Source organism: Pteronotus mesoamericanus, unplaced genomic scaffold (genome assembly GCF_021234165.1).
Source record: "Pteronotus mesoamericanus isolate MK-2021 breed Mesoamerican mustached bat unplaced genomic scaffold, CSHL_Meso_final contig_180, whole genome shotgun sequence".
NCBI classification, from domain to species: domain Eukaryota; kingdom Metazoa; phylum Chordata; class Mammalia; order Chiroptera; family Mormoopidae; genus Pteronotus; species Pteronotus mesoamericanus.
In genome coordinates, this window is record NW_026555076.1 from 1,007,668 (window position 1) to 1,079,534 (window position 71,867).

Consider the following 71,867-nt stretch of genomic DNA (forward strand, 5'->3'; position numbering starts at 1 on the left):
TTGTGTATTTAAGATTGTTGGGTAGTACTGCTAAACCTGGTTCTTTCCTGACTAATACAGAGACCTGGTCTCTTTCTGTTTTGTTGCGCTTCAAGCCCTTAGCTGTTGCTGTCATCTATATGGTCTAAGGCAGCGCATTACCATAGTCACACTCTAATTCATGAGATGTGGGAACAGAAACCAGAGAGCACTCTTACCCTTTTTAGGGACGTGAGCCAGAAGAGCAGTTTAGCTGGGATGTTGTGGCTTTGGGGCTCGATTTATCTGAAGACTGGGGTGCGGGGAGACTTGCTGGAGGATGCACTTCCAAGTTCACTCACATGGTGTTGACAGACCTTTGTCCTTACTGGCTGTTGTCAGAAGGCCTCAGTTCCTTGCCATGTGGGTCTCTCCATAGGGCAGCTAGTAGCTAATGTCCCCCAGAGCAACTAATTTCAGAGAGAGAGAGAGAGAGAGAGAGAGAGAGAGCGTGCGCAAGGGAAAAGAAAAAGCTACAGTGTCTTCGAGAACTTCATCTTGGAAGTGACACACCCCTGTTCTGCCTTTTTTTACTGGTCACACAGACCAAACCCTGTTCTGCCTTTTTTTACTGGTCACACAGACCAAACCTAGTACAATGTGAGAAGGGACCATGGAAAGGTGTGACTACCGGGGGGCAGAGATTATTGGAGGCTGGCTTTAAAAACCTACCTATATGAGAGGTGCAAAAATGTAGTCTTTAGCAAGGCAGCCACCTCCTCAGATAAAACTACAGGAAGACGGAGAGACAGGCTAAGGGACAAACAGGATTCTCTGCCTCTGCTCTCTGTTCTGGCCACGTAAACACAGGTGCACTTTCCTTCTCACATGCAAATACACGTTGGGTATCCTGAAAAGGATCAATGTTTCTGAAGTGTAGTTCCTATGCCCCTGAAGATTCTTATCCTTAAGATCACTATCTCCAGAAATTTGGCTTTTGTATTCCCAGACAGTGTCAAGTTCCCCTATTAAAAAAAAAAAGATGAAAAACTTTTAAAAGGAGTGGGGAGAGGGAGCTTCTATCTGGAGGAAAGAGAAAGAAAATCCTTCTGCATTGCTAATCTGGAACTCAGAGGGTGAGTCATATGAACTATGAGTCAGTTTGTCACTGTACTTAGTAGTTAGACTGAGATTCAAATCCAATGTTTAAGGTTTTCTAAGTGTAAGTGGTAAACTTTTATAAGAAACTACACTGAAAGCTAGGTTCGAGGAGCACATGCCCAGTGCGGCTGTGCCAGGATCGGAGTTCCACTCACAGAGACGGGTGATGGTCTCTAGAAACCGTCACTTCTTCATGCCCGTAATTGTTTACACTCTAGATCATAACATCACAGCACCAGGCTTCATAAAACCAAAAATCTTACTCTCCTGCCTTGCCAACATAAGCAGTGGCTGATGTCCCAGATCCTTGCCTGACTTATGTTCACTACACTACCTCTTAGTTCTTCCATCATGGGAAAAGAATGTGAAATTTCAAATTATTTTTCTTATTACCATTGTTATTGCTAGTTACTTTGGCATTGAGTTCGGGCAGGGATGCATTTGAAATGGTTGGCATGAGGTTTTTTTTTAATGACTTTTTAGTGGGCAATGGAATAATGTGGAACAAGATTTCTAAATGGAGATGGCAAGCATTAAGAGACGGTAGCAGAATGTCTCCAAGAAGGTGACAACCTCCTATCTACCATACATCTGCACTCAGCTCAAAAAAAGTACGCACTTGGTGTCCATAAATTATCTTCTTGTCACCTTTTCCTTTCATATGCAAAAATATTTTTTTCTCAGTCTCTGTCAACTGAGAAAAGTCTGGTTCTATGCCCAATTATTTTCAACGTTTGTTGGCCTATATATTCCTGGCTATCTTTTCCTCTGAATTACTGCTTCTCCTGCATTAATTATTCTAGTGGCTGATATTTCTCTTCTGATTAACTCTTCCCTTCCTTTCTTCACTCTGCCATTAGCCAGGACTCTTCTTGCTTCAAATAACACATGTACACCGAGAAGGGAATTCATTAGTTCACAGAGCCCGGAAGGGGGGCAGCCCAAGGGAAGAGTGGGAAGCTGGGCCCTAGGTTTTCTCTCCAACTCCCACCTCTGCCTGGCTTCATGCTCTCACACTACAGAGTTGTTTTTCTCTATGTGGCTGGGTAGGCAGCTGCCTGCAACGTCAGGCCTCCATCCCCACAGCTCTTCGTCCAAGAGAATAACAGAGAACTAACCCTAACCCCTCCAGGTCCAATTGGAAAAACTCTGGCAAAGGGCTTTGACCCATCTGAGGTCAAGAGCCCATGCCTTGCCTCAGTCCCTATGTGCAAAGGGATACGGCATTGTGATTGGCCAGCCTGGGCCATGTGCCTAATGTGGGGAATCTGGGGTGCTGTGATTAACTGCTCTTCCAGGACCCATGAAATAGAAGTTCCCCAAATGTGAAGGTCTGCTGTTACCCCTTTACAAGAACAAGACAGCAGGCAGAAACAAATGCTTCTGCAGACCACTGTGTGCTACAAACATGGCTCAATCAGCTCCTTCCCCATCCCACAAAGATCACCAATGCTAGGCCATTCTGTGTCATAGAACTTTCCTGAAGGCCAAGGATAACAAAGAAACGTGGCAGCATGACAACAGCAGACATTAATTTAAAATAGAATATTTGAGATTGTACAGTCCCTGAGCCAGCTCCACTAGCCTTCTGGGACAACAGACATATTGACCTGTGACCTTTCCAGACCATTCTCCTCCACCCCTCCCCTAAGTACCCAGGGAGCCTCCTACCTGAGTTTTCATGGAACACATCCTAATTCCTGCTACTTTTTTCTGCACAGCCTCTAAATTCTTAATTTTTTTCCTCCTACTAGACATGCTTCAGAAGCCCCATCCCAAAAAAAACCCAAAGCCAAAAACAAACAAACAACACCCCCAAACACATCAAGATGTTTTTATAAACAAAAGAGCAAATTTTGTCCTCAGGAAGAATCTTTCCATCCTGTGATATTGTGATTTAGAACAAGAATATTTGGTCTGAGCTCTGCTCCTGGCACACGGCTCCTAAAGCCCTTGTGATTTTATAAGTAATATGAGCACTGGAGTATCTATTGTTTTAATATTTGGTATGTTGCCCTCAAATAGCTGCAGTTTCTGAAGTAGCTCCAGAATGATGAAAGTAAAAGGTGTGTCTTGTTATTCATAACAAGCCCTTCCAAGCAGAGTTGAGTTTATGTTAATGTGGTGATTTTTGGAAAGCCCCTAGACAGATGGGAGCTTGTTGCCAGGGGAACCAACCACGTGGTCAGAGCAGCGACCTTCAACCTTTTTCACCTGATGGCACACATAAACTGATTACAAAATTCTTCGGCACCCCAAAAAGATTTATCTCTTGCCAATCTGACCAAACAATAGGTATACTTTTGGCTCATTCACACTGGATGACTATTGTTTGTTGGCTGTTGTCATTTTTTAATTGGACAGTCTGAGGGGAAAGAGGTTAGAGCCCCTGACTAAATAGTCAGGTACTGCGTGTTTTTAAAATTCTGGTGGTCACCAGTGTGCTGCCGCACCCCAGCTGAAAATCATTGGATTAGAGCGCTGGGACTCTCGACCCCGCCCCGATCACCCTGGACCTCCAGGGAGGGGAGCCAGGGGCTGGAAATAGAATTTAATCCTGAATGGCCCATGACTCAATCAATATGCCCACACAATGACACTTCCATAGAAGTCCCTAACATCCAGGATTCAGAGAACTTCTGGGTTTGTGAACAGGTGGAGGCGCTGAAGGGTGGGGTGGTCAGAGAGGGTGGAAAAGCTCCATCCCCCTTTCTGCGTATCTTCCATCTGGCTGGTCCTTAGTTATATCCTTTATAATAAGTAAACTGTTTTTCCTAAATTCTGTGAGCTGTTCCAGCAAATCAATCAAACCCAAGGAGGGGGTCATGGGACCCTCTGATTTAGAAAAATAATAATAAAAAACATGCCTCCCCTCAGTATGATACTATAATATTAAGATTAAGTTACTTCTGCGTGGTGGGATCATGGGTAATTTTTATGGGTTCTATTGCATGTCTCATTTTTTTGCTTGTCTTTAGTTCTATAATTAACAAATGACACTGATTTAAGGCAAGAAAGGAGAAAAGGACAGAGCCTGCTACCTCTGTACTTTTTACCAAGAAAGGCAAAAACCTTTCCCAAAATCCTCCCTACCCCCCAAGCTTCAACCTGAATAGCCTTGGCCAGATCACGTCACATGACTTCCACAGCTTCCTTGTGGGGATGGAGGAGGGAATTTTCCAGCTTTTCAGCCTCTACAGCGTTAGATAGAGAAAGGTGGCGACAGAGAAAGGGGTTGGAAGAAATATCAGTTAAAGCAACAATGTCTGCAGTGGCAAAATTGAGATGATACAAGGCAAAGAAAGACTGTGCAGAGTTTTTCTCTGTCTAGGGTGGGTATTACCACTTTGGTCTATGACTCTGAGTGTGACTCCCGATAATAAAACTAAGAGAGCCCTCTGTAGAACCGACAGAGAGGGAAGACCCCTTGCAATGGTTGGTTGTACTTATGTGGTAGTTAAGGACTATGGTAAAGACTATCAGGCTAAGGATGACATTGGGGAAAACTTCAAATACAAGAAATGAATGAATAAAAAACTTGGCTCTTGTTAAAATAAATGAATGAATGGACACGAATCCTTATTTCCCCCCAGCATGGGCCATTCAAGGACTCATGACTCTTCAGCCTGATAAGCACAGGAAGTGATCCTTTGGTCTTAAACAGTTCTCAACAAGCTGAAGGCACACTCTCTGCCCATTTGGTGAGCTCTTCTTGGCCTGGACAGATTGTTCTTGAGCTATGTCTCTGTTACACTAGAAGGACTTCTGACCTGGGTCCTGGACCTGGGTTAGCATCTCTCTTGTTGCGTGACAGGGACAAATCACAGAGCTCTGTGTCCACTTTGGCCACAGTCATATTAGCAGCACAGTTCTTCCTCCCTCCCCATTTGCCACTGTCTAGTATGTGCACACATTCCTGGCTCATACTCACCTTTCCCTTCCTTCATTCCAGAAGGTGATGTTAGCATCCAGCTCTGTGTGCTGACTAATGCCCAGACCACCAGATGAGGCTGTTCTGTTCAGACCTTGGTTCATTGTGTAGTGTTTACGGAAGAAATGTTTTAAGGTAGAGGGAGAGGAAGCTTGTCAAGGATGTTTAAGGGGATCTTGTAAACATTTGTATTATGAATAACTGTTAGTGTTTCTTATCTTGGACTTTTTTTTTTCAATGGTTGTTCAATTATAGTTGTCCCATATTTTTCCCTGTTGGACTCTTTATTTTAAAGAACTGAAAAGACTGTCAATAAGAGTTCAGAAGGGTGCACCAATGTCATTGAGGGCTGGGATGGCAGAGACTTGTGGTGGCTTTTTTGATGTCCACTCTACCCGTTTCTTTCTTACCGACAGAACTTTAATTGGGCAGCAATATTCCCAGTTTAAAATGTTTACCTTACTACACTCCATTGAGTGAGGAGCGGCCATATGACCCAATTATGCAGGTGGAAGTTGCTGGGTGGGGAGCTGCCAGGAAACCTTTTTTAAAGGGGAGAGTCTTAGCTGGCATTTGCCTTTTTCTTTTTCTCTCCGCCCCACCCCCCACCCCCTGAAAGGCAGACTCAATGCCCGAGCATTCGTTTTGCATGCATGGACACAAGAGCCACAATGCTGAAGACAGCGAAGTAGGGAGACAGAACAACCATAGGTTCTTGACAACATCAGGGAGCCACCTACCTGCTGATGCCTTATGTAAGAACAATAACCTATTACACAGATAGACTAAAAGACCATTTGGTTAATTCATTGTAACCAAGTTACTGTTCCATGCAATCAAACAACTTTAATCGATAGACTATAAAGATGGTTAATGTGCTGTGATAGAAAATGGATGCAAATGGACCTCAGTGTCCTACAGAACAGTGCTGCTCAAACTTTTTATGTGACACACCACTTGGGGACCTTGTTAAAGATGCAGGTTCTGCCTTGGTAGGTCTGGATTGGAGTCCGGGGTCCTGTACTTCTCACAAGCTTGCAGCTAATGCTGATGATGCCAGTCCTGGACCCCGCTTTGTACAGCATGAATTTGGAAAATAACAGCTCTTTTGTCAGTCTGCTTCTGTACCGAAGCTACTGTTTTCCTTCGATATGTTTATTATTCAGTAAAAAATCTTCAGAGGACTCACACAGTGTATTTTCAACAAAAAGTTAAGGTTTTATTTAGAATGTCATTTTAGAGACACAAAGCAGTTCATTCTGTTTAGCAAAATAAATTTAACAGACACATTTAAACAAAGTAAATGAAAGATTTTAGCGGATTTTTTTGTTAGTCACTTGCTTTTCTGTCTTGTTGCTTGCGGAGTTTCTGTCTTTTAGCCTAACTGGGTTCTTTCTAAGTGAATGCAGCTTTAATCCAAGGAACGACTTTATGAAATCTGAATGACTCAAATATTCCTCTGCATTGTCATTCAACCTCAATGTAGTAAATGAACCATAAGGAAAACAACTTAGGGAAGTAGATTCAGAAGGAAATGTTTCTCCCTCTTGGCTACGTTATCTTTTCAACAGAGGCCTTGCCTGCTCTGAAATGGATATTGAAAGTAAATTAATATTGGGAGGTGATGACCAAAAACAAACTTAGGTGGTTTTTGCACCATCTGTCAGCATGACCCAAGGGAGGAGCAAGCCACGCCACTCTCTCAGCCAGGCCGCTGCTTTACAGAAGCTGCACATAGCTTCCTCGAGTTTTCTTTTCTAGTTATATACATTTAAAAAAAAATACAACATTGTGTTAAATAGCAGGACAGCTAACAGTGGAACACACAACACTACACCGAAAAAACAAAACGGCTGGGCTAAGCCGAGGAGAGAAACAGCAGACGGTCTTCATGGAGGGGAGCCGCTGCGCCCGCCACCTTCTCAGTCCGTAACGGATCTGCACTCTGAGGGCAGGCCTTCGGACTGCCGCCACTGGGCCAGGCGCTGCTTAAACCATTTCTGCAGGAGGGAAATGTGCAACGTTACCTGTCACATACTGGGGAAAAAAAAATGAAGTGTCCATTTCCTTCTAAATGGTAGGCTCTGTGGTCCGGATGGAAAGGAGGAGAGCAAGGGATGGGTCCACGGGGAGGGTTCTTCTCACTGTGACACTTACCTTTCTTGCCTCAGGACATTTGCACATGCAGGTTCTTATGTTTGGAATGTTCTATCTTCATTCTTTACCTGTGGAGCTCCCTGTCATTCCCAGGTGTCGATTTAAGTAGAAACTTCTCAATGAAGCCTTCCCTGACCACTTTATTTAAAGTAGGTTCTCCACCCATCTTAGGACTTTGTTACCTTCACAGGTCTTTTAATATTTGTAATTGTTTACCTGTGTATTCACTTTTTCACCTGCATTTCCTTCTAGAATGTAAGATTTGTGGAAGCAGAGACTGTACTCATCTTATCATCATTACATTCTTAGCCCCTTGCACAAGGGCTTACCAGTTAGAGGGTAATCAGTGTTTGCTGAATGAATAAAAGGAACCGAAGCGTCTCCTCTATGCCTCAGATAGATGCCAACAGCTACTAGATCTCATCAGTGTGTGCTGACCTCACCAAAGGCCTTGCTCATCTGTAAGGTTTAGTAAGTGTTTGTTGAATAAAATGGATAACGGAGCACTGGACAACCTCAGAGAACTCCTTCTTGCGGATGCAGGGAGCAGGCTCGCTCACCCTCTCCTTCTCCAAGGCCGCTGAGCAAGGAGAGACGATAAAGTGGGCCTACCAGTTTACTTACTCCAAATCTTGATACCTCTCAAAAGTGATCATGGATTTAAGGAAGGTCCCAGATGGGATTCTTCTACACCTGGTCTCAGACGAGGGCTAAGACATTTTTATACGTTGAAAGACAGTGCCCCTGTCTGTGTGGCTCGGTTGGTTGGGTGTCATCCTGCAAACGGCAAGGTCACCAGTTTGTTTCCTGGTCAGGGCACGTGCCTAAGTTGTGGTTTTGGTCCACAGTTGGGGCACGTACGAGAGGCAACCGATGGATGTTTCTCTCTTACATCAATGTTTTTCTCCCTCTCCTCCCTTTCTTCCCTCTTCCTATAATCAAAAACAGAACTTTTAAAAAAAAGTATAAAAAAAAGAAAGGCAGTGGTTGCTTTTAGTGTGCTACTGAGAGGGGGGGGAGCCCTGCAAAGAGGGGATAAGGAGACCCATGCTGGGAAAAAGACTAGGGTATGAACCAGGTTGGCCAGGAGGAATCTGGGATTTAAAAAAAAGAAACTTGGAAGAGGGACGGCTGAGAAACAGAGCAGCAAGCATGGGTCCGCCTGGGAGAGGCTGAGTGGGAGGACTGCAGGGGAAGTCGGGACCTGCAGGCTTTATTCTCCCCTGGGTTTCCCAGCCTTTCCCACACGCTGGTGTACACTGAGAATGCTGGTATTTTCGTGCCCCACTCGTGCAAACAGTGGGCAAGCCGCTGGGGGAGGTAACCACTGGGGGCTCTGCAGTCCTCGGCCCTGCCAACAGGAAGACCTATTGCAACCAACTGACTCAGAGAACTTGAAGAAGTCCCTGAAAATAGAGCAACCAGTCAGCTCTACTGTCAATGACGAGGTAAGCTGGGGGCAGGGGGGTCTCCACTGCCCCTTCTGGGTTTTCTAAAATTATCTATTCTAGGGGTAAGCGCATGAGAGGGCAGGAAGGAGGCAGAAGAGCACAGCTACGGGCTGCCAGACCGGGAAAGTGCTGATGGAGACAGTGCAATAAGAAACATCGAGAGGGGGCTGACTTAGCACAGATGGACACCTGCCCAGCTGCACATTTAACCTCAGAACAAACAGGCTGGTTCTAGGGCCGTGCTGGGGAAGACGTCATCTCTGCAGAGACCCAGGGAGCTGAAAGGCAGTCTGGCACAAGCTCAAGATCAGAAGAAAGGGTGAGAGCCACAGGGGAAGGAGTGTTTCCCAGGACCGAGGCCTGCGGAGTTAGAAGGCAGTGAGGCCACAAGACAGGTCAGGGCTCTGCACCAGCGCTGAGCTGGCTGCCCGGCGTGGGACCATCCCTGCAACTCGCCCTAACTGTACAGCAGAGTTCACACACTGAAAAGCTGTACACAGCTGGTAAAATCAGCTGTCTTCTACACCTTTGTGCTGTGGGGCGGCCAGGGAGAAAAGCACTCTGAAGCCAGGGACAGCAGACCACCCTTCAGGAAGCCTGCTCTTGCAGGGGTTGTTCTCCGGGTGCCAGGTTTCACTCCTGGGGACAAGTTACCTTAATAAGGGAGGCTTCATGAAAACTTGGTGGCTTTAGCCAAAGTTCTGCTGCGAAAGGTGGGCACCATTTCCTTCTGTAAAGCCACGTGTGTGTTTAGTTAGCTCAGAAATCTGGTGTGACGGCGTCATGGTTCCAGTTTCGTTAATGAGGCAGCTCTGCGGGGGGGTTTTCAGGGCTACAAGGTCTGATTCAGTAGGATTTCCAGTTACCAGAGCTGAATAAAGGGCGGAGTTTTAAAGACTGACTAATTAAAACTTGGAGAAGGAAAGTCTCATTTTTTATCAGGATTCATTCAAGACAAAATGATTGAGCTGGCCTCATTCAGAAAAGCCACCCACATCTTTACACTATTAGTGAAGCAGAATATTAATGTACAGTTACTGAAAATAACTTCCGCAAGGACCACATTTGTAAATTGGCGCGTTGGCATCAAGATGCTTAGCAAATTAAACCCTAGCGTTGGGGGATGGGATGAAGTTCAAGAAAAGCTCATCCACCTGTCCAGCCAATGTGGAAATTTCTTATACTTGGTTCCATTACGGAGCTGTACAACTGCTGCTATCACACCTGGCAAATACACCAGCGCCAAGAGGGTGATAGAAACCATTGGCAAGACTTTGTTGATGACCAGGATTGGAATTTTATAAAAATACTGTTGATGGGAAGTTACAAAAGGGTGAATTACTTCCCTCAGGAAAGTGTAAAGAAAAGTCAGAGATGATACAATAGCGGCAATTTTAATCGGCAAGCGCCACTCTGGGAAGAGTTCCTGTTTGTGCTGAAACTTTTGCAAAAGCACAGGTCCTTTCTAAACATATATATTTTAAATCAAGTACATGTATATATGATACTTTAGCAAACCAGTTGCCATCCAACAAAAACATTTGACATCTTGCTTGCTCCCCCCACCCCCCGCCCCCAGAGCTGAATCTCACCACATCTCACTCACACTGATGCTGATTTTCCACCTGGCTCTACCTCTCTCTCTTCTTTGTGTCCGTTATCCCTTGGGAAAGACATTCATCCCTCACTTGCTTATAAATGAACAGCCTCATTACCCTCGCCCACTGACGGAGATTTATTTACTCCAAGTGAACAGATGACAATTAGACACTGTGATGGGGAGGGGCTGAGGCAAACTTACATTGTTCCTGTCCTTTTCTCTAGTAACTAACATTTCATCCTTTTCAGGGGGAGACCTTTAGAGGTCTTTATTCCACTGATAAACATCTAACAACTAAAACCACTGAGTTCTGGGAATAGTCCCAGGACATCAAGAGCAGATAAAGATACTGGAAGCCTCTCTAAGAACCGACGCCAGCTACCCAGCTACACTGGGCTCGAATCAGTGATAATAGAAAACGCCAGATCATCTCAGCCTCCCAAGGGGCTGATGAAAGCGCTTTCCCAGAGGCTCCTAACACTGACTTCAAAACAAAAAAGATACAGGGGTTGGTATTCTGTCAGGTTTATCTAACATAAACGTAGGAGATATCAAATTACTGTCATAAGAAAAACCTATTCTAGGATCCCAGCAAAAGCAACTTAAAAAGTTATTTCCATTAGATTACCCTTCACATCACTTGAGGTTCCTATAGGTGCCCCCCTCCATAGCAGAGAACATGGTCCTACACTGGGACAGTTAGAAAGAGGTCATCAAAGCCCCCAGTCAGAGAACATCTCACCCTTTTAGTCCCTCTCGCCCCTGCCAAAGTATCGGGGCTGTGAATCAACTCTAGTTTATTATCTCATAGGAGCATCTTGTGCTTATTTTTCTTCCACTAACGTATTACTTGTTCTAGGAAAATGAAGAATATGATTCTAATTCTGGAGGTGAGGGTGTTAGGAATGAGGGAATTGGGTATATGAAATTAAAATTATTTTGATGACCTTCCCTTGTGTAAAGGGACAACAGTAATAAAGAATAGAAACAGGGGGTGTGCTAATCCTGGGCACTGCTCATGTGCAGGCCCAGCCCATCCTGGCCTCCCTGAGTTATTTAAAGGGTCCCTGCAAAGCCTGCTGTAAATAAAAATAATTTTATCACTGGCATAATATCTCCAGAACACACTTTTTTTTTTAAAGAAGACATTTCTAACAATATAAGGGTTGTTCGAGAAGATTAAAGAAGAAACCGTTCTCATTCACCAGCACACGCTGGGGTGCGAGGGGTTGGGAAGTGGTTGAAGTGGGCAGGAGGGTGGGGGGGATGGGAAGTTGGAAGATGAGACCCAACCAGCGGGGATGACAGAGGGCTACCTTGGAATCTTCTTTTCCTGAACTTGCTCAGTGTTGCCTGTCTCTGAGCACTGGGCTTTCAGATGCTTCCCTGCGGGTCTATGCCGGAAGAGAGAGCGGCAAGACCAGCTGTGGCAACCTCGGCGGGGTGGAGGGGGGGGGGCGAGGGCGGGGGTGGGGGGTGGGGGGAGGAGGTGTTGGCCTCCATGGCAGGAAACGGAAGCCAGGGGCCCTGCTGTGAGGCTGACTCGCCCTCACACCCAGTCATTTCAGGTCTGGGTCTTGTTCGAGGCAAGTAGAAGAGGGTAAATGGAAGAAGGGCTGGCTGAGAAGGGCACAGGAACCTCTGCGCAGGGCTGTGAATTGGCTGACCTCAATCACAGAGAGAAGCAGGTGCCGTTTCTCCCCGCCCCTCACTTGATTTCATTCCAGTTCTCTAATATAAGGTCAATCTTGAGGAAAGATTAAAAATAGCCTGAGATGATTGTCATTTAATGCATAGATTTTTTTCAGAAATAAATATAAATTAAGTTTTCGGTCTTTTCCTCACAACCCACTAAGTTGTTTGCATTTCGCCTCTATAGCATCCTGGTTAGGGGTCTGGATTATGCCCAGGTCTGCAAGGGTTCAAATCCTAGCTCTGCTACTTCTTAGTTGTTGCTTTTTAAAAAGATTTTATTTATTTATTTTTAGAGAGAGAGGAAATGAGGAAGAAAGAGAGGAAGAGAAACATCAATTGGTTGCCTCTCGCACATGTGCATCTCCAACTGCGGAACTGATCCCCAACCCAGGCATGAGTTGTGACATTTTGGTTGGCAGGCCATTGCTCAATTCACTGAGCGCCACCAGCCAGGGCCTGACCTGCATTCTTGAGCAAGTTATTTAACCTTTCTGTGCCTCAGTTCCCTCACCTATACAATGGGGCTAATAGTGCATACCTTACAGCACTGCTGTGACAAGTAAGTGATTTAGTACTTAGAGACTGCCTGGAAGAATGCCTGGCAAGCATTAGCCATTACAAAGGCCAACATAGTTATTCTGCCTTACAGGCTGGGAATGATGATCATTTACCACGGGAGAATCAGAGGCTGAGAAGAGCTTAGACCCCTAGTTGGTGCTGTGCCCATGATAAATTTACACCCTCTATTTAAAAGATGAGTAATTATTGTCTCTGTGAGCCCTCTTCTTTTCTAAATATAGCGTGGGATATTAAATGATAAAACTTCATGAGGCTGCTTCCTCAGAGGGTTCCAAGAAACATGAGCTGTAAGACTTGGGTTACAGTCAATCACCTTCTACTAAGTTCTGCTGTTCCCTCTGCTAAAAACAGGCATACGTGACTTTCTGTTTCACCTAGGAAAAAGGATTTTCTAGAAGCAAGTTACCCGAAGTGTGTTTGGCTTAATTAGTAAAAGTCATTTTGGACTTGGGGTCCAGGGTCTTAGTTCTAGAATCCACCGGAGCATCCATTACAAGCTTTGAAGCCTCACCTGAGTGTGGCTCACGCGGAGGAGAGGACAAAGTGTCTGATGCTCTGGTCTGTGCAATGGGAAAAACAAGAATACCTCTGCCTTAGAGCTGAGACTAGAGGTGTGAAGTGCTTTGGGCTCCCGTGGGAAAGATGCTGGAGCAGTTCCAAGGAGTATTATCATGCATAACTAATTACCTTCCCATGACCAAAGGGAAAATAAAAGTCAGACTTTAGGCAGGCTTACTAAATCAATAAATAAATAAATTTGAAAATTCGGCTGGAGGAGCCAACACTGCACTTGGAGGTTCATAATCACGGATAGTGTTTCATTCTCTACCCTCAACAATTTTCAGGATAATACAGGTTTTAAAAACAGACAAATAAATCAATACATTTAAGGGCACATCTGCTTCCACTCCTTTCAGCTGTACTGTCTACCTTCTTGGAAAAGTCCAGAAAAAAAAAATCTAAATCTTAGAGCTGGCGAATTTTTAAATACCCGAATCAAATCTCCCAGGCTATGGGCAATTTTAGCTCTGCAGCTAAAGGGAAGCTGGAATGTGATAGGGTGGAAAAAGCGTGCTTAACGACCCGAGCCCTCCTGGCAATTCCCTCCCTCTGGGCCTCCGTTTCCCCGTTCGCCACACCCGAGGGCTGAATTTACAGCTGATCGCTAAGGTCCCCCCCAGCTCTGACATTCCCGCGGATAATAGATTTGAGAAGGCTGGGCTCCAAGTGCACGCGGCTCCTCTCGCGAAGGTTTCGCTCACAGCCCAGGGGAAAACAGCCCGGGAATGCAAGGCAAGAGCGGGGTCAGGGACGCTGCTCCCAACCCCGAGGGAGGAGAGCGTTTATCCTGGGCTTTCGTGGAAACTGGAAATGCAGGGAGAAGGAAAGATGAACGTGAGGTTTCTAAGCGACTCCCGGAGGGGCCCGCAGGCAAGGGGTGGAGAAGCAGACGGGGAGCCCCTGGGGCCGGGAGCTGGGGTGCGGCGGGGGCAGTGATGCAGGATGTGGGCTCCCGGGATGGGATCGCGGAACGACTGCGGGAGGCGACTAGGCGAGGAGCGGGGCGCCCTCACGTTGGCGAGGCAGCCCAGGCGAGGGCTGCGCGGTGGTCCGGGGGCAGGGCCGGGAAAGGCGGGGCGCGCGCGGGGCCTCACCTGGGTCTCCTCCTCAGACAGGCCGGCCTCGGCCGCGATGAGGCACAGCGTGGTGGGGTCCGGGTGCTTGTTGACCTTGTTGAAGTTGTACTCCAGGATCTCCACCTGGTCCTCGGTGGGGCCGCTCGCAGTCTCCGCCGACATGGTCCCGGCGCGGCTGCGGGAGAAGCAGAAGCCGGGCGGTGAGCGCGGCTGCGGCGGGCGGGACGCACGGGGGGCGGGGGTGGGGCGCGGCTGGGTGCCCTCTGCCCGCGGGGCTGAGCCCTCCCGCAGTCGCGCGGCGGCGCGGGACCCCGGCGACTGCCGCTGCGGCGGACCTGCCCGGGAGCCTTACAGCGATTTTCCGCGGGGCCGATGTGCGCGGCTGGGAACAAGATGAGGCCGTGCGCCCTGCCGGCCCTAAGGCTCTCCGCCTCAGGAAGGAGCGAAGGAAGCGCGCGGTGATTTTGAAAAACCTTCTTCAAAGACCCATGGGGAAGAGGGAGTCGCCGGGGGTGGGTGGGTGACTGTCTTGACAGATGGCGCGGGGCGGGGCGGGTGGGGTTCGCGGCGGGGCGCTCACCAGTTCGCGTTGTTCGCCTCTAAGGGGGCCCTCGCCAGGGAGGGCTGGCTGTACACCCCACACCTCCTCTGAAGAAATAGCCCACAGGGCAGAAGCGACTTCTTAAAGTTGGGGAAATGGGGCGGCGCTTTTAATCTCTCCCTGTTACAGAGGTGGAGACAGGTCCACAGAGACGTGATTTACCCTGGAGCGCCCAAGGTCGGGAACTGAGCATCAGGAGAAATTTTCACCTGAGGGCTTGTCTGAGTCACTGCAATCTGCACCCTCCTCCCCCATCCCTCCGCTCCAAATTTTAGGTAGAAGTCTGAGGCCTCTGGCCAACCTGGCCGTTCACGGTCCCGCGTGGCGTGGCCATTGTTCTACAGGGCACGGAGAGAGCCCACTTCACTATGTGTCCCCTCCAGGTGAGGACTTCCAAGGTACAGCTAAAACCCAATTGAGGAGCATCTACAGCACCTCAGATCTTTAAAATCTCAGATGTCCTCTGTAATTGTATTAAAATATACTGTAAAGTTAAGAGAATGGGTCCAACTCTAAGCTTCAAAGTCTCTTTTATTTCCTTGATTTAGAGCCAAACATTGCTCCAACAGATTTTGGAGCAACATGACTTCCTGCTGCATCTTCTCCACTCCTAAGTAGACTCTGAATCTCTGAATAAGGGGCTAAATAAATAAATAAATGCAGCGGTACACCCCTCCACTTCCTCTTCCCAATTTAAAATATGTCAAGGTCTAAGTTAGAATCTTCGAGATCTCGGTTGTGGATTTGGTACAAACAGGTCAGGACTTGACATTGCTGACTGGAGGAGACAAGTGCAAGTGTGGGAATCACGTTGGTTTGTTGTTGTAACAAACAATTGCAAAATCATCCAGTGCAATCCTGAGCATGTTTTGATGTGGTTTGTGCCTGGGAAGAGCCACCCTCCACTGATCTGCCTGCATAGTGTTACTGTTTCTACCGTGAGATGCTGTTACCTTTTCTATGGTGACTTGCACCCCAAGCTCCCTAAGTAAGTGGCTTTCCCTTTCTCCTCTAGGTCATTTGAAGGGGTTTTGGAGTAAGACAGGAAGCCATTCTACTGTGTGAGAGTCTTGGGCTCAAGCCACTTGTCAGGTCGCTGGGAAATCTCTCTGTGTTTTTGGTGAGGTCAGTGCTCCCCCTCCTAAAGTTCTGTAGCGGTGATTCCTGTCACCATGCTGAGATAGGACAGGGTCCAGTCAGGTCAGAGATGCCTCCTCTTCTCCTGGCCCCTGTCTCCCCCTTTTCTTTGACACAGGACTTCAGAGCTGGAAAGAATCTTGGAGATTAGTTCCAGTTTTCTCCTGTAACAGCCCAGAAGAGCAAGGCCCAGGAAGACTGACTTTCCCAAGTGGGGCCCAGGTAGTGACTAGCACCCTAGAATGGGAAGCCTTAGCTTCGGTTTCAGTCCTCTGATGTGCTAGACCCTTTTCAACAGCCCATTCTGTCTCTAGTGTGGCAGGAAAAAAAGTCAGGAGGGCAACAGTCTAAATGCAGGCAGGAGCTTGTTGCCATTCTGAATGGGCATTGACTGCCCTTTTAGGGCATCAATTCAAGCCAGAGCCGCCCACTGGAACCACCCACCACTGCTCATTTTGCCTAAAAGAACACAGGAGAGGGGACCCTGCTGCCTCTGGCTTTATCTCTTGCCCTAGAAAGGTTCCATCTAGTTCCATTGACACAGTTATACTGGCTCTTCCTTGAAAACTTTTGCTGCTACTTCGTGGAATCCTCAGTCCTTCAGAATTATTAATCAAATGTACTGATTTTTAAACTGCACTCAGATTCAAGGACTGTTCTGCATATACTTTCCATCTATTTATTATTTAATTGCTATTATATAAGTCAAGGACAGCTGATGTTTTTCCATTTAATCAGGTACATTTTCCCTCACTGTATTTTGTGGCTTCCTGTTATAGGATTTGTATGAGGTTTCACCGGTAGGCCCTGATTGACTTGAAAGTAGTACCCAGGTTAGTTGGCTGAGGACCATCGATCAGACTTGGCTGGCTGCTAAGGAGATCTGTGGGAGGACCGTTTGAAAGCACCTACTTCTCCAAGGTACACCATACAAACAAACAAACCTGATTTCTAGAAATTAAGATAAAGATCTAACCTCTGCAGTCAGATCTTCTTTACTTCACAAAACTCTGTTATTTCAGCCCTCTTTGGTTGACAAAGTGCTTGCTGCTGCTGTTTTGTTTCTTCTTAATCTTTCTTTCTTTTAAAGGAAACTTGTAAATCAAATCATTCTAGTGACCTTGGCCTTATAAAACTTCTCAGCTCTTTCCAGTAAGGAAACTGTTGAAAAGTTTCTCTGAAGGTAGTCTAAACAATTTCAGATGAAAAGAACTAAAAATATTTTAAAGCTTCTTAAACTTTAATTTTAGCATAAGCTCTATTGTTGTTGTGGTTGTTAATGTCTTATGAAATGTTCAAAGACTAATTTGTCTTGTGGTTGTGTTTTCTTTTGTGGATAGGGGAAGATAACGCATAAACATTTCCAAGGTGGTTAAATGAAAATTGCTGGCTTTTTTTCTAAATTTTTAATTCCAAGGCCTGAGAAGACAGTTTTACCTGTGACCCCTAATCCTATAGCTATTTATTTTAGGTATTTGCTTGTATGTACTAGCTCACAGAAAGTGCTACAACTGGTAACCTGCTATTGATTCACATTTATCATCTCCCTCTCCCAGCCTTTCTGAACTCTTTGTAAAGCCACTAATATCAAATCAAGAGAAAAAGATTATCAGTGGCAGACATGCTTCATAAAGAGTCCCATGGTGAACTGGCCAAAAGCAAAAAAACCCCCCAAAAACAAAAAAAAAACAAAAAACAGATGAATAATTCTTTAGGGCCGTCTCCCAATTTTCTTTAGCTTGAATTTCCTTTATATTTATTGTGAAGTTCCTGGAGGCAATAGGCTCTTGAAGCATTTTTTATTTTCTTAAGTGAAAAAAAAATGATGTGCTGCCTTTTCCTCAAGAAAAGTGGTGGGTGTTTGGAAGCGGGCAGATTTTTCCCACTCATCACTTATTGAACTACTCTGGACCAGGTGGGAGGGGGATCACTCAAGCTATGTCTCTCAGAAATTGACACATAGGAGTGGACTATTGATTGATCTGCCTCCCCAGGCTAACACAGGTCTGGTTGAAGAAGGGTTTTTTTTGGTTTTTTATTCGTTAACGTTGTTAAGCTTATAGCAGTAGTTCTCATGCCTAGCTGGGCCTCAGAATCACCTGTAGAAATGTCCAAGCACACCCAGGTCTCCTGAATCAGAACCACATTTTAGGAATCTAGAGTGAGAGAGACACAAAGTTTTCCAGCTCTTGTAAGATTTTGATGTTTAATACTTAAAATCAACGATAAATGTTTAGAACGCATACCTTATACTTACAGAGATGCATTAAAATATCTTCTAACTGTTAACTTTGTGTATCATCTAAACAGTTGATTAGAAGGTAGGTTGGGGTAGTTTTTAAGGAATAAGCTTTTAAAAAAACACATTGGATAAAGATGTAAACAGCATGCTATTAATCCTTTGTATATATGGTCAGGGATAGGGAAATTGCCTTTAAAATTATGAATGATCAAAAGACAATTTGCCATGGTTTCAAAAATTAAAAATAATGTAAAACTCTTCTTAAAATCTTTCAGAACAACAAATTTTTGTGTTGAGATCAGAGTTTAAGAAGGCAGGTCATCAAAAGAAAAATTTCTTCCAACCCATCATGTAAATTTCCATAACTGATTTAGATGCTAAAAATTACAGTGTAAAAGATTTGGCAGCCTTGAGTTTGATTGTCCTATTCCTTAGATTTTCTAGTGAAGGAAATACTAAAAGTTAAGTTATCATTTATATAGACAACTTATATAATGGAACTTAAAACTGAACATTAGACTATGAATATACCATGTACACACAGCATCACTGCTGTCTTCAGGGAAACAAGATTCCATACTTGCATGGGAAAATGCATTTTTAAATGCTATATTGATTATAATTTTACATACTAAAAAAAAACTGGAGGAAAATGTAACAAAACATCAATAATGTTTATATCTAGATTGTGGAACTACAGATGACCTAACATTTTTTCTTCTTTATATTTTTCTAGTTTTTCACATTTATTACTTTGAAATTAGAAATTTTTTTCTTAAAAAAAGACATTCTTGATCAGACCAATGGTTTTCCTTCTGTTTCATCCGATTATTGGTACCAAATTACATTTTCAGAGTAAGCATGGGAGTTGTTTTCCATCAAGTCTATCTAGATGATTAGGGAAGTAAACATTTTCATTTCCCACTGAAAGATTATTGTCTAAGCCTATGTGTAATGTACATGCAAGTTATGAAACTAAATTAAATAAACACTAGTGAACCCCACCCAATTTAAAAATTAAATCATCACCAGGCCTGTGGAAGGTACTCCTATTTCCTCCCTTGTCCCGCCCTCTGGCTTATCTGCCTCCAGCGGAAAAAGCAAGGTTCTGATTTTTGTATTAATCATCCCTTTGCTTTTCTTTTTTTTCTTTTTTTACCCTTCCTTTACTTTTAAAATTAGTTCTATCACATATGTATGGTTCCCTAAAAGAACACTTTTTTTTTTTAGCTTTGTATATTTTTGAGTTGTCTAAAAGTAGAATCAGTACATATAATTCTTCTGCAATTGCATTTTTCATCAGTGCGCTTCCAAGATTCACCCATCTTTCTGCATTTAGAGAAGTCATTCATATTCAGTGCTGTTTTCATTTTGTGACTATTTGAGGGTTTTCCACTTTTTTTCTTTTCTCTTTTTTCTGTGATGAACCCTGCCTTTCTGAACGTTTTCATGTATGCCTTCTAAAGCACATCTAGGAGGGCTAGGACATATATAGAGAGTGGAACTGGTCATAAGGTATGTGGCTATTAACTTTAAAACATAATATTAACTTGTTTTTCAAAGTTGTTGAACACAAAACTACATTTCTACCAGCAATGTATAGTATTTCCTTTGCTCCACATCCTCACCAACACTTGTATTGCCAAACTTTTATTTATTTTTTGCTATTATTTTTATGTGTCCTTTTTGTCCATGAATATCTAAACCTTCTTGAGGCTATTTATATTTTCAGCATGCTTAACTTCTTGGGGCCAAAAGGTTCCAAATGTTTACTGTTTACTTTTACAAGTATTTCCTGTTCCAGCTCAGGAGGAGATTTGAGGTATTTTTTGAGAATTTAGACTCTGTCTCCAGGCCAGCTTGTTATTTCCATTGGTGACCAAGAACAATACAAAAGATGTATGGAAAACTAATTACAGCACACCCTGACTGTACGATGTTTAAAATGGTACTACCATATTGCCGTGTATAATGTGCACTTTTTTGCCCAAATTTTTGAGGGGAAAACAAGGATGAGCATTATGCATGGGTAGTACTAATTCCATATTATATAAATTTTTTAAATAATTTTTTAATTTATGCTTATGTATTAAAAATGCAACTCTAGCCCTGGCTGGTGTGGCTTAGTGGACTGAGCACAGGCCTGTGAACTAAAGGGTCGCTGATTCGATTCCCAGTCAGGGCACATGCCTGGATTGCAGGCCAGGTCCCCAGTAGGGGGCACACAAGAGGTAACTGCCCATTGATATTTCTCTCCCTCTTTTTCTCCCTCTTTCCTCTCTATCTAAAAATAAATAAATGTTTTTCTCTTTTAAAGTGCAACTCTAGAAAGCAATAATGATATCTGTATGCAAAATAATACCCTGGAATATGATCATCGGTTTTGTTTCTAAATATACATATAAAAAAAGTTGAATTAAAAAATTAAAACAAAAGACTTTTTTCCTGAAAATTTGGACCCAAAACATTGGTGCACATTGTACATGGGAGCATATTATACATGGCAAAATACGGTATTTTCTCTTCTACAGAGCTCCTGGGAGTCAGAACTTGATTCTGCACTGTCAAATGGTGTTAACTGTGTCAGCTATTGCCCCCTCCAAAACACTGAATATCAAAGTCTCTATATTAAAACCATGAGATGAATATAAAATGACTGAATAAATTAGGGGAAAGAATGTAGGGCTAGAGAGGAAGTATAAAAGAGAGAGACTATTAGACTATGAGTTTCACATGGTTATAAGTATGTAAAATCAAATAATGCATTCAAGTGTTGGAACTGCAGTACCATGATGATCGGGTGCTGAGCTACATTCCAAAAGCAGGCTGGTATTACTGTTCTTCGTTTCTTTCACAATACTTTCTAAGGAATTAGAATGGAGTTAGTCCTGTTTTGCAATCAGGAAAGGCTAACTTGTCTACAGGGCCAGAGGAAGGCTCAGAGTTCTACCTTTTCTTATGGCAACAGCAGTAAGGCAGTTTGTGATATCATTAGCGTCAAGATTAATTTAGACTTCTAAAATACTGTATGTTCTCCTTATACTCTATTGATGTCAGAAATTCGAAGAGCTCTGACTGGGTTGCTCAGTTGGTTGGAGTGTTGTTCTGTACACCAAAAGGTTGAGGGTTTGATACCCAGTCTGGATACATACAGGAGGCAACCGATCAATGTTTCTCTCTCTCTCTCTCTCCCCCCACTCCCCTGCCATCCTTTCTTCTTTCTCTAAAATCAATAAACATATCTTGGATGAGGATTAAAAAATTCAAAGAAATTAAAAAATATCTCTGAATCACCTATTTGGATTGTTTAGCTTTAATTTTAGTCATTGTCACTTTTCATGAAGAATTGGGACTGGGGGTCCGGTCTTTCTGTGTGGGCCAGTCCATTGCTGGCCTCCTGTGGTCTCTCCAGCCTCACTCCCTTAGCTACGGCTGCAGGCTTCTTGCAGACCCCCACACATCCCCGGGGAAAGCCTTAGTGTCTATTTGACACCAAGGCAACAGAGATGATAGAATTGCCCGTTTCAATTTTTGTTCTGACTCCATTTTTTGAGGTGCAGATTTTGGGGGAGGTTTTAACTAACTCAAAAAATCTATGCACCCCAATGTTCATAGCAGCACAGTTTACAATAGCCAAGTGTTGGAAGCAACCTAAGTGTCCATCGGTAAATGAGTGGATCAAAAAATTATGGTACATTTACACAGGGGAATACTATGCAGCAGAAAGAAAGAAGGAGCTCCAACCCTTCACGACAGCATGGATGGAACTGGAGAGCATTATGCTAAGTGAAATAAGCCAGGTGGTGAAAGATAAATACCTTATGATCTTACCTAAAAGTGGAACCTAATCAACAAAACAAACAAGCAAACAAAATATAACCGGGGACATTGAAATAAAGAACAAACTGACAGTAACCAGAGGGGAGGAGGTGGGGATAATGGAGGAAAGAAGGGGAAAGGTCATCAAGAAACATGCAAAAGGACCCATGGACAAAGCCAATGTGAGGTAGGATTAAGGGTGGGAGTTGGTGTTGGGTGGGGTGGGGGAAAGTGGTGGTGGGAAAATGGAGACAACTCTACTCGAACAATAAACAAACAAACAAACAAATAAAATTACCAAAGAAAATTGGGGAGGTGTTTTCAAGTCTGTCCAGTAAGATCTGATCTCTTAACTTTTGACCCAGTGCAACAGTCCCAGGCACATGCAGAACCCCCGGCTAGCTCACACGGATAAGCATGATGTTATCCGCAAACATGCTGCACTTGACTCAGTGAGGCAGGAAGACTGAGATGCCAATTTGTACTTGAAGTCATGTCATTCCATCCGGTCACCAGGGACCATACCACCCCAAGTACCTCATTGCCCCAAGTTGTGTCAGGCAAAGATGTCATAAGGTTTGGTTTTCCATGTCTCAGCCCTGCTCTGGGACTGCATTGCTCACTAGTTAATCCAAGGCTTAAAAATATGAAGGGTTGCCTTCTTTTAAGCTCTGCATATCTGATGTGCACATCTGTCTGTGCTCTGTGTGATTGCTAATTCAGCTCGCTGCTTCCCTGGTCCTCTTTGGATTCACTTTCCTCTTGCCTAGAAACTCCCCCCAGTTTCAGGAAACACAGCAAAATTAAGAGCAAAATGAAATTTAAGTTAATGGAGTAAAAAGGTCAAACAATTAGAAGTCCTGAGTGCTTAATCACTCAAAACATCACTGCTGAGCTTCCATTTCTCTCATGTGAAAAGGGAATATAGTAATACCTTTGCCGAGCTCCCTGATTTGTTGTTAAGTTCATATATTATTTTAGGGACAGTGTTTCTAAACTGTAAAGTGCTTGCTTACACAAGATATCATTGTTCTTTAAATGCAGGTGAGCTAGGCATGCAGTGGGGTGTCTCCTGAGTAGCAAACTGGTCAGAACAGTTTGTAAGTTTCACGCTTTCTGGGCTACAGTCCCTTTTTTGAAGCTTTCTGGAATGGTAAAGCACAATGGTTGAAATCAGAACTCTTCTTAAAAAATCAAATGCTGTTTATATTGCTTCCTCAAAAGATGTATCTCAGGGTGGAACTTCTCAAGACTATCAAGGCAGGGGGTGGGGTGGGGTCATATCTTAAGCATGTTTTCTCATTAGCGCTTCTTCACTGTGCATTAATTTCAACTTAATTGTTGGTATTTTCACTAAAATCATGGCTTCTTTGCTCATTCCACCATACCGCTCCCTAATTTATCCTTTCATGTCCTAATGAGGAAATATTCTCTGAATTGGTGAGTAGATTTTTTTCTAGGCCATCTTGGCCTATGAGAATAATGACCAAATTGAAATTGTTTAGAAACAATGTGTTCATGAGCCTGTCTTCCCCACTAAATTATACGCTGTCCTATGGCGGATATGCCCTCTCTTACACATTTATTAGAAGTGTCTGGCACTTAATAGGTATGCATTAAATGCCTGTTAAACTGAATTTAACCGATGCCATCTGACGTGACTTGATTTAGGACTTAAGTTTGAAAGACACTGCTGTGTTTTCAACAACCAGGACCGGCCATGCCCCAGACCAAAATGTAACACTAGAAAAAATAACTTTCCAGCCTTCTAATATCTTTTGGTCCTCACTTCCCCAAACAGCACAGCGTTAATTCATGTTTCTGAACTGCACGCTGAAACCTCACCCCTCTTATAACAATAGTCACAGAGTATTTATTGAACAATTACAATGCACTAGGCACAACCCAAAATGTCTTACATGCATTAACTTATTTAATTATCTGAGAAATAGGCACTCATAATGTCTTCATTTTACGCGTACAGCAACTGACATAGATGCAAACTTACATAGCTTTCTCAAGGAGGTGCATATAACTTTCCCCAAGTACAAACCTGTGAGTAGCAGAGCAAAGTCTCAAACCCAGCAAGCCCATGTTATTAACCACACACTGTATTTCTTCCTTGTACTGAGTAGCTATGTAGACAGAAGAGCCTTGATCGGTGGTTGTGCACAGAAGGACAATAAAGCAATGTGGAGCCACCTGGTACAGAAGTCATGTGATGTCCTGTGTCTGCTGTGGCTCCCCTGTGGGGTGGGGCTAGTCTGGGAGCAGCGTCTCCTTCCCTGTGGCATGTTTCTCGTGGTTAGTGACCAGACACAGCTATGACCCAGCTAGTTATTTCAGTTAATATCACCAGCAGCACCAGCCAGGCTGGTTTTCTTTCCCTACATGCTCTTTAAGTGGTACAGACACAAGTGAAAGATATCATTATGTGAATAATATAGTATCCCAATAAGAAAAAGCTACAGCATCCAACAGAATGGAATAGAAAGGTGGGCTTTAACCAGACCAGATAGATATTCATGACTATTTCTGTTACTTAATCTGTAGATGCACAGGTTTTTGTTGAACTGATTAAGGAACCTCCTAAAACTGTAGTTGGAGCAAGTCTCTCAGTGGTCCAGACTTTCTACACTCACTTACAAAAAACAGCAAGGTATTATGAAAGCTAATGGAGGGGGGAGTGCCTGTGAATGAGTTCCAGCAGTGAATTAATAATTAATTAATCCCAGACATAAAGTTTCGTATATACACCCAGCTCTTTTTATTGCTAGCCCCATTTATGTTCTATTCCAAAGTTTTGTATGTGGAAACAAAAGGAAATAGTGAAAGACAATAATAAAGTCTTCTTTTTTGCTTAGTCGTCTTTTTTGCCTGTGCTGTTATAAATGGAGTTTTTAATCTACCTTCTTAGAAATAAATGGGCAAATGAAAGAGGCCTATCTCATCTCCATAATCTCCTTATAAGAGATCTCCCTATTTTAAACCTTTGGAAAAGTTGCTTTTCCAAAGGTCTATCTCTACGATGATTGCTTGGAATTCAGAAAAAGTTTTCTCTAGAAAGAACATTATAAATTGTAGGTAGAATCTCAGTCTAGACCACCAAAAGAAATGTAACTAATAATGCTACATATTTGTTACTGGGGAAAAAAATAGAAAATCCTGTTCAAATATCCTAGGAAAATTTAATAAGAAATCATTTCATTTTGAAAGCAAATATTTAAGAAAAAGCAGTTTAATTAAAATTTGGCTTAGAGAAATGGGGTTTTGGTGCAGATATTGAAGAGGTTTTAAGGGACCTTTTGATGATCTTAGAATAGTCTCTGACACAATGTTGGGTGCACAGTGAGTACCTATTGAATGCATGTAGGTTATACTTTATTTTCAAGCAAAAGTATGAATTGTCTTTATCTTATACAGGCATAATAATTAGAGCTGTGTTTGCCTCATAGCTGAAATAAAGAGGGGAAAGAGGAAGGAGAGGAATGTTGCAAAGTATTGACGTGAGAAGTAGGTTGTGTGAGACACAGTTAATGCACAATAAAGAGAAAGCCGGAGATTACTTCTCATGGTCCTCTCCTCCTCATCCTTCCACCCCAGGGAAAAGGAAGGAGATAGATTTTATGCTCCACATTCCTAAGCCAGCCACCGAGCACCGCTGTCAGGCAAGAACAGTTTAGTTGCTGAGAAGAGCTCTTTGTAGGTGGGGAAAGAAAGAAGCAGAAATAAAGGTGGCTTTTTTTGTTCTTTTTTTAATGTAAAGGATTAATTCAAAGTGAATGTTTGTATATCTTTAATGGATGAATTGTATACAGGGGATACATTTTAAATCCTCATTACTAAATGAAAATATTAAAGTGGTATGGAGTAATAGAAAGAGTACTAAGCAAGGAGTCAGACCTGGATTCCAGTTTTAACTCCTCTACTTAATGGTCACACAACCATGGCTGAGGTTTTTAAGCTTATTTGAATGCAGTTCTCTTCTAAGTGTGGCTGAGAACTCCCTTCCTTGCCTTATTATTGCAGTTGGGGTCCAGTGAGATTATACTCATGAAACAACCTAGAGAACTAAAATGATATACACATTTCCAAAAGTGTTATGTTATTTCTTCATCCAGAAAAGTGAAGACATTGGGCCAGATGACCTCTGAGATCATTTCTCCTCTAAAATTCTGATGATTAAAATGGCCTAGGTTTTCATTGATCGTGTTATTCCTCATCGACAGTTTACTGATATCATTGACCTGAGAAAGGAAAGTAGGTTTGTTCGTGACTTGCCAAACACTCTGTGCTTAGTTTCTACTTCAAGGGACCACTGAAGGGCCCATGAAACATTTTGAACCAACACGCTTTTTAATATTCAGCCTGTTAACATGAACATATAACTTGTCATCCAGCCTGGAACACTTAAGTATAAAAGGGGTGCTATGAACAATTATACCAACATACCAGGCACACATCAGAAGTGTCCCAGGCAGATCTAGATATCTGGTCCCTTTATTTTATGTGAAATGGTAAATTTCTCACTTAGATATAGAATAATAGAAAAGTTCCTGTTGAATTTAGGCATCTGTAAGGCTGTTACAGGTTAGCAAGATGCAGGTCTGTTAGGATCTTAGAGGATGGAACCACAGGAAGAGACAGGAGGTGGTTTTTTCTTTCTGTCTAAGAAAGCAAATTGTTGCAACCTCTGTGTGGTTAAACTTAAGGAGAATTTAGGATGGCTTCAAATTTCCTGACCTTTCATTTTTATCGCAGTTTGAATAGGTAGGGTAGAAATTTGTCTGGTAGGACAAATAATGCTTGGGCCTCTGCCTGCTTTGGGTATTGTTAGTGTGGTTGTGTTAATGCTTAATAAGTGCAAATATCCATTACATCTCAAACACAGTTCAGTCCTATGATCAAATATAAACAAAGGAACAAAAGGAGCTTGTACTAGAGATTTCCATGGGGCATAGCCACGTGCTCAGGGCTTTTCAAACCAGATAATACAGGAGAGGTGAGACTTGTGAAGTAGATTATATGATCAGAGCTCCTCTTTGAAAATGTCTGAGGCCCTAATACACCAACAAATTTGACAAATAGACTTCTGCTATGGGAGGGGGTGGAAATTTCACTGTTTTCAAAAGAAAACCATTAAACATAGAAAAAAATTAGCACTACTAAGCTTAGAAGCAAATGATAAAAAAGACTGACCTTCTCAACAGTTTGTGGAGAGAAAATATGGCACACGTAAGTGAAAGTGACAGGTAATAAATATTCTTTGTATGTTTTAGAGTATGTTATTAATTTTTGTCACTCATTTAGCTTCCTAATTATATTTTATTTAGGAAAGCACTAATTAGGTTAATTAGATCAATAGACTATAGAGTAGGGAGATGTATGTATTTGTTGCATAGATGAAGAAGAATGCTCAAACCCTTATGTACTGATGATAGAAATCAGCCTGGTATTTTAAAAATCTAATATAGATACACCACACAGAGATCATTGGAAATCAAGTAAATAGAATTGTCAAAATACTCTATGGCCATTCAGTAACTTTAGAATATTAAAAAAAAATAGTTTCTTTCTAAAAATGTCCTCTTTCCCAGTGCCGGATTATGAAAATGGCTTTCATTTGTAAGTCTGGGGACATGTCATCATGATTTTTTTTAAAAAATGTGTGCTGGGTTCTACAATATTTTTGCCCGAGCCAGAATTACTTAGAGAGGAACAGCAGTTAGAGACCTCCGTGGTATTCCATGTGCACAGTCAGTTTGTGTTCAGGCTGCCCTTTCATAGGCCATTGCGACCTGCCTAACACAAACAGGCATGACTTCCTCAGGTGGTTTGTACATTGTGAAATGTACAAAAAAGACTCTTTGAGAAAAATGAAATTATCTCTTTACACAAATATAATTGAATCAATTACTATTTTTTTTATGTCTAATGACCATTCTTATTTTATGATTATAATTAGGTAATGAATAAAATGATGCACACCCGGTACTTTGTAGAGCCTGAGATTATGCCAAAGTCCAACCATCCATGTTGCTTGTTGCCATGTGACTCAGTTACATGGGTCTTATTGAATTGTTTTTATGAACAGGTGTTCAAACTAATGAGACAAACAAAGGCTGTGGAGCTCTAGCCTACTCATTAACATCACAAAATCATTGAAAAGGATGAATACACCAGAAAGACCAGCTCACAAGGTAACTCTGAACCTACAGTAGATTGTTTCTCTGAGCATCATAGTGTTACAGCAGGAGGCCGGAAGGAACCTCGGAAGACCCATGCTCTCCTTCTAGCAATAGCGCTTCAGTCTCCACGTGGCTTTGGACAACTCACTTAATTGCTTGGAACCTTCATTTCTTCATCTACAGTTGAAGCTTTAATCCTATCCCCACCTATCTCACAGGGTTGCTGTAGGGTTCAATAAGATGGATTATGTTTATTAATAGCACTTTAAATTATAAATACTATGTAAATACAAAGTACCATTATTAAGGTTCAAATCCAGCTTTCCCAGTGACTCAGAATATAATGTTGGGCAACCAAATGACATCAGGCTTGGTAATCATTAAAACAGGTAAACACTTTAGAGGCCTCACTCAAACTTACAACTAATAAGATTTCTTAATACATTTTATTTACTTTGCCAGGGTAACCAATGACCACTACTGAGAAATGAAAGGCCTCTAAAACTGACTAGCTCAAATTTAGGAGAATGATATGGAGAAAGGGAGAGCACCGAGACCACACTCTTTAAGTTCCAGAAAATTATTTCAGTCACTGTTAAAGTCCTAGTTGAGTACTAAAGAACTCAGCGAAACTTCCAAACGTCTGAAATACTAGACTAGAACTTGTGATATCCCGTGTCTCCATTTCTCATGAACAATTCAATATTCCATATTACTTAAAGAAACTTAGGCCATCTAGCCTGCCCCTTTCCCTTCCCCTGTCTCCCACCAACCAGATCTAAAGGGTGGTTAAGTATACATATAAGGATATTCATTACAGAGTCATTAATGGGATTTGGAAGCAGCAGAAATGTCTAATGCTGGAGGATTAGGTAAGCAAAGAGTGTATATAAACAGTAGATTATTAAAAAGTGGTTAGAAATAATATATCAGAAATATCTGAAATATAACTAGCCACAGAGTTATATCTTTACAATATGGTATTGAGTTGAAAGAGCCAGAGGGAGAGAAGAAAGCTGAAGAAATAGATGGAGATGTAAAACTTAAGCAGGGTCTTGTGTATGGTAAATTAAGGAATATGTTAACTAACTCAACATGAGCCAAAAGACTTAAAAAACTAAAAAGTTGTGGACTGCCCTATCTTTCAGAGCTTGCCTATATAAGTCTTTCCGGTGTATTTGTTGCATGGTGTGGGAATACTCCATGGCTCACCTAACACCCTGCGTGCTGCAGCGCACACCAATCCTTACGCTTTTCTTTTTTCTCAAAGGGCAAAGTGAACGGCTGGCTGTTGACCTCCGTGACCATTCTGCACGCTCTTCCACACCATCATCAAGTGGCTTTCTAGCCTTCTCTTCTCCAAGTGAATTAACATCAGGTCCTCTTGCAGCTCATTACAGATTGGATTTTTATTATTATTTAGTCATCTAGGAGCCCTTTTGAACTGCTCCCAAGAGCTCTCCTCCCTTTTAAATTGTAGAACCTGAATCAAGTACAATGCTAATAAAAGCAGGAGGAGATGACCTGTTGCCTTCTTCACTCCTGTGGCATAAACCGCAGCTCTAGCCATCTCTCAGCAGTGCTATGTTACTTCCCAGGAAGAGTGTGAAGAATGCATAATAAAGTGATAAACACTTCCAGGCAGACGTTACTGAATTAAAGTTTTGTCTTTTTTCCCCCCTAAAACAGATTTCATTCCTGGGCACCAGTAAACTAGAAATTTGGAAAGGAGTGAGGAGATGTAAGAGCTAGGGAAGGTTGTTTATGTAAATTTCCTTAGGGAGAAACCACCCAGGAAGGAAATGAAAATATATCAATAAAGACTAAACTATCTAAGCAGATCTGTCACATCCTTAAGAATTCTAGGAAACTTCAATCGTAATCCATCTAGCTCTAATAGCTAGAATGATTGCTGTTAGTTTCCTGCCCAGTCTGCACAAAGAGATTAGAAGTGATGGATGGCTGCCTGAGGTTGTTTTTGTTTTCGTTTTTTGTTTTTCACGTAAAAACAGTTCTGAAAGATCTGGCAGGGTTTTCAATGTTGGGTCACATTTTATCAAAATTACTGAAGCAAATTACAAGAAACTACATGAGGATGGGTAAAAATTAACTTCTCTACTTTCAAATGAGCTGCTATTGCAGCTATATGCCAATATGACCATAAGATAACATTAGAACCTGAAGCAAATAGAGTAACTTGCCTTGTGACAAACAATTCCTTGAACCCCCCGCATTCATGCTGAACTTCTTTTTGGCAAGCCAATATAAATATACAGCTCTCTGTCTGGGCGGTACAGATACAATGCTTCCCACAGGGAAACTGAGTCACGGCAGGAGTAAGTGACTTGGCAGAGAGGCCAGAATGAGGCCCAGGCAGGCCCAAGTTCAGAGTCAGCTCAGCCATGTAAACTAATCCTAAAATTCAGGGCAACTCACTTTACTCTCCTGTACCTTCATGAATTGTATTCATGAGACCATATAGTTCATTGCTAAGGCCAGGTATTTTTGAGAATAAAAGGGGGTGCCTTTTGGGTTTCCTCCTGCTTTAAAATTCCATTGCCGCTGAGTTAGAGCTGAAATTTAAACCCAGGTTCCTGATCACCAGCCCCGTACTCTGCTCCCCAAGCCAGGCTGTCTTCCGCTAGGACTTACCTACACTGGAGTTCTGTGGAAGGGTGTTCAGCGTACGATCCACGAAGGCACTTTCCCAGCAAATGAAAAGGACAGCCTGACCTGTGCCTGCCTGCTCCTGTACTCACAAACCCCAAACCCCACGTGTGTCAATAGCGCTGGAATGACAAAGCCAAACAGCAGCCTGAAACCAGAGGTGGCCCCACCCAGATGCCAACGGACTAATTCTTTCCTGCAGAGCTTGAGTCCCCTGCCTCCCGGTCTCCTGGGGCTAAGGGTGGTGCTCACCTTCCCCTCCCCTCCTCGCTGCTGTTCTCACCAGTAAAGACTGTGCCCTCTGTCTGCCCAGCTGCCCTGGGCTCCCAGCTGCCTGAGACTCTGCTTCAGCCCCAAAGGAGGTTAATTACACACCTGGCCACGCCCCTCTTCAGAGGCAGGAGGTGCCACATGCAGCTGCCACTTGCCCAGCAGAGCTGCAGCATCGCAGCTCTCCAGTGGAAGAAAGGGCTGCCAAGGGCCCAGAGTCACAGGAATGGAGGGGGGCGCCTTGCCCCAGGCTGCAGGACTCAGGGTTCCTTGTCACTAAGGCAGGGAAAGCTGTTCTGCCAGGAGCAGCCTTCTGCTCTGGAGAAGGAACCAGGTAAAATTTATAAAGCCCTGTGATCAGAATTTCTTGACATTTTAATGGCCTCAAGATGGTTCTCCATTTTTTCCGAACGATAAATTAAATGCAACCATCTCTGATGAGGATAAATGTATTTAACAAAAAATAAACCAATTCCGAAAAAGAAAACTCTCAGGGCCCACAAGCCTGTAGGGAACTCCCTATGGGATGTGATTTGAGGAATTCTACCGAAAACCCTCAACCTGGGTATATTTTCCCCCGGCAAATTGCTTGGAATTCTGACCAGTAGAGATTATAAATTTTGCCTGAAACTTTGATATTCCTGATTGTCACCAATTGTAATTACACTTATATAACATTTCAAAGAACTCCCAGATATGTTATCTTGCTGGAACCTATTTAATATACCAGGGAGAGACCTGACACATTAAACAATTACTGCCTAGGAACATCATAACTTTAATTAGTTTTCAGAAATGGGCAAGCAAAGCCTTGAGTGATGAGACCCTGGAAGTCAGGCATGTTTAGATTGGAGGACAGATGGGAAACCACGAACAACAAGGCTAGCTGAGCCAGGCCACAGGCACCCCTGCACCCACACAAGTGCCAGCGTGAGGGACAGACAGGAAGAGCCGTAGCCACAAAGACTAAAATCACCCACTCAAGCTTTTGCCTGATGTTGACCTGGAAATCACTTTGAAAAACCCCTGTAGTGCCAAATAGACTCATCCTAATGCTGACAACTCATGCTTATTTCTGAAACAACAACTTGGCTGTCTGCCAGAGCAGAGTGTCTGGTGTGTCTGCCATGATTCTTTTTAATAATTATAATCCTCTGGCTTATGCTAGATATTATGTAGAGAACAAAAGAAAGCTATTAGTTTTGAAACATCCCTCCTCACATCCCTCCTCACATGTTAGCGCAATCCTTAAATAATGCACCTTTGAGACTCTGAGTAACTCCTCCCATTGGCTGCCCCAGAGCACTTCTGGGTTCCAAGAATGTGCTGGAAACACACTGGACGCCCTATTCCAGCTATAGCTAGAGTGTGGTTTTGCGGACCCAGAAGCCATGGCCTTTTGGGGTGGCTCATCCTCTGAGGTCCTATTCCTCTCTCTGGACTCACCGTCCTTATGTGTGAAGTGCAGTGTTTGGGTTTCACAGCAGAATCACTTGGGGAGTTTCAAAAAACAATGTCAGGCTACGCACCCAGGGGTTCTGACTGAATTGGTTAGGGTGGGGCCCAGCCCCAGGTCTGAAACTGAGTTAGATGATCTCTGGGACCCTCCCAGCTCTACAAAAGTTCACAATCCTGGCAGTCTGTTCCTTTGCTTTATTTACTGAACTAATTTTTTCCAGACATAATCATTTTTTAAAAGATTTTTATTTATTCAATATTTTTTAGAGAGAGGGGAAGGGAGGGAGAAAGAGAAGAGGAACATTGATGTGTGAGAGAAACAACTGGTTGCCTCTCACACGCCCCCAGCCAGGGACCTGGCCCACGACCCAGGCAAGTGCCCTGACCAGGAATTGAACTAGAGACTTTTTGCTTTGTGGGACAATGTCCAACTTACTGAGCCACACCAGTGAGGGCAACATACTTTTTTTTTTTTCAGTATTTTGCATAGGCTGATTTTTAGAGATGCTTTTAATTATTTAAAAAAGATATATTATTAAAGTATTGTTTGTTGGGGTATAATTAGCATATAACGCTGCAATCTCTACAGGGTAAAATCTGAAACATTTTCACTCATATGAAATGGTTATCACAATCACAATAGTGATCATTTCCACTACCGCCAAAAGTTTTCCATGGTCCTTGGCTGTCCTCCCAAGCTCTTCTCCCTGCCCTCCTTCCCCAGGTAACCACAAATCTGTTTTCTCTTTCTGTCAATTAGTTTGCATTGTCTATCATTTTATACCAATGGAATCATACTGTAGGTACTATTTTTGACTGGGCCTCTTATTAGTTTTGTCCTTGTACTTTAAATTTCTAGCTCTTTGAGAATGGGAGCCACCTTTCATTTCTTTTTCTCTTCCTCCTGGCCCCCGACATATCTCTGCTCAGAGAAGCCCCTTAGTCATTGTTTGCTTTATTGAAATCAGACCTTTATGGCTTACAACTGAGCTTCATTTTGGCGGCTGTGAAGTGCCTGCCGTGTGAAGGCTCTCAACTTCCCACAATTTCTCTGTAGGTTCCTAGCCAGCAGCTCCAGCTCAGATTTAAAAAAAATAAATAAAAAACAAAATGCACTGGCTGCAACCAGAGGCCTTCATTTAGGGGCTGGACTTCTAGCTCTCCAGAAAATGAACGTCAAGATTTGTGCTGGGGACAAAGGGGTTGGGGAAGCTACCTGTGAAAGCCTATTGGCTTGCACCCAATTCTTAATCTTAACCCCAAAGTTCTTGATCCAAGGGAGGAACTGAGGAATTAATGTCATGCTTTATTCCTTTTATTCCTATGTGCATTTTGTGAATATGATGTCTAATTATAAATACTCTACTATCTGCTCCCCCTTCTCCCTGCCTTTCCACCTCCGCAGTATCTTTATTTTGTTCCCTGCCTGCTCTGGTTATACTAACCCTTTTAACTAAATATACTTCAGACCCTGTCGAGTGAAGTGCTACTTCATGGAAACTTTTTGCATTCCTCTTCTCTTTAAGACCGTCTCACCTAAGCTATCTGGTATGTTGTGCCTTAATATTCAATAATTCTTATTCCACTTTACTTAACAGTTTATCTGGATACCATTATGCTCCAATATCACAAGGCTACATTTCCTCAAAACCCCAGAGCATGGGATTTCTTTTCATCTCAAACAAGGTCAATATTTTCATTTTCAACACTAGTAAGTATTATGAGAACCAGAAGTAACAATAAACAACACTGCACATTTACAGTCGAGCCACCTGTACTCAGTCCAGAGGTATCTCCTCTTCCCAGCTACATGGAACACAAAAAGTATTTTTAAATGATATTACGTCTGATTTTTAGACTGAACTGTAGAATAACAATATTGGCTTCTAAATAATAAATTCATATGCAACCTGGCACAGTCCTACAAGCGCAGGTTTCAAAGTGTATTTCAGAGATGGGAGAGAGCGAGCAAAACACCTTACCTACTGGCCAAAAAGCCAACATAGAGAGCCCCTTGCTCCAAGTCCCCCTCAACTCTATGCACCTTTGTCAGGATCTGTTATCTTAACATCCAACAGCGTTCTCTGTCTCCCTGCTTGGGACCAGCTCTTAAATTTCTTTCTCCCTCCCTTTTACCTCCGCCTTTTCCCAACAGAATAGCAAATGTGATAACTATACCATTTCAGTCACTTCTAGACAAAGTTCATTTGCTCTGTATTAAAGGCAAACCCCTGAAAGTTACTTACGTGGAAGTGGCAAAGGCTGGATTTGGAAGCTGAGCTCTCTGATGCCAGCCTGCTTAAATAGCTGGTCTGCCCGACACAAGCTGTTGACAGCACGTTATTTACACCCGTGAGTTCACGCTCAAGCAAGGACCTGAAAAGCCTGCAGCGTGGGCAGGAAGAAAACAACTGAAAGTATGCTGGGGTTACATCGCTCCTGGTTATTCAGGTTTGCTATTCAGGCGGTGACTTACGCGACTCTCATGGAACTTTCTTGCACTGCCTTCTTGTTCCTGATCTCCTTCTTAGCCAAGTAAGACTCTTCACCAAGATTGGATGAGAGAGATGCAGCTGAGAAAAGGAAGACACACAGGACCCTGCAGCCTTGTGCCAAGTCCCTTATTTTGACCGGGCTTCCAGTTAGATGTTTTCTCCTTTCAAACATAGGCTTGGTGAGGCTGATTTCACAGTTCTGGGGGCTGGGTGCCAAGCTAAGAGCCTGGACAACTGCCCAATCAATGAAAAGTTTTTTTGTTTTCAGGCTCAGAATGTACAAACAAAGAAGAGTTATAAGGGAGGTTCGGGCTAGGATGAGACGATATTAGGTCCCTTTCAAAAACGATTGTCATTTCTTTCCCCCTGCATCTGTACTTTTCTCCTGATTTCCCCTCCCTTTCCTTTGTTAATGAAATTCCTACCTGAGAGTTGAGAGCACAAATAAAAAAAGCCAGTGTGTAAGCAAGCCTGTGGGAAGATGCTCTCCAAGTGTGAGAGAGTGTTCAGTGGCTCGTGTGACCACAGTGGAAATGTTTCTAAGTGTGAGGGTATGTGTGGGTGTGGGGACACGATTAGTCAATGTTTGTCTGTAGTTTATGGCTAGATACGGCAGCTAATAGTCAAATGCAGAACACTAACTGCATTAAGTGGGAATGATTTCGCGAGGATGAAGGAAGGAAGAGAGGGTTTGTTGAGATCATTTATAGGAGTATCTGTGTGTTTGCTGGTTCATAGCACAGACTGGTGAGTGCCACCCAGATACACACGTCTTATATTTTTCACTTCACTGGAGAAAGAAAAGGCCCACTTGATTCTCTTGGGAACAGTGGCTGTCTGTGAAAGAAGAGCAGCAATCATTCAGAATATTTCTTTCCTTCTTGGAAAAGGGGATAATGGTTATAAAACATGTGTGGGAGAAAAGTAGAGACAGGGGGCCTAGCCCTACCCCACCCCTGGTTACCAGAGGAATTCTTTTGTTTTCTGCCTAATTCATTGCCTAACTTTTGACCGTTCTATGGCCAAATCTGAATTCTTGACTCCTAGATTTCTTGAATGGAGGGTCTATGTCTTGTTCATATTTTGATACCCACAGTGCCTGGCACAAATTATTATGACAAGAAAATGAGGCTAATCCTCATCATCTTCATCATCTAGAATCTAGAAAAACTAACTATATGCCAGATTCCATGTAAAGCACTTTACAGTTAGTTTCTTTATTTACTCCTCACAACGCTGTGAGCTAATTTTTTTTATTATTTTAGTTTTACAGATGAGGAAACTGATGCTTGTAAAGATTATTCACTGTACCAAGGCTACAGCAAGTGGTAAAGGTGGGATTTGAATCCAGATCTATCTGGTTCCAGAGTCTGGGTTTACACTCAGGACTGGTTTGAACCAATACTAAGAAAGTTGTCTAAGAATGTTTTCACCTATCCTTATTTCTTTAATTGTTTATCATCTGTCTTCCAGAATGTGACTTCCATGACCTCATTGACCTTGCCTGCCTTATCCACTCTTGTGACCCTAGCACCCAGCAGTATCTGACACATACTAGGTGCTCAATAAGTATGTGCTGTTTGCTCAGTTTCTAAATTCCTTTGAAGGCCACGTAACCCAACAAATAGAGGGCCTGGTGTTATCAGAGTCTCATCTTGGTTCTGACGCATTTCTTTTGCTCTTGCATAATGTGTTGGCTTCAAGCGATTTCTCGTTACCCAGTGTATCATGGAGATGAAACTAAAAGTGGCAAAACCATACAGCAGTTCTTAAGAAGTCTGCAGGTGTGTAGTTTCAGGTTGTTCAGAGGTGCAATGAAGTCACCAAGAACCCACGCTTTTTCTAGTTTTCATGCTGTAGCCTTCAGCATGACAATGTTGACTCCTCCCATCGTGACAAGGTTGCTGCAGTTGCTCCGTATATCACATTCTTAAACAAAAACATTCACAGACAAGTAAGAAGGGACATGGGCTTTCTCCCAGTATCTCTTTTTATTTGTTAGAGAAAAATATCCTTGCAGAAGCCACTGAAAGAATTCCAGTTATGGCTCCTTGCTGAAAACTGGGCCAAATGACCACGACATTGGCCAAATCCATCATTTGCAAAGAGGAAATGAATCAGGTTGATTATGGTTCATTTCATGGGTCTGAGAGAAGTATCCACCTTCCCCAGACCAATTTCCATGCTATCTAAACAAAACCCAGATTCACTTAACAAGGAAAAAATAGACAGGTGCTGCTAACAGCCAACCCAAGAAGTCCTTTGAAGTATGAAAACCTAAAGTACTTTATAGCTTGAGCACCAGTCTCAGCCATGGCTATTAGGTCTCACTATAATAGTTCTCTCTTTCTGTGCATTTTGGCTTTTTTTTTTTTAATTCTCACCCAAGGATATGGTTTTAATGATTTGAGAGACAGAGAGAGAGAGAGCGCGAGAGAGAGAGAGAGAGAGACTTCGATGTGAGAGAAAAACATCAATTGGTTGCCCACCATAGGAGCCCTGACGAGGGACTGAACTTGTAAACTTTTGGTGTATGGAATGATGCTCCAACCAACTGAGCTGCTCAGACAGGGCTGTGCATTTTGTTTTTAATAAGTTTGCTTTGGCTCTGAGCAAAATTAAAACTATTTCAACAACCCACAATTAAGGGAAGGAGCTGGCCACAGGGACTGGGTTTTGTTTTTGTTTTTGTTTTTGTTTTGTACAGGTTTAGATCCTAGGTCTTTCTATCACTACTTATTTTCTGCATGTCCAGAGAATAACGCACAATCTATCAGCATCTTGTCTTCTATGTTAGACAGGATTGATGATACTGTTGATTTCTTAGAAATATCTACTCTAATACTGCAACTAATTATAAAAAGATTGCAAAACTGCCTCTATGCTTTAAGGCTTATTTTCCTACTTCTCCTCTTGTCTATTATATTTCAGTGAATTCCATAATCCCACATGTTTGCATCTGTCTCTGCCTGGGGGCTCCAGCTGCTGCCTGGGATGTGTAAACTAAAAACATATGGGCTGATACAGTGATTCTCACATGGTTCTTTTTCCCTTGGTGGTTAGCAAGTTTCAAATTAACACCTGCAATGAGGTCGTTATTTTCCTTCTCTTTGCTGTTCTGGAGCTTTCCCTTGCGATGTGCTTTAGGAACTTTCTTCTCCGTTGTAACAGATCAAGAGAATTACAATGAAGGATGAGGTGAGCTAAATGTTATGCTCCACAAGCAAAGAACAATATCTAGGAGATGGTAGGTGCTCAGTAAGCATTTGCTGAGTGGCTGGAAGAATGGCGGAAAGAAAGAGAGTATGGGCTTCTGACTCACTCAGACTTGGATTCGAATCTCACCTCCACCACTTATTGCCTATGCGATCCAGGGCAAATTATGTAACTTCTCTTGGATTCATCATCCTCACCTGAAAATGGGAACCATGATGCTTACATTACATATTTGCTGTAAGGACTAGAGATAATATATGTTCATCAGTTAGCATAATTCCTAGAACATAGTATCTGCTCAGTAAGCAGTAGCTACTCCAAACAATTACAAGAAGCCAGGTTTTCCTGTCATTTTTGTACAATGCACACATGGTAGGCATGAAATAGTTAAACCTAAACCCCCCAAGTGCTACAACAAGCAGGGGTGTTTGGTAGAACAACCTAGAAGACAGTGATATCTGCACAGTGGAGGAAGCTATTTTCTTCCTGCCAAAAGCTGGAGATCACTAAAGTGCAGAGAGCCACTCAATGAAAAGGGAACATACGGAACCAAGCAGTGGTGTGGAGAGAGAAAAGTCCATCCTTTGGCAAACAGAAAACAGCCAAAGGCATTTAAGAAAATTTACCACGAAGGATATAAACCCTGCAAAAGAGGTTAGACTTGTAAAGAAGTAAATTAGGAAGACGCGTAGCCAGAACACAGAAACATACTTGCTGAAGATTCTGCCCCAAAATATGAAGTTACAGAAAGAAAGACTGAGAATTCTCTGCAGAGGGTGTGGAAACTCTGACTCCCCAAGTGCCCCTCATGACCCAGCCCGGCTGGGTGAGGAACAGTGTGGAACGAGAAGATCAGCGGATGACAGAGAACTGGGACACAGAAGAGGGTGCCAGCTGGCCTCGGCTGCAGATACGGAGGGCTTCACAGGTCCCCTGGTAGCGAGGGACGGGAAGTCTAACCCTCCCCGTGCTCTGTACTCTTCTCCAGTTTTTGTACACCTAATAATGATTAGGTGAGCCTTTCGTTTTTTCATTCTAAGCATGCATTCCAACGTCTTACTTAATTCATGTAATGTCCTTGTGGAGGCTTGAGTCAGCTGATGACTGGAAGTTAGGGTACTTACACCCACAGCGGCGCCCCTTACGGAAGGTGCCTGGGGAAGGCTGTTCCCTCTGGTGTGACCCATGTTGCCTTTGCTCTTTGACTTAAGAACCAGGGTTTCTTCTTGTTCCATTTAATTTCATCCAGAGTCTAATGAACAGGGAGGGCACAAGCATTGTTTTCCTTTGAAAACTCACTCATGCTATTGGTTGGAAGAGGGGATGGCCTTTGGTAACAGGGAGCATCGCCCCGTCTGTGGAAGGAGGGACGGAGGAGGCATATTTCTTCCCAATGAATGCCTCATTTCTCTCTCTCTCTCTCAGCGTGAGGACTTGCTGTTGCTGGTGGGGCTGTACCAGAAGCAGCACGATAACATTCTCAAGAAGGGTGGAGGTGGGGCTTACCCTAAGAGGCTGCCTCTGCCATGAATGATGGATGGGAAGATATTGCAGGTTGGGGCCACCTCAGCCTGACTGTAATCCCCTAACACACGGGATGAGGACAGAGCGTCACCACACCCACTACTGAACTTTCAGGGATGGGCCGTGTGCTTTCAGAAAGAGGGGGTGGGGAGCTTTCTGGTGGAAAGCTTGCTGGACTGGGCATCAAATGCAGGCATGGCTCCTGCTCCTATCTCCTGTGTAGCTGACCTTTGCCACCAAGACTCCGGGAGCCTGGGCAGGAGAGAAAGAGAGGGATCCACCTGTACCCCACAGGGCACCCCCAACCTGGAGCTCTGAGTGCTGTTTATATAAGACACTTGATTTTTGTAAATGATTTTACTTGGGAAGAGGGAGGAATAAGAAAGGAGAATGGAGATAACAAAAAAATACAAAGTTTGAAGACAAAACAAAAATATATGTATTGCATGTTTGACACAGTAAAGAAAGAGTTGAAAATAACTTGGAGTAAAATCATGCATCAGCTGAAGGGAAAGAAGTTTAAAGAAGAAGCTACAGACCTTTTTCTTCCCCTCTCCCATCCTCCACCTCAGAGATGCCAAGGTAGACTCGCTGTGTGACTTTGGAAGCTCATGTCTCCTCTCTGTGCCTTAGCCCCTCTGTATAAGGAGGGAGTCAAACTAGATGATTTCTGTTGAGGTCCTTTCTGTTTTAAACGTCTGTCCTCCAAGGGAAAGGTCAGAAGCATGTTGATGGAGAAGAAGGACCCCATGCAGCCATAGGCAGAGGTCAGCTACCCTGACTGGGACTGAGAGGAAGTTTCAGCGCACAGGTACAACTTCACCACTGTTAGAAACTTGCAACTCCCTTGGAGTAGAAACTCTACTCCCGTGGAAAGAAACCCCTCCCCAAGAGTCCTGAGTCTTCCCCCTCGATGGAGAAAACCCTTGATGGGAGGGATGAGGGAGGGAAGGAAGAAAGGAAGGGAAGAAAGAGAGAGAAGAAAGGAGGGAAGGAAGGAGGAACTGTAGATCATCCCTGAAAAAAAAGTCTAAAGGTCTTGATTTCCTCTTTTGGCAAAAATATGCCATGGTCTGATTTTGTTAACTAATTCAGTGAAATTCTGCCTGGTGCATTTCAGCAAAACGCTGCTTTCCTCATGGCCTTCTCTGAGGTTTCCATAGTGAGGCTCTGGCAGTACAGTGGGTAATGAATGATTTGAGGAGTCTTGTAAAATGTCTTCTGATGTGGAGAATCATATACATAGTGGGTGGTGTGCACTCTTGTATCTTGTCTACACCTCCCTGGAGAGTCAGCTCGCAGACTAGTCTTTCTAGGGAGTTCTGAGTCACCTACAAGAAGCCCTAGTGGCCGGCCCATTCTCCCAGAGCCGATGCCCCCGAGTTGGTTCTTTGACTCAGAAGGAAATGAACTCTGCATTCTTCATGACACTGCTAGTAGATGCCCTATCTGTCCCGGGACCAGATCTCAGGCTAAGGTCAAGTTAGGTTGTGGTCAGAGATCAAACGAAATGCTTTGGAGACAGCGTAGACCTGCTTCAAATGTAGGGTGACCAACCTGCCTGGCTTCCGCAGGGCTGCCCTGGTTTTAGCCCTGAAAGTCTTGCCTCCATCCATGTCCCCCAGGCCCAGGTGGTACCAGGTGGTTGGTCACCCTATCCTAGTTCTGTCACTTCATAGCCAGTATTTTAACCTCTGTGAACCTTAATTTCCTCACATGTGAAATGAGGATAATGATAGCCTCATAGGGTAATTTAGAAGTAGGGTTGATATCAATCCAAAGATTGTGCAGAAAGACAAATGAGGATAGGGTGACAAAAATAATGTCTTTCTGCCTCTGTTCCAAAAAAGAGTAGCTGTCTCCTCTCTGCAACGCATCTTGACTTTTCTAAGTGCAGGTGTGAGAACAGAGCTTGTGGATCCCAGAACCATTTTCAGAAAGCCTAGCGGGCCCTGGCTTACTGAGGATGGTGCATTAAGGGCTCTACCGGTCCTGTAATTATCTGGTTATGGATAAGTGGCAGAAGTAGTCAGCTGCCTGCTTGCTGAAGTCACTTCCAGCAGCTACTACTTGGGAGTCACCAACAAGGGATTATGGAGCCTTTTTTTTTTTTTTTTTTTTTTTTTTTTTTTTTAGCATCTTTGTTGCCCTTCAGCTATTGTCCGCAGGGATGCTTAACTAATAGCCGTGTTCTGAATGACTATTTGCCAGTAACTACTATTTCAGGGCTGAAAAAGGACAAGAAGTCAATGTTTTCAAAGGACTCCTTTGCAAGACATTTGCAGCACAAGGGTGGATTTCACAGGCATCTTAATCCCTGGCAGTACAGACTGAGGGCTGTCTTGGAGACCAGAAGCAGCAAGCAAGAACTCCGATAACAAAGTGGGGGGCGGGGGGCAGTCACTTATTCAAATGCCCTGATAGAAGAAGGCCTTAATCAAAGACACCATGGAAAACAAGCTGCAGGCTGATAGGGAGTCCTTGGAACATGAAGGTGTCAAAGGGATCCAGGCTTTTTCTGAGGAACGAAATGACAGGGTGAAATGCTCCTTCATAACTGAGCAGAGCTATGTCAGCACTAAAATAGGCGGGGGCTCTTAGGAACGTGCCAAGGGCTGGGGATTATTCAAAGTGCAAATATCTTCACCATTCCTGCCTTACCACCCCCATCACAAATAAAGTAAGAATCTATGAAAATTAATGCCAGATTCTGATGGAAAGTAGAAATCTTCAAGAGTTGGAAAATTCAGCATGCAAGACTCTGTTACCAGTGATAACGAACTAGTTCATGTCCAAGGCATGTGAGGCACAATTTTACATAATTAGGACACCTTTAGGAGTAGAGAGCAAAAAAGGACTCTCGATCAGAATTCACTGATTTACATAAACATTAGCGTGATCCATGGTTTCCAACCCTATTTACATTCTAAGCTAAGCATAGGGCAGAATGCCAAGGAGAGTAACACTGCTGGGTTTTGGTGACACACAAAACTGCTCTCCAGACTCTGGGGAAGTTTGCAAAGTAGACGTTTCTAGGTTACTAAATCATCTTTTCTCCTATGCTGCCCAATCTTTTTAAAAGAAAATTAAATTCTGGAACAGTTCATTTAAAAGTCACGAAATTTGATTATCAGAGTAATGCATTAAGGCATGCCCATTAGGCACCACGGCATGATGAATCACCCCAAAGCCTCATGACTTAAATCAACCACAATCATTTCATTGTCTCTCCCTGTTTCAGTGGACAGGAACTAAGGAAGCCTGCGTTGGGGGGAGGTTCTATCCTGGAGTCTCTTATGTGGGAGCTGGAACGGCAGAGGGGCTGGAGCAGTTGCAGACGTGCTGGGCGTCCCTTCATGTGGTCTCTCCATAAGAGCTGGTTTGAGCTTCCTCCCAACATGGCAACCACAGGGTAGTTAGGTGCTTCAGTGCAAGCGTTTCTGTTCCCAAGGCAGCTGCTTCCACTCTTATCATGTGACCTCAGGAGTCATGTAGCATCACTTCTACCACATTCTGGTGGTTACGAGTGAGTCACGAGCTCACCTAAATTCCAGGGGAATTGGTTTTACTTCTTAATGGAGAAATGGTGAAATTCTAGAGGAACGGTGTGGGAATGGTAGACACTGTAGCCTGGAAAGTATAATATGCCATAAGGTATTAAATAACTGATGATCATACCCTTTAGAGAAAATTTTTTTAAAAACTTTTAAAAAATTATTGATTTCAGAGAGGAAGGGAGAGAGAGAAACAATTTGTTGTTCCACTTATTTATGCATTCATTGGTTGATTCTTGTATGTGCCCTCATTGTGGATCAAACCCACAGCCTTGGCATATTGGGACAGTGCTCTAACCAACTGAGCTACCTGCCTAGGGCCTAAAGGAAATTTTTGTATTCTAAGAAATTAATATATTAAGCTAAATAAATCTCTAAATGAGTGGAATAGGTACTGAGGAACCTTATGTTAACTACCTTTAATGTCTTCTTCTCCATATTACCTCTGATTCTTTACGGTACGATGTGCTGTTCTAGTTGTTAGGGTTGCCATGACAAAGGACCACAAACTGAACAGCTTAAACAACAGAAATGTATTGCCTCACAGTTCTGCAGGCTAGAAATCTGAGATTACGGTGTCAGCTGGGTTGATTCTTTCCGAGGGCTGTGAGGGGGAATCTGTTCCTTGCCTCTCCACTGGCTTCTGGTGGTTTGTTGCAATCTTTGCTATTCCTTGTCTTGTAGGAGCACCAGTCCACTCTCTGCCTGCACCTTCCCACGGCGTTCCGCCCGAGTGCCTGTGTCTGTGTCAGACTGCCTTCTTATACGACCACCAGTCATACTGGATCAGGGCAGGCTCCCTACTCCAACGGGTCCTCAGTTTAACTAATTACCTCTGCACTAAGGTCACATTCTGAGAGTTAGGTCTCCAACAAAGGAATCTTGAGGGCACACAATTCAACCCATAACATGTCCCTGATTTTCTGAAGGAAGGGGCTTCTTTTGATGGGGTTCCTGAGAGTATGAATTGGGGAGCAGGACCCAATCTCAGCTAAAATTTTCAAAATTTATGTCTGTCTTCTCCTCTCCATGGTCCTTGCCATTCTCTCCTACCTATTAAACACCTTCTTTAAAATTTAAGTACAGACTTTCATTAAGGATATTAAAGCCTTCAGAGTAGTTTAAAATTAAATGTCCTTTAAAATGTAATTATCAAATGTTGGTTATAGAGTCTTATTCCATCCCAAATTTTCTACAGTCCAAATGTGCCTAGTTATATAACTTCAAGTTGCATAGTATTTTCCAAGACTTTATCTTCCTTGTAACCTGGGGCTCACCTATCCAGCAACCTGGTTCATTAAGCAGGCTCAAAGGACAATTTATTGACTCTGAAGGTTCAAGGTTGTTCTTTCTCCAAAGGAGGTTTAAAGTGGCAAGAAAGAAGACTGGCACATTCTGCTGCCTCATCGAGGAAGCCACAACCTTTGGCTTCCTTGCCCCAGCACTTAGCTTGCACTTGATATTTTCAAAATGCTGTCCAATCATTAAAGCACCAAGGTGACCCCTGCAAGGTGATACAACAAAGCAGGAGCAGGCCCAGGTGTCAGTCGCCTTATGAACAAAAACTTTGTCCAGTGCAAGCCATAACCCTTTCTCCCCTTTCCAGAAGCCAAAGGCAGCAGCAGGAAAGGCAGGAGGTAGCAGGCGCCCAGCAAGCAAGGATAACGCTTAGCAGATAGATACCCACTGGGAGCAGCATTGTTGTTAGTGTTTGTAAAACACTCCCTGGCGAGTGCCCAAAACCCTAAGGAGAACTTTGGGGATCTGAAGCCCCAAGTCCACAGCTGGGCATCCCAGTACAACCTCTTTTGTATGCACTGGGTCGTAAGGTCTGGGGCATTCAGGTCACATGAAAAATAGTGGAAAAGGTGTGGAAATTGTTTCTTCTAGTCCTAGGAACTAATCTTCTTGATCATAGAATCTATTTGAAAGAACGCCCCCAAAATTTGGCATAGTATTATGCCAATAAACAGTCATTGCAAACTTTAAGGACTTTCCTTAATTCTAGGAAGGTGCTACAGGAAAGAATCCCAGACATCTTATGTGGTGACCTCCCCAGGAAAAATGTGAGTTCTCACTTTTTTCTCTAGTGAGAGAAGATTGCATGTAATTGGCTGGTCCTACACTTCAGTGGAGAGAAACCAATGGCATGCTAATTATTTTATTTACTATAATTTAAGATGCCATCCTGAATAGCATTTTACTCTTCCGCAGGCCATTGAAACAAAAAGCAAATCCAAATCACATTCTTCTCTCCTGAGATACCAAGCATACCATTTTCCTTGCTTTTTTTTCTTCAGTTATTCACTTTAAAGCTGTGATTAGCTTTGTACTCAGTGTAAGTGTAGCTAGTAAGGTATGTTTCACTTGATTGTATAACGCTCACGTGGAGCAGCTCGTGAGCAAGAATATCCTTTGAAGCTTCTCTTTTCATATCAAAATGCCATCCTGACCCGGCCCACCTCAATTCTAAGCACAGGGATCTAAGCCTTTAGGTCTATTTTCATAATCAGTTCTAAGAAACTCATTCTATTTCTCATTTCATCTTGGCTTCTAGGAATCTCAGAGGCAACCTTAGTGCTCAGTTTTACTTTTTTTCTTATTTTAGGTTTCCAGGTATAACACATTTTCATTTGCAATGCTTATTATTTAGCCATATCTTAATGATTTTATTTTTTAAAGAGTTGTCTTACTACAAGGTACCTCAAATCTTTTTTAAAAAGTAAGTCATGGTGTTAATAATAAATAAATACATTTTATTTATTAAAAACAATACACTATGAAAACTGAGAATGTCCTTTAAAATCTTCATTTCTTTTTTCCACAGGTCAATTAGAAAACACTGGTAAGAGGTAACTAGTTCTGCTATTTTTCTGGAACACACCCATACTGCTGTGCTGGAAGTTAACATTGAAATTTCTCTGTATGAATTGTTTAAAGCCTCTGCTGTGAACCTTTAGAGGACCTGCCACAGGATTCCACCCCTCGCCTGGGACCACTCTGTCATGTACCTTGTCTCCCATCTGGTAACCAAAGGGTCCCCACACGGCCAGCTGTGAGTATGGCCAGTAGCCATTCTCTCAGGTTGGTGATCCAGCCATGCTGGTTATGTGCTTTGATATGCCCTGTAGAGAAAAGGTTTTTGCTACTCTTGCCTCCTTTCAGTGCAAACAATGGCTCTGATTATTAATGTAAGGGCAGGGTAGTGGTGAAAAATGCCAATTCTGAAGCTGGACTCTGTAGGGTCAAGTCCTGGTTCAGCCTCACATTGTCCCTGTGACTGTAGTCTGTCTTCTCTATGCCTCGTTCCTTTCTCTGTGAGTTGGAGGTAATGGCACTATCTCCCTCACAGGATTGTTTTGAGGAATGTTGAATGAATGTAGGTAAAGCAGTTAGAACAGTGTATGTAGTAAGTTAAATCTATTAGCCATTATTATTGAGCATCTGCTAGGTGCCAGACACCATACTAAATGCTTTGCATTTGTTACCTAATTCCCCAAATCCCCCCTTAGGTGGTATTACCATCCTCATTTTAAAGAGAACTGGATCTCAGAGAAATTAAGAGACATGCCCAAGGTTGCTGTGCTGGTGACAGACAGAGCAATTTAAATTCTCTCTTTGACCCAAAGTCCTTGCTTTCCCCTCCATTCTAGAGTCTTCTCTCATGGAAGCAGCACTTTGGAGCAAAGAAGAAAGAGAAGATGGCCAGCTGGTCCAAGAACTTTCGGAGAATGGTGAGTACGTGAAGATGCTCACTGGACACAGAGACCCGGTGGAGGAGGGACAGTCAGAGATTGTTTATAACAATACACTGCCGTCACCAGGTGGTGGCCGTGATGCCCGACCCTCCCCGTTCCCTCGCTCTCAGATCTAGTCACCAGGCACCTCAGTCCTGCTCTAGTGTTGCCTCTCACATCCCTCCCATTCCAGGCGTGCCTTATGCTACCACTTCATTTTAAGTTCTCATTGCCTCATGTCTTGGGTCATTTCAAAAGCCTCTTCATTTGTCTCTCAGCCTCCACATTGCTAGGTTACCCCTCCCATAACCACCATATCATTCCTAAAGAAACTATTTCCATCACATGATGTCACTGTTCAAAACCACCCAGTGACTACTGAACACAGTTTAGTTTTTTAGAATGATGTTCAGACTCCTTCCTAATCTAATTCCCATCTTCACTGACACATATTTAGCCAGGGTTGATTCCTTGTTATTCCTTAACCATGCTATTTCCTCTCCCACCTCCACGCCTTGGCCTACACCCGTCCCCGTGCCTGGCATACCCTCCTCCAGCCTTCAAAGCCCTGTGTGCTCATTCGAGCCAACCTGGTCTCCCTCTGTGCTGTGACACCCTCCTTCCCCACTTCTCCCTTACCTGACTTGTATCATTCATTTAACATGTAACCCCCACGGCCTTATATTATAAGTTCACCTTCCCCCCCGCCGTCCCCAGCATATGCTCTGCCTTCCCAGTTACACTGTGACTACTCTACAGCCAAAGGAGTGAAAGGGACAGGTGATGGGAGGGCTCTGACATGAGAGGTGGTGGAATAGCCTGGTGGTCAGGGTGTTGGGCTCCGGAAGCAGACGGGCTGGGTTTGAATCATAGCTCTGCACTAACTAACGGGGCAATGTTTCCTAAGAAGCCTCATTTCTCAGTGTCCCCATCTGCAAAATGGGGATAACAACTGTCCTTTCCTCTCAGCCTTGCTGTGGAGATTCAATTACTTAATGTACAGAGAGCCCTTACCCAGGGCCTGGAACATAAATAAAGCTCAATTAATATTAGTTATTATTGCCTTCATTATCAAATAAAAAGAGAGAGTTTATGATATCTAGACATCACATAAATTACCTTATTTAGTTTGTGTGACAGCTCTATGAGGTAACAGGATCCCCTAGCTGCGGAGCCCTCGGACCAGCCCTGAACTGCTAAATCAGGACTTACATGAGAGAGAAGTGCACCCTAGTCACATAAAGCCATCTCTGATGTCTCCATTGCAGCTGACCTCAGCTCTCACACGCACGATTCCTGTCATTCTGGTGCTGGAAATAGTAGCACTTCTCTCCAGGGGCAACTAGCAACTTCATTTCTAGTATTTTATACAAATTCTATTAACAGAGAATGACCCAATTTAAATCTTGGCCACACTGATAAGCTCTCTCTTTAGAGTGCGAAGGAGGATATGAGATTGAAGAATAAGAGAGAGAAACAGATATAGATTCATTCTATGGGTGAGGACAAAGCAGGACGGGACTGAGCCTGGGGACCCTATGCTGCCACCAGCCATAACACCCTGGGGCTGCTGGGGCAGGTAGAGTTTCACTGTTGGCACAGCCTCTTCAGAGAACCATGTCGCTGGCATCAGAAGTGGATGTTTTGAACTGTGTAGATTTAAAGCTCAACCTCAGGTCAGAAACATGTCTGGAGTTGGGTATGGGTTTGTTTTTTTATCACGATTTAGCAATTTGCATTCAGTCATAAACTTGACCTGCCCCTTGTGCATTTAGAGATGAAGAAAAGTAAAAATAAAAGCCTTAAGTAGGTGGTGAATCAGTGATACAACATCTCTCATCCCACCCACTTCTTGCAGGAGGAGCTTGTCTTTTCAACAGAGCTGTGAATTGTAGTGACTCACATCCTCAGTTTCCCTTGCAGTGAAGGCATAGATATGAGACCCAGTATAATCCAACCGACCTGTAAAGTCTGCTGAGAGTCTTATGGAAAAGTCCTTCTTCACTGAATTTAATCTTGTTGACATGTGGTGCCTGGAATTGCTGTTGCCATCTTGTTAGTAGGAGGGAGACGTTGCTGATGTGCTGAGGATGGCAAAGCCAAGAGACAGACAGAATCTGGGGTCTTGATGACATCGTTGGTCCAATTCAGTTGGACTGAATCCAGCTTATTGCTATGTGAAATAATGGCCTTATTTGTTTAATTAATTTTGGTTAGATATTCTGTTCCTTGTAGCCAAAAACACCCTTACTAATGCAGTGGCCAAAACATTTTAACATTCTAAGCAGTAAGGTTATATAGTTATAGACCACTCTAGTCAACACAAATGATTCTTGCCCCTTGCTAGCATGTTACTTCCCTATTTTCTAATTGGAGACAGGCTAGAGAGACATACTATATCCATTTAATTGAAGATTATGCAGCTAGGTAATCTGAGTTTGGAAACTGGCTTTACCTGTGTGACTTTGGGCAAATTACTTAACCTCCCTGTACCTCAATTTCCATACCTATTAAATGGGGGAAATAACATCCTGCTTCATAGGATTGTACGGAGGATCAAATGAGCTAATACATATGAAATACTTAGAACAGTGCCTGGCCGATAGCAAGTCATCAATCAATTTACATCAGCCTTATTTTCACCCCCTCCAGCAGTGCACCCTTCTGCATGTTTCCAAGCATTTTTGCTGCCACACTTTCCACCCACTTTTCCCTTTGCCAAGCACTTCTGGGAATAGCCGTAATGTGGAACAAGTGTGGCCAGCTCAGGTCTCCTCCTAGGATGCATACCACAAGATCATCAGAAAAGAAGTTTAACTAATGGAAAATAACAAATTTTTCTGAAAGCACCATACAGAAGCCAAAATTGCCTACACTCCCCACACCCCACGCTGTAGGTGTCGTTCATCCCCTGCACGAAGACAGAGGTGACAAGGACTCCTCAGGGCTGGTTTCCCCACAGGCCTCTGGGGTGTGCCGTGAGCGCTGAGTGTGTCCCTCAGACATCCACAACCCTAGTGAACAGAAACGGGGCAACCCCCCAGGTCCTCTTACATCCCTATCACTTGTTATTTTGCTGCCTGCCCCTACTCCCCTTCTTTAGTATTTCGTTGGGCCAAGAATCTCTTCTTTTATTCTTCTCTTGGGAGGCTCCTTTCCCCACTAATGATGATTCTACATCCCTGTCTGGCTACCACCCGCAGAGACTGCAGAGGCTACTTCAGCTTCTTACATCTGCAGTATGCTCGTCAATGCAGGTCGGCTTTCAGCCAATACTTCTGTATATTTTATCTTTGGGGCCCTTGGCAGCTCTCAAAATACTTTGGCCTAAGTTATTTAATCTTTGCAAAAATCTTGTGTGGTGCATGTTTTTATTCCAAACCAGACTCCTTGGGGCTTTTTCCCTTCCTGTAGAGATCAAGGGCAGAGGGACATAAATACTTCACTTTCTTTACAGTATGGATTGTGGCGATAAGAACTTTGTCTCATTTGACCTCAGCGGTGAGTAAGTATTCCAGGTGGCAGGGGAGCAAAGACCCTGCAGAAATCACCCAAAGTCCACCTGAAACTTGAGGGCTTGGCTTCTGAAGGGAAAACAAACACTGGGTACTTCTCTGGGTAGACGGATCTGGTTCTGACTTCTAACTGGTGGTCCAACATAGAGCAGGACAGGAAGGAAGGGAGCTCTGGAAACTAGTTGGCTTAACAAAGTACTCCCTGGTATGAAATCTTTTGTCATTTGTATGCATGAACCTCAAGGAGTATTACCTGTCAAGATGGACTTCTTGTGATTAACTGGGCCCAAAATCATAACCAGAAGCTCTGAGCCATTGCTGACAGAGGCCTCTCATGCACACTGTATTTTAAGGAAGAGCCAGGCTGAGCTTCCAACCTCCTACACTGTACTCCTGCCTTCTCAGGTGACCTTTATAAGGGAGCTCCTGGTATGGTCTTTCAACCAAAGGACTGAGACCTGCACTGTCCAATTGAAACCGGGCAGCTATATGCTCATTTGCATCTGTACTGACAACTCAGAGTGGCTCCAAAACAACCTATCAGAACGCAAGAAGCCAACCAATCAGGACTGTGCCAGCTGTGTGATTCAGGCTCCTCGTTTGCATAAAAAATTGACCAATCAGGAACCAGGGTGTGAACTTTCTCTATAAAAGCAACCTTCCCTTTGTCTATGGGGAGAACACTTTTGGTTTCCATAGGAAGCTGAGGGTCCTGGGTTGCAAACTGTTCACCTGAATAAAGTTTCTCCTGTTACAGCACCTCAGATTGGGAACTTTTGTTGACATAGACCAAAGAAGCACAATATTCAGTCCCCTTCAGATTAAAGATGCTCTCTATTGATTTATTTATCCAAGAGCCACTCAAACACTTATATTAGAAATGACTAGGCTAGAAACCGAGGAGCCCGCCTGTCCCATGCAGGGGTGGAGGTTTGAGATTCTCTGTGTGGACTTGATGTGCTGTCGAGGTCTGCAGGTTTGTGGAGCTCTGGTTGCTGCATCCTGGAAGGTACAGGGAAACGGAGGCCTCCACATGTGGGCTGCTACCACACATCTCTGCCAACCTCAGCATGCGTCTGACCTGCCAGACTTGTGGAAAAGCTCTTTTCATTTCTTTGGTCTTTATTCAGTGCCAGGTTGGGAGGCCTGAAGAGGGGTCAGAGGCCCAACCATTGTGTTAACCGGAGCAGTACAAGTGACAAATGCTGTTTATTCCTTTTTTTTTCTTTTTCTTTTCTGCCTTCCAGGAAGATTTTAAGAGACAAAACCAAAACAAAACAAAAGAACAACCTCACTTTCTACTTTCAAGCACACCCTGTTCCTTCACAAGGAAGAAAGTCCACAGAGCAACATTTATTCATAAAGTCTCTATTATGCTGTCTGTCATTGCTTGTTTTTGGCTCAGGGGTCAACAGGAGGAGGAGGAGTAAGGGCGAGGGGGGAAGGTTCACTGTAGAGAACAGTGAAGAGTTCTGCTTTCCCAGAATGTAATGGAAAACCACAGTAGTTCTGGATGAGTGGCATGGAGCACAGCGGTGATTTATCCTCTGTCTCCCCCCTTGGATTGGAAGCCGCCGACCCCAGGCGTGGCAGGCTAACCCACCCATTCCCGCCTGTCCTGTCCTCCCTCTGAAAGGAGCTTCTTTGTGGGTAAATGGGGCTCTTCACTCACTGTCACTTGAATGGGCTCTTTTGGGTGGCCGTCATGGTAGAGTGATTTCTACCTTAGCTGTGCAGGGTGAAAACTTTGGAGTCATCCTTGACTCCTCTCTCATATCCCACTCCTAGTCCACCAGCATATCTTGTTGGCTCAGCATTCAAGCTTTATTCAGTATCTATATCACTTAGTGCCTATAACAATTTAAATCACAAGATTTATTCAGTATATCTATATAGGGCTCAACAAGAGAAACTGAACCAGTAAGATATACATATTAAAAGATTTCCCATAAGGAATTGGCTTATATAACTGTGCGGGCTGGTTAGATAAGTCTGAAATTCGTAGGGTGGGTGCTCAGGAAAGGCAGGCAGGAACTCTCAGCACAAGCTGAAGCTGCTTTCGGTACACACATTTTCTTGTTAAAAATCCCCCAGCTTTGCTCCTAAGGCCTTTCAACTGATTGAGTCAGGCCCACCCTGAATCAAGGATAATTTTCTTCCCTTAGTCAGCTACTTAGAGACTTTAATCACATCCACAAAATATCTTCATCACTAAACTCAGGTTAATGTTTAACTGAGTAACTGGGAACTGTAGCCGAGCCAAGCTGAGCTATAAAATGTACCATCACGTTATCTAACCTCAGATCCCTCCTTCCCAGCCCCTCCTCTGGTCCAAGTCAACATCATTTCCCCCCATAGCTTTAGCCTCTTGCTAGTTTCCCTGTTTCTTCTCTTGTTCTCCTTAACCCTTCTTCACCCCTCCCCCAACTATTTTCTTTTGTGTGCATGTTTTTATTTTTTCTTTTGATTTAACCTTTATTGTTTTTTTCCATTACCAATTAATCCCCTTATACCCCCCTCCCCCCATCAATCCCCACACGGTTGTCCACGTCCATGAGTCCTTTTTCCTTTCTGCTCTGTCCCAAACCCTCCAAACTGCCCCCTCCACCCCACCCAGCTGTCATCAGCTCCATCTATGAGTCTGTCTCTGTTTTCTTGTTAGTTCAGTTTGTTCGTTAGATTCCATATATGAGTAAAATCATGTGGTTTTGTCTTTCTCTGACTGGCTTATTTCATTTATCATAACGTTCTCCAGATCCATCCATACTGTCATAAAGGATAAAATTTTCTTCTTTTTTACGCCTGAGTAAAATTCCACTGTATAAATGTCCCAACTATTTTCAACAGAGCATCTAAAATGATAATTTCTCCTTTGCTCAAAGTCCTCATGGTGTGCAGAAAGATGATCTATCTGCCAAAGGGGTCCACGTCTTAATCCCCAGAACCTGTGAATGTTTACCTTATACAGAAAAAAGGTCTTTGCAGACATGCCTGGGGCATGGACCTTGAGATGGGGAGATGGTCTTGGATGATCTAGGAGGCATAACTGAATCACATGAGTCCTTAAATGAGGAAGAGGAAGGCAGAAGGGTGGGTCAGAGAAATGCGCTATGAGGACTTGACCCTTCACTGCCGGCTTTGAAAGTAGAGAAAGGGGCCACAAGCCAAAAGCAAAGAAAAGGGGACCTTGGTCCTACAACTGCATGGAACTGAATTCTGCTAACAAACCACTGACAAGGGAACAGATTTCCCCCTAGCTTCCAGCGAGGAATGCCACCCTGCCACCAGGGCTACCATTTGTATGCTTTGTATTTCCAGTCTGGTGAGACTTGTGTTGGACTTCTGATGTATACAACTGTGAGACCAAATTTATGTTGTTTAAGCCACTACATTTGTGGTCATTTGTTCCAGTAGCAATAGAAAATGAATACAGGCCTCCAGCAACTTTCCATCCTATTCAGAGAATAAACCAAATGCCTCAGAATCGCCACCTCCCCTTCTCTCTGACGTCATTTCCTACTACTCTCTCCTACTCACTCACCCCTTTACTCCCTACACCAACTCCATGGCTGGGACTAGAGTAAAGCTCATGAGGCATTAGCCTTGAACTAGCAAAAAAGTCAGTAACCAAGATAAATAATATTTTAATACAATATCAAAATTGATGCAAAAAATTATCATATACAAAATATTAACATTTGGAAGAAAATTGGATCGCTCTCTGCATTTGCACAGCTCAGCTCCGCGAATCCCAGCCCTGATCCCGGTGCTCTCAAACTTCCGGGCAGCAGCACTTTTCCATTTGCTTTTGCCCCAACTATCTGCAGAGCTTCCTGCCTCCCCTGCTTCAGTCTTGGCCCAAATATTACCTCCCCAATGAGCCTTCCTTGACACTTTATTTAAAATGTAATGCCCCTCACCAGCACTCCCTGACAGCCCTCCTGCCAGCTTGTTTTGTATTTCCCCAAAGCACATCTAACATTCGATTTTATTTATTTACGACTAAAAGGGAGGTAAAATTTCTCCTCTGCCTTCTAAGGCTTCCTGCTTAAAACTGTCTTAACAAATTAAGAGGAGAAAAGTGTACACATTTTATTTTAATAAAAATTTGCATGGATGGGGACATCCTCAGAGGAAAATGAAGCCTCAAAGAAATGTATAGGCCTACGTGCTTATATACTAGGTTGAAAAAAGAGTGGCAACTATAGAAAAGTAACTAAAATATATGCAGGGATGGAAGGACAATAAGAGTTATTTTAACAAGGTCTGTTTGTACACGCTTTTCTCAACCTCGACTCTTCGTCTCTAGTGATATGAGTGCTGTCTTTCTTCTAGTACAAGGAGGGCATCTTTCACATGAGAGTTCCATCTCCTGTCTCCAGAAAGAAGAGGGGAGGTCAGAGTGCCCTTCTAGGACCTGTTGTTTTCAAGGGACTTCAGATCCAAATAATCAACGTGCTAAAGCAGCATATTTTGGGATGGCATGTTCTAAACTCCTCCACTGCTTCCTGTTAACTGCTGTTTCACCAAATCCTAAAAGTGTGTGGCATTTAGCAGGTGTTCAGTAAGCATTTATGGTGGGAATGAAGGAAGGTGAAGGAGGAGAGGAGGGGTGGAAAGCGTCAGTGGGGAAGCGGGGGTGTGTGCATTCAGGGAAGAACTTTTCCATTGGCTACTCACAGCCTGAAATCCCTGAAGGACTGTGGTAAATTTCAGTCTGTCTGTTTAAGGAAACATGAATTTACAAGCAGGGTTATTTTTTCCTCTCCCAAAGGGGAAAAAGCTATGAAGCGCCAGTGTGTTCTATTAATTAGTAGATCTGGATTAGCTGTTTACTTTCTTTTTTAGGACAGCAGCTAAATTCCATTTCCACTGAAATTCTGGGAAATGTTAGAATCTCACACAGGTTACCCAAAATTCTTTTAGACGGAGTCTCTGCGATGCTGTGTTTAATGATGCCTAGAGATTTTATTCTCCTCCGGCTCCCCCTCAACAATCACAAATTCAGTTTGCATGATCTTCTTCCTCCAATTTCTTATGAGTGGATTCTAATAAGGCTATTGTCAGAAATCAGTGATAACTTCCATCAAGATAAATGGATTTTTCTGCCACAATAACATAACACATTGCAATAGACACATTTCAAGGTTGATCGGGATGGAAAATAGACCCAAGTTTTACCACCACCCATTGACTAACTAGCAGTCTTGAAAGTAGGGGCTTGATGGAAATATGGGAACTGGGCTTTAAGCAGAGCGAAGTTACCGATGGTGGCACATGCTAAACTTCCTGGACATGTGGTCTTGTGTAGGGTAATTAAGTAAGAGAAACCAGGTTAGGAGAGAGAAGAAAAAAGAGAGGTATAAAGGGAAGCCAAGAGGAGGGAGGGGAAGAAGAGAGAGAGAGAGAGAGCGAGAGAGAGAAAGAGAGAAAGAGACTCAGAGACAAGCCTGAAAGCATAGCCTCCATTCCTGATGGCAGTTCCAGTTCTTGTCCTTGATTCCTTCTGGGGGTTCTCCCGATGGCCTTACTTAAGCTCGTTGGAAGGGTTCTCTCTTCCTTGTGTTCAAAAGAGATGACTAGACTGCATATTCCTGAGGATGGTCATTGAAAAACCAAAAAGTTCTATGAGCAGACCTAGAGAAGCACAGCCAGAATTGTGTGCTGTTTTCTGCTGGAATTAAAGAGTGGGTTTTGATGTTTTAGTATATGAAAGAAAAATAGCTTCAACTAAAGGGAGTTTCTTAGATGGGATACTGTACCAAAAAAAGGATATTGGGAGTAAAACTTGTCAAATCTGAATAAAGTCTGAAGTTTGGTTAATAATAATAGTCATTAATTTCTTAATTTTAGCAATGTAACATGGTTATGGAAGATAACAATATTAGGGCAAACTGGGTGAGGAGCATACAGAACTCTCTGTACTATCTTTGCAACTTTTCTCTAGGTCTAATCTTTTTCCAAAATAAAAAGTATTTTTTAAAAACGTTTCAATTCCTAGATAGAATGATGGAATGGAGACAACTGTAACAGAACTCAAAATACCAGGGTCAAATTTGGAGGACCTTGGTTTAAGTCTGTGCTGGCTTCTTTCCGAGCTGTGTAGCCTTGGCCAAGACACTTCACCTCTCTGATCTTCGGCTCCCTCACAAACTCATAGTGCAGTTTGGAAGGCAAGCAATGCCCCTGACAGCGACGGTGTGGCATGGGGAGCCAGGGGGAGGGGGGGGGGAGGCCCCAGTTTGGCTTGTGGTATGACTTTTTGCACTTTGACAAATCAACAGAGAAAAATCTCTATCATGCACACCGCAGTTAAAGTGTCTTCAGAGGTGCATGTGATGTATGTAGAAAATCACATATCACAGAGTACACACATTTTGTGGGTTGCCTTTTAGGTGACTATCTCACTGACATTTTCTAATGTTTGTAATTGTCCTCATAAATATTGTAACCATAAATCAAAACATATGTGTGTGTATATATATGCGTCCAGTATATATAAATACATTTATGTATAAAAGATACTATAAATACGTATGTATAGAACATGTGTATAAATCTAAGACATGTGCTGCTTTGGCACATGTAACATGTATGCCAGTATAACATACTGGTGAAGACCATGGCCAGAGAATCAGGCTCTGGTCTTGAACTCTAACTCCACCACTCACGGGTGGGGCCCCTCTGCTCCTGTGCCTCATTTTCCTCACACAGGGAAACAATGAAACTTGCTTAAAACACGATTGAGATAACTGCTGTGAACATTCAATAAAATATTGGCTTTTATTATAACTAAGTTCTCATAGTTTGTCATAATTTTAAAATTACAGAAATGTGAGCATCCTTTAGAGTTCCACCCATACCACCCAAGAGATCCACTGTAATAGTTTGGTGCCCGTTTCTCCTCTCCCCCTCCCATTTGAGGTCTTTGTGGGTTTTCTTTGTTGTCGTCGTTCATTTGCATGGACTCTTTATGTTAAAAATAGTAGTGCTTTGTCTTCATGTTTGCTGACTATTTTCCCCAATCTACTGTTTATTTTTTGTTTTGATTGTTGACTTGGAGGTCACATGAAGGTTTGATAAACATGATTTCATAGCCTGTGGGGATGAGAGTTTTTCCATTCCCAGACCAATTCCCTTTTCTTGAGGAAGCTGAGGGGTGTGTAGATGGTAGCAAGGATTCGAGGAGAGGGCCTGGGATTTGGTGGTCAGTGTCACTGTCCATCATGGGGACGCCTTCTGAGATGCCCTCATTCCCATCCAGTCATCTGTGGGTCCGTAAGGTCCCAGCCCTGAGGCCTCATCAGGTCCACCACGTGCCAGTGCCACACTGATGACGCTGTGCTGGACTGGCAGCCGCCGAGGCCTGTGGGAGGGGCTGAGGCTGCGTCGGGCCTCCTCAGCCTACATACAGAAGCCAACCTCATTTCTCCTCTAGTCTCCTGCTCTAGGCCGAGCCTCAAGAACTCTGAGGGCCTCTCTGGGTTCCTTCACTTTTTAGATGTATTATCTGGGGAGGTATCAGGGTCTTGTCTGAGCAACTTTCTTAGGAAGAGGAATATTTATGTGCAAGGAATGGGGGTGGGGTGTTTTGGGGAACAACAGCAACGATGGCACAGAGGGAAAGGTTGAAGTTGGTGTCACAGCCGGGGCGCCACCAATCAGCCTCGGGAAGCGCTGAAGCTGGACAGCCCCTCAGAGTTACCTGAAATCGAGGCAAGGGGTCAGGGCCTTTGTTCTTTCGCACAGAAGAATCCTTAATACTGATTGTCTCTGGGGAAGGGGCATGACCTTGGGCAAGGCAACCTGTTGCAATTCCCAGGGAGAGACTCGGTTGACTCAGGTGAGAGTCATTAGCTAACAACACTTCCGGAAGTTGGAGCGAAAGAGCCCTCAGTCCTGAGGCAAGTGGGCAGCCTGGCAACGGCATCTATCACCAAAGCCCACCGGCCTACGAGCTTCTTCGAGGCCCTGGCCTTTGTGACTCTCTTTTCACTCTTCATGCCCCAGAATTTTTACTTGGAAAGGGTAGACTGGCTTTTCTATATTCACCTTAGTTCATTGTGGTTGCCCAAAGGCCTGGAATTTTAAAACTCCAAAGCCAAAAATGAACCTCCTTTGTTATCCACATTCTGCTGTGTCATCTCTTCCCTGAGACAACAAAGCAAAATGCCTGGCTGCTTAAATGTGGGGCTGGGCAAGGGGAACAGGAAATACCAGGACAAAGGTTCAATACATTACCTGCCACATTTGGAAAACAATACCCAATATGAACCTAATGTTTACATGATGCCCCACAGATTTCTCTAACCTGACAAGGACACAAAGAGAGTGGGATTCTTAAAAGGGCACCAGAATGGAAACATTTCAAATTTTCTGGGGGATGGAGTGAAACAAAATTGGTGAGATCTTTATATTTAGCCGAAGGGAGCATGAATTTATTTATACATCTGAGAACATTACAGAAGAGTTAGATCTTTTCAGAGGCTGGAAGAGATGGGATCCAGAGACCAGAATGATGCTTGATGGGAGGAGGGAACATTCTTCCGTTCGAACGGGAGGGGAAGAGTAGTAGGAGGTGTGTAAGAGGTATGGCAACACATTGTGGAGTCTTTAAGTGGCATCTTTTTCTGAGAAGTTGGAGGCAAGGTCATTTTGTGATAGTGAAGGAGGGCATGCTCTCAAGGAATGAATTTTGAGAAGAGAAGAGAACTTTGAAATAGTCTCATGAAGAGCAAGGGCAAGCCCATTCCAGGGACATAGGGAAGGGTCACTGGCAGCATCGGAGCTTCACCAAGATTAGCACCACTCACTGGGGTGGGGAGGTTTTCTCCAGCAGCACTCAACAGCACAGGTGTGGACTCAGGTAAAAGAATGATTATTTATTGATTGACTTATGTCTTTTTACTTTTAATGGAAGTATAACATGCACATCGAAGTGTGCATACATCATGTATAGCTTGATGAATTCACACAGTAAAAGTACCTGTATACCCAGCATCCTAGAACCCCCTATATTAGTTTTCCAGGGCTATTGTAACAAATTACCACAAGATGGTGGCTTAAAAGAGCAGAAATTTATTCTCTCACAGTTTGGAGGCTAGAAGTCTGAAATCAAGGTATCAACTCTAAGGGAGAATTCTTCCTTGCCTCTTCCTGGCTCCTAGTGATTCCCAGCAACCACTGGATCTCATTGGCTCATAGATGAATCCATCTGATTTCCGCCTCTGTCTTCACATATGGTTTTATTTCCTCTGTGTATGCCTTTGTCTTTGTGCCTCTCTGTCTTCACTTAGCCTTCTTACTAGGACACCAGTACGACCTTATCTTATAACAAATTGCATGTGCGAAGACCCTATTTCCAAATAAGGAATTTTCTGAGGTTCTGGATGGACAGAAATTTTAAGAGGCAACTTTTCAACTTAGCATACTATCTTTGTGTCTGTTTCCAGTTACTAGAGCCAAGTTTGTTTCTTCATTTTGATTTGTTTTTTGTTTTTGTTTTGTTTGTTTGTTTTGGATTTTTTTTGCTACAGGGTATAATGGAAGGGAAATAGAGCAAAGAAGTTGGAAATATGAGTGGATAATTGTTGAGACAATGAAACATGGAGCCTCTAATATGTTGGGAAGAAAGTGAAGACAAGATAAACAGTTAGGGACAGAGTAAGAAGCAGAGGGGTTGGGGATTCAAGGATTTGATAGGGTTGAAGAAACAGTTCTGCAGGGATAACTGAAGGAGACAGATGGGAGGATAGGAGGCTGCACTGAGAGAATGGCCATCCAAATCTGTTTGTACTCCAGATGGTTCTGCTGAACTACCTCTTTATTTTAGAATTAAATATACTATGTTAATCACTGTAAGACTACAAGAAAATATGTTCAAAAAAGCAGTATAAAGACAAAGGCTGTGAACATGAAATGAAATGACATATTGATATATGCTACAACATCAACGAACCTTGAAAATATTATGTTAAGTGAAAAGAGCCAGATGAGAAGGCCACATCTTGTAAGATTTCATTTACATGAAATGTCCTGAATAGGCAAATCCATAGAGAGAACGCAGTGGTTCCCAGGGGTTGGGGGAAGAGGAGAATGAACAATGACTTCTTAATGGGTATAAGGCTTCCTTTGGGGATGATGAAAATGTTCTGGCACTAGAGAGTGGTGACAGTTGCACAACACTGAACATGTACTAAATGCCTCTTCACTGTGCACTTGACATGGTTAAAAGGGTGAATTCTGTGTTATGTATATTGTACTGCTGATGCGCACACACCAGACTTCAAGGCTATAAAAAAGAACAAAAACAGGAACAGGTGTTCTTTGATCACATAATTGCTCTCCCACACCATTGCCACTATGTGCCGAGGACACAGGCATAGTCCCACACCCTGGTCAGGCTCCTTCCCCTGATCCTTGACCTGGCTGTGAGAGGGAATCATGTGTCCAAGCTGCAGTTGTGGATGAGATGATCTCTAAGGTACCTCAGAGGGTCCAAATCTGAGATTCTCTGATCTCCTGATTCACTTGAGGCACACTTCTTCCCTTTCTCCTTCCCACAGACTCTCCTATTAGAATACACCAGGGTGGCATACTGGGTCTGCACTCAGACATCTACTTTCTCAGTGTGCTTGTTGTGTGACCTTGGGCTCATGATGTCACCAAGGCTCTCTGAGCTCCCAGCTTCCTTAGCTGTAAAGGGGAACTTATGGCTAACACCTTACCAGGACACTGCAGAGATTAGCAATGGTGAGTACAACCAGCACTGAGTAATAATTTGTTCTTTTTCATTGCTGTGAAACAATCTGTCAGATAGCCTATTATCCATCATACTATTGATGGACATTTGAATTCTTTCCAAGTTTGGACTATTATGAATAAAGCTGGTATGAACATGCTTATGCATGTCTATTGGTAGACATAAGCACTCATTTGTCTTGACTGTATATCCAAGAATGGAGCTGTTGGGTCAAAGGATATATAAATATTTAGCTTTAATAGGTACTTTCAAATGGTTTTCACTCCCACCAGCAGTGTATGAAAGTTTCAGTTGCTATATAGTCTTACCAGCACTAGGTTTTGTCCGTCCTTCTAATTCCCTACTCACCTTGATTTGTCGAGTACCCTTGTACAGAGAGATCCAGTAGTGTGCTAGTGGACTGCAAAACTCCCAGTCCTAAGAAATGTTCCACAGACTAACAGTTAAAGTGTGAACTTAAATGTGTGGTCTTGACCCTGAGGGCAACAGGAACTCAGAAATGGGGAAGATCAGCATGAACATGGAGAGACAGGAACCGTTGGAGAGGCTGAAAGGTGCAGGGCTTTCATCTGTTGGTGAGATGTGAATAAAAAGGGAGAATAAGGAAGACATCCTGTGGAGTGCACAGCTTGAGCAAGGACAGAACTTGGGGTAGAAATCAGGGAGAAAGCTGACCTCACTTGAACAAAGGGTACCTCTGGAGAGGAGCAGTGCTTGTAGTTGGATTGGTAAGGAGGTGCCAGGCTTGGGCAGGGGCCTTTGAAGTCAAAAAATGAGCTTGGCTTTTGGGTGACTGGAGAGGGAGGGAAAGAGTGAGGTGTCACCGGGTATGTATAACCCTGAGTGGAAGTGAACTATATTAAATGAGAATCAGCTGGTCTTTTATTCAGGCCAGGTTCCTCCTATTTGTCAGAGCGAGGAACATCTCACCATGATGAGTGTGATAATCATTTTTCTTTCAACAGGGCCCCTGACTGCAAGCCAATTATTTTGTTTGGTTCTCAACGGAAGAAATAGATCTTTTCCCATACCTGAGAGAAAACCAGATGTACTGGATTGAGAAATGGTGTATGTGCATACTGTACTTTAGAGGCATTTTATAAGAGACTCTCAAGGGGCTAATTTTGATTTTATGTGATTCATACCTTATGGGCTGGCTTCACTGAATTAGGAGGCTTGTAGCAGGTGCATCTGTATAAAGTGATAAACATAGGCTCCTGGCCCTGAGAATGGAAAGGAATAGCTCCACTTCCTCTGCTCTCCTTCTAGCACTCCCCAAGGCTGGGCCCCTTTATCTCCCCACCTGCAGACTCAACCCTGCACTGAGCAGTTGATTCATTCATTCATTCCTTCAGTTATTCGTTCAGCAAACTTTCACTGGGTACCTGGTGAAGGCCAAGCAAGTAGTGGGTTGAAGGCAAAAGCATAGGGTTCTGCCTTCAAGGAGCTCACAGGCTGGCAGGGAATACTAACATGGAACAATTGAATGCAAATATGGTAGGAAAAAAAAGACAATAAAGGTAATGCAGAGGGCAGTAGAGAACCCCAATTCTACCTTTGGGAAGTCAAAGACATGTTTGAAGCTGAATCTTGAAGGATGACTTGGCATTTACCTGGCTGACAAGATCTGGAAAGGGTCTCCCAAGGAAAAGATAGCAAACCACAGCTTGGCAGGAAGACTACAAGACATGTGGCTAGAGCATAGAGTTTGTGGGCAGAAGTAGCAGGAGATGGTTAAAGGCTGAGAAGTAGCCAGAGTCAGATCACAAAAGACTGCAAACACCAAGCTAATGAATAATGACTTTACCTTGTGGACCATGGGGAGCCACTGTAGGGTCTGAGTCAGAACTACATAGTCCAGCAATTAGAAAATCACACTGGCACCAGCGTGAAGGATGAAGCAGAAAGAGTGAGCATTGAGACAGGAGAATCGATATAAAGGTTATTGCATCAGACCTGGTAGAAAAAGATACAAGCTTAAAATAAGCCCATGACAAAAATGGTGGCAAACAGGAAGCGGGTATTTAGGATGTCAAACCAATAAGATTTAGTGAGATTGGAAGAGGAAGGGGGGTCAGGAGAAAAGGATTTGGATGAGTCTCATATTCTGTCTGGGTGGATGACAGTATTGTTATTTAGGAGAGGAAATGATGGAGAAATGAAAATTTGGGCAGGACAGGAGAGGGGAGGGGTAGAGAAAATGAGTTCAATTTTGGTCATTTTGAGCTTGAAGTGCCTGTAGGATATAAGTAGCATGTACAGTTGAATGTACTGTCTGGCACTCAGTGAGACCTGAACTACAGAGGTAGACTTAGGGTCATCAGTACTGTGAAAAATAAGAGAGAGCCACTTCAAAACAGAGACACAGCTGCAACCCCAGAGGAACTGCCTTGCATGTCTGACTCCTGAACCTCTGAAATGTTTAAAGGGGTAGAATAATCTTTGGACTGGACTAATGCATTGTATGCATTCTTAACAACTGTTTGCAAAGCTAACAGGAAAGCACACTTTCTAAGTACTGGACTAAAAGTTGAAGACATTCTTTAGAATTAGCACCACCATAGAGCTAGAGAATACCTTAGCTTATTTGCACCTATAGAAATTCCTTCCTTGATTTACTAACACCAATAAAAATTCCTTCTATTCATGTAATATTCCCCTTCCCTTGCCTTCACCCCCTATTCAGAACATTATTTGGGTTTCTACCTGAATCAGTGTTTCTCGAATAACTACTCTTTTGAATCTCAAGTAAATGTTTGTTGCCTCTGACTTCAGCCTTTTATTTTTAGGCAAACGGTACACAGGTGATAGATAACACCTGGAATCATTCATAGGAACCCGAAGGTGGGAAGAAAAGAGGGACAAGGACTGTGCTATAGGGAACACCAGGCAATAAAGGCTATGTGAACAAAATCCCCACCCTCCCACCCCCCAGTGAAGGAGACGGGAATAGTTAAAGTTGGGAACAAGGCCAGAAGAAATTATAAACTGTGTGAGGACCATTTCTTCTTGTTCATGATGTATCCGTACCGCATACAAGTGTCCAGCTCATAGTTGTTGCATGAATAAATAAACAAATGGAGTGGTGTAATAAAGAGGAGGAGGTATTTCCAAGATAGTACACACTCAGATGCTGCAAAGAGGTCAATGATGCAAGATGAGAACTCAGCGTTCCCACACTGATCTGCACTTGGAGCAGAGCGCTAGGACAGCCACCTGAAGGGCTCAGCCTGAGTCCCTCTCCTCCCCACATAGAGAGGTTTGTCTCCTTCTCTCATTGCTCTTATTCTCAAGCCCTCCCCAATTTCCACCCTAATATCTTAAGGTTGGGTCACTGCCCTTAATTCCTTTCCCAAGTTCCTACTTTGGTACACTGCTGTTAAAACAATACACATTTATTACCCAACAGTTTCTAGAGTCAGGAATGCAGACATGGCTTAGCTAGGATTTGTACTTCAGGATCTCGCAAAAGGCTGAAGTTTCAGATGAAGCAGAGTTCATTTCCCACTGAGCTAGTGGTTGTTGGCAGTTCCCCAGGGGCTGTTGGATCGAGGGCCTCAATTCTTTACAGGCTGCTGGCCACATGCTTCTCTCGGTTCCTTGACATATAGGCCTGCCCAAAAAGGCAGTTTTCATCATCAAGCCAGCAAGAGACAGACAGAGAGTCTGCTAGCAAGACCAAAGTCACAGCCTTTTGCAACTTAATCACAAAAGTGATATTCTGTCATGGTTGCTATATTTTATGAGTTACAGGCAAGTCACCAGGTCCAGCCCACACTCAAGTGTTGTGGATCACACAAGGCATGAATACCCAGAAGGAGGAATCACTGGGGTTCATTTTAGAAGTCTGCCTGTCACAACTGCCTAGAACCCCCATTATCCCCAAAACCTAAGGTCCATTTTGGTGAGAATAGTCCTTTCTGACAGCCATCTTCACCATCTTGGTTGAACCAAGGTGAAAAATCTCATGACTTTAAATTTTCCCATACTGATAATGGCTAATGCTTATATAGTGCTAACTACATGCCAGGATTCAGAAGAGCTTTATATAAGCTTTATAAATATTAACTCAAATCCTCACAACAGCTCTCTGAAGTACGTACTCTTGTGAACTCATTTTACAGACAAAGCAACTGAGTTACAGAGAAGTAAGTATCATGCCAAAGGTCACACAATATTAAGTGGTAGAAATAAGATTTGAGATCCAACAACAGCTTAGTTCCAGAATTCCTGCTGTTAACCATTAACCTATTATAAAACCCAAATATAAGCTGGAATACAATGTTGTCCAGTGTTGGCATGGATGACATTAAAACAAAACATTCAACACAGAAAACATTGAGCAACCCAAACAATATTTCCAACATTTTATTACATTAAAAGAGATTCAATCCACACCCTACACAACATATTTTGCATCTCAGGGCCTTTCATTTGCCAAGTCTTGCCTTCAAATGTTCCCTGAAACCCAGCCCAGACTATTTTTCATTTTCTGTTTTCCCTACTTCTCTCTTAGCTCCTTACTGTATAGGTTGAATTGGTCTCCTGCTTTCATTCTTTAGTATCTTGTCTATTTAGTCCATGACCTGATTTTGTAGACTGAAGGGTAATCCTGGAATTAACTCAGCCATCAAGAATTTTACCCCTTTTCTTCCCAACTGTCCAGTCTGATTTCTCTTCTCCTATTCATGTATCTTAAGAAAAACATAGACCCAGTAAACAGAATATGCCTTAGAGAGAACGAGAGAGGGAGAAGCTGAGCAATAAGGAGAAAACTCTCTGTAGCTGGTGGGAAGTGTGGAGGAGAGAAAGTAGAGTAGGTTAGGATCACATAAGCTAATGATCCTGGTTTTTGTCACATTCCAAGACATGCATGACTGTTGTGCCACATCCTTGTTATCACAGATGAGGTCATCTGCAGAACTGAGGCCCTGGGGTGTGGCAGGGAAGCTTCCCTCTCAGGTCTCGCTCATCTCACTCTTTTCTCTGAAGCTGTGAGTTGGGGTGAAGCACACGGAGAGCCAGAGGGAATGAGGGATGCTTCCAGTCCTCCAAGCTCTCCTGCCCTCCTGCCCTCTGGGGTCCACACTTCGCTTCCAAGCCTGGGATCCATTTACAGGGAGTAGTGAGAGCTGATTGAAGAAAGATGAAGTAGCCACACTTCATTTTCTCTCCAAGCCAACCAAAGGAACTGACCCTTAAATCCTGTAATAGCTACCTCAGCAGAGCCCCTCCAATAAGTCCCTCTTCTCCATTTCTGCTCTGATCCAGTTCAGCTGTTCCCTAAGTCATTCCCCAGTTTCGGTCTTTCCCCACATCCATCTGCCTCTCATACCACTGCCAGTTTAATCCTCCCCAGGGCCAATCTGATCACACCACTTCCCTCCTCAAAATCTCAGTTGCTCTCTGTTCCCTGTAAATCTTTACCTGACCTTCAAGACCCTCAAAACTCTCTCTCTAGACATATTCTTCGACGTGTATTGTATGATCCATCTAAAATAAGTAACTCACTGACTGCCAAGCGCTCTACACTTTTCTACTCCGTGCTACTACTTCCATCACGCCCCTTGCCTATAAAATCATCCATTTCCCTCTGCTCCCCTGTCCCCCACGGTACCAAGTCCAAAGACCAGCCAAAAGGCCACCGCCCCTGAGAAACACATTCAAATAGTTGTAACTGAGTCTGATTTTCTCCCTTCTTTCATGTCCTTATTATTCATTATATCTTCTCTATGACATTTTTCTTATACTACAGTATCCATATGCCACCCACTTATTAAAAAGCACATGCTTTGAGAGAAGAGGTGTTTCCTTGCTGAACTTTGACTATTCAACAATGCCCAGCAAAGAGACTTAAATGTATGCATGCTAAACATTCAGTAAGTGGTAGTTGAATTCCAACGAAGTTTGCAGGGCTGGTATATCTCTTGTCCTAATTGATTATCTAATTTTTCACTTTACATCTTTTGCTGGAAGAAGCAAGACACATTCCTTTGAAGAAGAAAGGTGTGAGGGAAAGCACGGCAGAAGCCCTTGACCTGGGCGGTCATGGTCAGGTACATGCCACAGCTTGCATTTCATCAAAACCCAGTAACATTTAGTCTCTGGGTGTTACCTAGCAGGCAACGCCTTCAACCAACCTGACCTCATGCTTTTCAACCTTGTCACCTGCCACTGTCAGAGGGAGTGTGGCCCAGGGCATGTCAAATAGGAAAAACAGTTACATCAGTTCAAGTCTACAAACACTCTTTTCTACACCTACTAGAGCCAGGCCCTCTGCCAAGTGCTGGAGATGGAGGAATAAACAGAAAGACATGACATGGACGCCGCCGAAATGTAATTCCGGTAAGAGTTCGATGCCATGTCCTGACAGCTTCCTATACCAGGCCCTGGATTCAGTGTCTGACATACATTGATTCACTTAATCCTCACAACAATCCCTACCGTCACTCTCATTTTATAGATGGGAAAATGAAGGCTTAACAGAGTTAAGGCTTTTGCCCTGAATTAGCAGGTAACGAAGCTAGAATTTAAACCTAGGGTTTATAACTTGAGTCTGTCTTAGAAGCCTAACTTTGCTTCCTCAGCAAGTTTTTGTTCTGCTCAAAACGGATCCTTGCTCCCTTTATTTTTTGAGTCTTGTAATGTGGCCTTGGGTGAAGGTATGGACAGCATAAATAATTTTGCCTTCCTTTGCCTCTGGATACTCCACGTATCCATAGGGCAATCTCTTCTAGATTTCTCCAACAGTCCTTCACCCACAGCGCTTATACTAAAGTAGCCTATGGGCAGAGGCAGCGCCTGCTCATGTATCTTAAAGATATTTCTCCCACATTTTTCTGCCCTGATCATTTTTGACTCTGAGTTTTATCTTTTTCTCTTGTATGAGTTGTTGCAAATCCCCTCAAATCCTCTGTGGAACAGATAATGCATAAGTAAATCAAATATGCCTTGCACCTCTTGGCTGCTCGATATGTCACATGAATGTAGAATAATGGATTCTTAATGTGTGAAGGAGACTTAAGAGTGTCCTTTCCAGTTTTCATTTTGCTCCACGGAGGTGCTGGCTGGGGTTGTCGGGGCCCTTGTTTCTGGAGCACTCCACTCTATTGTTTCTTGCGTATAGAGGTTTTTCTATATGGAACATGTTCTCTAATAAAAATTTATTTTCTCATCAGAACTCTTGCGCATTACTGTTGGGATTGTAAAATGGTGCAGCCACTGTGGAAAAGGTTATGGCGGTTCCTCAAGAAATTAAACGTAAGATTACTATATATTCCAGCAATTTCACTTCTGAGCAATACCCAAAAGATGTGAAAGCAGAGATTCAAGCAGATATTTGCACACCCAGTTCACAGTAGCCTCATTCACAATAGCTAAAAGGTGGAGGCAACCCAAGGGTCCATCTATGGCTAAATGAATAAACAAAAATGTGATCTGTACATACAATGGAATATTATTCAGACTTAAAAAGCAAGATATTCTGACACATGCTACAACATGGATGAACCTCGAAGATACTATGCTAACCATAATAAACCAGTCACGAAAGGACATGTATGATTCCATTTATATGGAGCACCTGCAGTAGTCAAAACCACAGACACAGAAGGAGAATGGTGAGTGTCAGGGGGCTGTTGGGGAGGGAAGGAGAGTTTCTGTTTAGTGAGTATAAAATTTCAATGTGGGAGGATGTAAAAGTCCTGGAGATGGATGGCAATGACGGTTGTACAACAATGTAAGTATATTTAATGCCTCTGAACTGTATGTACGTTTAAATATGGTTAAAATGGTACATTTTGTATTATGTATACGTCAGCCCATTTTTTTTTAAAGTCTGGTTTCTCATTTAATAGAAGAGTAACCTAAGTTTCAAGGTGAAGTGGCGTGTTCAAGATCTCTCAGCAAAATGAAGAGCACAGCTGGGAATTGTGAACCCTGGGCTCTGGGCCATCAAGCTGCAGCTGTCCCTCTTGTCACATACTCCCTGCTCCTTGAGTTGGGGGGTCCAGAGGAAGCCCCAGGGAAACTCTGGAGACCATATCCCCTAGAGTCAGAGTGTTTCCTCAGCAGCCTTTCCCCCTTGTTCGAGGCCTTGCTATCTTCGTTCTACTTTCCTCTTCTTTCTCTCCCTGAACCGAAGGCTCTGTGTGATCAAAGCTGGCCAGCCCTCATGGCAGGGCCCTGGAAAATCAAGCGCAGATGGAATGGGCTCCAGTGGAAAATGTATATGTAGACAGGAGTTTTTCTGTTTTTTCCAACTCTCTCGGCTCTTAACTGTTGGGATTTCATTCCAAGTGGAATTTCCAGCCCTAGTCTGGCTTCTCATGCAGAAGATTTGTTTTTCCACATGCATCTCTGCTGAACTGGCTGATCGTCTCCCATGGACACTGCTGGTTGCCACGCTCCTGGGGCTTTGCCTGCTGGGCTTGAACGGTGCCTCCATTATTGGCGAAGCATGTCCTGGCAAGCTTGGAGGGCACGTCCTGCCCAACCTGAGAGAGGACACACCCTTGGGAAACAGGTTGTTTTGCTGCTGCAAAAACATCTGCTCCCTTAGCATGCTCAGCGTACTGGGGAAAGGTCTTAGAGAGGCCCAAGTCGAGCTTTGATTTAGTCTTTGGATCTTGATTGACCAAAGGCTTAGCCTAGGGTAGAAAGGGAAAAAAAAAGTGTGCTGAGAGTTTGAAATCAGTCTGAGAGCTAATAGATCAACTAGTGATCTGAAGGGAAACATTTTTTTAAGTCTTTAGTCAACAAATATGTATTGAGCACCTACCATGGATTAGACACTATGTTAGGAGCTGGGGATAGGCCGGTAAAGGAGAGAAATAAGTCCTCATGGAGCTTACAGTCTAGCAAGGGAAGCAGGGAATAAGAAGACAACTAAATAAGCAAGAACATTATAGACTGTGAAGTACAAGGGAGGAAAGAGTGACATGAGAGCAGGTAAGTGGGGCAGGAGAAAGCAGTTAGGCTGCTGCTTTAGATAAGGTGGTTAGAGAAGGTGACACTGAGAGAGTGACTCTAAACGGAGCCCTGAAGAATAAGTCTAGTATATTCTAGTAAGTCTAGTATATAGTATGGGGAAAAGTGAAGGGAACAACATATGCAAAGGCTACAAGACAGAGAGAGAGTGGCATGTGTGAGGACCAGAAGGGCCACCGGTGTGTCTGGAGAATGGGGAGCGAAGGACAGGTAAGAGGCCAGGGTGCAAGCATCCTGGTGGCTACAGTAGGGAGTTTGGATTTTAGCCTGAGGGCAGCAAGGAAGCCCCTGAAAGTTTCAACATAGATGGAAATGATTCTGAAGAGACCTCACCCCTTGGCTGAGACCTCCCTACTCCAACCATTTTTTCTAAACTGCTAGGCCCAGGTTTTAAATATGCCCTTCACTGCCCTCATGCTAATGGGTAGCAATTGTGCTGTCAGAAATTCAGAGGCCCATGAGATTCCTAAATGAGCTGGGCCCTGTTAAGTCAACTTTCCTAAGTTTCTATCTATTTGTCTGCTTTTAAGGTGTTGGAATTCAGCATTAAGAGCTTCCTCCTGCCTGAAGCCTGACAATGTAGAAGAGACGTTCAAGACCAATTCACCAATCTCACTCCATCTGGAATAAAGATCAGGCCAGCTGACCTGTAAATTAAAAGTGCAGATTTCCTTTACTGCCTCCTCTCACTTAACAACTCAAGTTAAGCAACAGGCATTGAACTGGTGAATGACACATCCATCAGAAATCTATCTGGGCATATTTTCATTATCTACCAAAGCTACAATTAACTCTCATTGAGGCGCACCTGTGTGCCCCTCAATGCTCTCACCCACCTGCAGAGGAAAACCCACCCTACTCCCCCCTGCAACTCAGAAAAGCAGAAATCGTTTTATAGAAACACATGGACACAGAGCGCTTTTGCAGAAAGATTATCTATGTTTTATTCCTCATAACACAGGACTGGGTCATGGGGCATGGACAGCAGGTTGACATTTGGAAGCGATGCAGGGGAAGAATGTGTCCCAGCTGGAAGGATGGAATTCTGGCTGGTTTGCCTTCCCACTGAAGATTGTCTTTTCTAGGTGATGTAAAGGACGCCTGAATCCTGCTCTCCTTTCTTTTCTTCCATTTGTTCCCCAAATATTTATTGAAAAGTTAATATATGTCATGCAACAATGTTTTTTTATGTATATGAATTTTTCCCTGGTGTGATGTAGTGGGAAGGGCATGAACTCTGAAGTCGGAAGTCCGCAGTTTTGAGTTCAGGAGGTTTTTTGCTCACCTGGAGCAAATAATTGACTTCTGTAAGCGTTGGTATCTCTCTGGCAACCTAAAGGCTGCTCTGAGGAATAAATACAGTCATGAGCATGAAAGTTATGACAATCATTAAGTGCTTCAAATGCTAGTTGGTTTTTGAGGAGATTGTATTCTTTTTAAGATGGATTTCCTTTTGGTCATTCGCAATCTCTAGCCAAGAGAAGCTAAAGGAGGTTAAGCTTTGCTTGCACATGCCCCATCCAAG

General features: G+C 43.3%; 1 protein-coding gene across 8 annotated transcripts; it reads right to left on the reverse strand.

Moving 5' to 3' along the window:
- Window positions 1-6,243: 6,243 nt before the first annotated feature.
- Window positions 6,244-35,465, reverse strand: HOPX (HOP homeobox). 8 transcript variants are annotated; one of them, XM_054566778.1, is made up of 5 exons: window positions 35,028-35,161; window positions 34,798-34,936; window positions 14,750-14,890; window positions 14,188-14,344; window positions 6,244-7,050 (listed from the first exon to the last, which is right to left on the reverse strand). In XM_054566778.1, the coding sequence occupies exons 4-5, from the start codon at window positions 14,329-14,331 to the stop codon at window positions 6,973-6,975; spliced, it is 222 nt and encodes a 73-aa protein (XP_054422753.1). In that variant the 5' UTR covers window positions 14,332-14,344; window positions 14,750-14,890; window positions 34,798-34,936; window positions 35,028-35,161; the 3' UTR covers window positions 6,244-6,972. The 8 variants fall into 8 exon arrangements, with proteins under 8 accessions (XP_054422753.1, XP_054422749.1, XP_054422752.1 ...); XM_054566774.1 differs by lacking the exons at window positions 14,750-14,890; window positions 34,798-34,936 and having other exon boundaries at window positions 35,028-35,188; XM_054566777.1 differs by lacking the exons at window positions 14,750-14,890; window positions 35,028-35,161 and having other exon boundaries at window positions 34,798-34,942.
- Window positions 35,466-71,867: the final 36,402 nt, after the last annotated feature.

Bases quoted from the DNA above. Each gene is read 5' to 3' on its own strand.
- HOPX (XM_054566775.1), bottom strand. From the start codon at position 35,218: ATGTTTGAAAGGAGAAAACATCTAACTGGAAGCCCGGTCAAAATAAGG. The intron at 34,937-35,027 runs GTAAGTCACCGC...CCCACGCTGCAG, and splicing joins GAAAGTTCCATGAGAGTCGC to GCTTTTCAGGTCCTTGCTTG. The intron at 14,891-34,797 runs GTAAGTAACTTT...CCTCTGTAACAG, and splicing joins CCAGCCTTTGCCACTTCCAC to GGAGAGATTAAAAGCGCCGC.